Source organism: Lycium ferocissimum, chromosome 4 (assembly GCF_029784015.1).
Source record: "Lycium ferocissimum isolate CSIRO_LF1 chromosome 4, AGI_CSIRO_Lferr_CH_V1, whole genome shotgun sequence".
Lineage (NCBI taxonomy): Eukaryota > Viridiplantae > Streptophyta > Magnoliopsida > Solanales > Solanaceae > Lycium > Lycium ferocissimum.
The window spans coordinates 22573916-22646004 of NC_081345.1; the positions used below are offsets into that span (position 1 = coordinate 22573916).

The following is a 72089-nucleotide window of genomic DNA, read 5'->3' on the forward strand; positions in this document are numbered from 1 at the left end:
ATTTCATTGCTAGCGTGTTCAATCAAACATAAGGCACCTAAAATAGAATGGAGTAGATTGTAGAGATTGTAATCACCTCTTATTAAGAAATTTACCAGGTATACGGATCTAATTTCACGAAAAATTTATTTTGTATTTCACATTGTACTTAATTGATAGAAATTGTGAGAGTCTTTTTTACTTACAAATTAATGAACGCAAAGATGTGAGATTTGAGTTCATAAGGTAATAGAATGGAGTAGATTATGGGATAAAAAAATCTCACACAATTATTTTGGATCAATCGTATGTGCCCAAAATAAAGTTTTTCTTAACTCGTTTGTGCTTACTAAGCTCAAAAAAATAATTTCCACTTATCGAAAACACCCTCAACTTATTTTTTTAGCTCAAAAAAAATAAGTTGTTTGCAACATTTTAAAGAAATTTAAAATAACTCCCCAACCTTCCCAAATTTCGCCCCCTTCCCCATTTTTTAATTTTGTTTTAAATTTAATTTGGTGTAAATTACTACTATATATAAGGAAGAATATCAATTTTTTTTAGTCCTCATATGAATTTTTTGTCTCTTTTTACCCCTAATTAAAAAATTTATTATTTTGTGAACTCTGACAAATTTTGAGAACTTTAAGGGCTTTTTTATGCCACTAAAAATGATGTCATGGAAAAGATTAGTGGTCCCCACAAAACATGCTTATACATATTTGAGTCTTTTATGAAGTATATTAAATTTGTTTATAATTATATTTTTCCTTAAGAATTTATTATAGACACTTAAAGAATATATTAATCATCATGTTAATCAAATTCTATAATATAGGCTTAATTATTGAATTAAAATATTATTTGTATAATACTATTTATTATTTGTTGATGTTAATTACCAATTATCATTTGCTATTTAAAATTTTTATTCGTCCTGTTATAGATAGTTTTTTATTTTCTCCTGTAATTTTGTGTCGTACATGCTGGCAAAAATAAGTAATTAACAAAGATTTCACTTAAGGTAAGATTAGGTTTTAAATCAAAAGAATAAATACAAATAGACTATTATTGTTAAATATACTTAAAAATGAATCGAAATTGTAAATTATAGTCCGAAGTACGTTAATTAATTAATCAAATTTTACTTGTGCACACTTTCAACATAAAACTTATCTAATAAATTACTATATTAAAAGAGGAACTATAAAATATTATAGTTATAAAAACACCATAGTTAAAGAAGCCAAACAGTAGTAATACTAAATAATTGCAAAAAGTGGAGTATATTTTTACCTTTTTAATATTAAAATATTTTGCAAAATACCGTATAATACAAGACAAAATAGTTAAATTCAACATGAAAAAGTTATTACAATGTGAATTTCATAAAATGATTTATTAAATTAAGAAAAAGAAAAATATGTTATTGATTAACATGCATTTTTGAAAGGAAAATGAAAGCTTAAAGTAAGAACAATTTAATTTTATGGACTTTTCAATATTTTTTTCGTGTGTTTAATTTGAGAAAACATCTACAAAAATATCTTGTTATATCAAGGGTTTTCATTATTTATATTTATTTATAAGTTAACTTTATTGATTTCATCATACAATAATATTTTTTCGCAATAAATATTTTTGACATTAATTGAATATTGTAATATTTTTTGGTAAAAATAAGTAAGTTTAATTCAAAAAATAAATGAAATTAATTTAACATATGAAAACCTGAATTTGGATCATCGGAGATTTTAGTCTAAAAATATCTAAGTAAAATAGCAATTAAAAAAGTCAATGTTTGATTTTTTTTTTTTTAAATCTAATATATAAACTAAAAAAATGTTTTCCCTTAACTTTCATATAGAGATCTTTTGAACGTATCAAATTGATGTTAAAAAAATAAAGAAACAATAGCAGAAAAAATTTATAAGTATCTACAAAGTGAATTTTATAAGATCGATTTGGCCCCATATTAATCAAGCCCTAAAAAAAAAAATGTAAAAAAAAATTTGGGCTATATTAATAAAATCAAGCAATATTAAAAAATGAACCCCATATTAAAAAAAATATATTATAAGTATGCAAGTGTTTTTGTCAGCCGCTGTCAATTCGATATGTATGTATATATATTTAGTACGTCAATGTCGATTTCATGTATACAATGCATGATATGATGAGAGATGTCATGCATGCATGTTATCATCAAGGTTAGGGTTTCTTGTAATCCAGCTTTTGTCTATTTCGTCCATTTCCTAGTGTATTCTAGTTCCAGTAAGTTGAAAATATATAATTTGCCACCCCACTATTTATTGTTTTTCACGCAGTTCAATACATTAATAATTCTTATATATATTTATCATAAAAAAATTTATTTAGGCATAAAGGGTTACTAAACAACATCAAGCAATATATAAAAAATAAAAAAATAAAAATTGGAACCCACCATCTCCAAACTCACGATAAAAAATGACCCCATATTAACAAAATCAAGCAATAAAAAAAAAAGTGAACTCCATATTAAAAAAATAATGTCAAAATAAAGTATTTTTATTAGATAATTTTCGGTTCAAATTTTAACATAGTGTATATATATATATATATATATATATATATATATATATATGTTTTAATAATGTCCAAAAAAAAAAAAATGCACCCCATATTAAAAAATCAAACAATAAATGTAGCAAAATCTCTAGTCAATAATATGTCACCTCCTTTAATTTTACGAATTCGTTTCAATAAGCCATAGAACCTCATACTTGTTCCAATGGAAGTTGATGTATGTAATTAAAAATATATACATAAGATAAAATTTAATTACTTTTTTTATTACTTCAATAAATGTGAAAAGAGATTAACATATATCAAATTATTTAAGAGACTCTTGAACATTTCTTAAAAAAAAAAAATCCTCATAATTATCGAATGTTTCTAATAGAAATATTTTATCATGTGTTTAGATGTTAATTGAATAAAATTCAAAATTTGATAAAAAATAATAAGTAATACACTTTTAAATTAATGAAATTTATCTCGTTTTTGACTTAGTTAAATCTCGAAATCTTAAATAAAATGAGAAGCATTAATATTTTTGTGATAGATGGGTAATAAAAACGACATAATATATATATATATATATATATAGCTGTCAAAGAAATAAACTAAGAGGAGGGCTAAGTATAAAAAATGTGTCTAAAAAATAAAAGGCAAAAGATTTCATGTATACATTGCATGATATGATGAGAGATTTCATGCATGCATGTTATCATCAAGGTTAGGGTTTCTTGTAATCCAGCTTTTGTCTATGTCGTCCATTTTTTATTCTAGTTCCAGTAAGTTGAAACGACTAATTTACTCTCTCAATACATCAATAATTCTTTAAATTTGTCAGTAAAATTTATTGGCTTTATAAACTTCAAATTTTAAAAACTTTTATATGATAGGCACGATAAATGAACCCCTGATACGGCTTCAATAAGCCATAGAACCTCATACCCATGGAGATGTATGTAATTAAAGGAAATAACATATTTATTGGTTAACAAAATTATTTAAGAGACTTTTTTTGTCCATGTGGCATTTTTTAAAGGATAAAATATATATTTTTTACATTTTTTTAAGTTCAACAATTATTTGAATCATCTTTTTCAAGGTGGGGAAAAGCTGTCAAAGAAATAAACTAAGAGGAGGGCTAAGAAAAATGTAAAAAAAAAAAAACTTGAAAATATTTTGACTATAATTTTTTTATTTGCCTAAAGATAATGATATTCTAATCAAGTTATTTAAAATATATATAAATATTTTGACTGAAAAATATTTTGACTATTTTTTTATTTGCCTAAAGATAATGATATTCTAATCAAGTTATTTTTATATATTTGGCCAGGAAAAGAAGAAATACACAGTAAGAACAAATAATCATTGAATCTAAAAAAGAAATCAAATAAAATACTAACCGAATATTTTATGAATTTGACCAAAAAAAATATTGCACAAATTGAAATAAATAGTACTTGCATGAAAAGAAAAATACACAATATTTTTGTAAAAAATACACCGCCTAAACTTCATTACTTTTGCTAAACCTTATTTTTATTTGAATAAAATAAATAGAATTTCAAGTTGAAACTTTCAACTAAGTTATTTAGATTTGGATCCGAAAAAGAAAAAAAATACATAGCTAAAATAAATAATCATCATATCGAAAAAGAAAAAAACACAATTTGGATAAAATATGCAATGTATATTAAGAAAAACCAATAAGAAATACAATTGGATCAAATAAAATCATTATATTGATTATGTGGCAATTAATAGTTGAAAAATGCCCCATTTGGAAGCTGATTTTTCGATTTTTCACTCATCCACGCGCCTAAAAGAGAGTGTATTCAAGTTCTTTGCCACATCAGCATCCAGAGGGTCGTGCCTATCATATTTTCAAATTTAAGAAGATAATTAGACCAACATAAAATTTAAATATACATTAAATAAAAATCAACAAGTTTAGGAGGTCCTAGAGCCTTCTGCCAAAATAAAACAAATGAGATTGATTATGTGACAAAAAGGGAAAGCTAAAGAAGATTACATTGTACTTTGTTACTAAAGAAAAGAAGAAGATTACATCATAATGACGTCACTGATCATTTACCCAATTTAGTAAAAAAGGCAAAATAGGTGTGCCATTAAACATAGGGGTAATAATGCAATTTCAAAAGCAGTCTCGAGATCGCTAAATGTAATGTGTGGGCATTATTCATCATTACAAATGATTTTCCCGAAGATACTAACGTCACTTGTGGTAGCATGAAAATATATATGCTTCCTCCTTCATGTTTTGACAGCTGGAAAATTCCAGATATCTGTTCCGTATCAATTTATGTAGCACTGTTCGGATTTTGAAGGTCAGATAGTTTTTTTCCGTAATTTTTTCATGTCTTTCAAATATTTTAAATTGTTAATATTGTGACTTATAATTTTTTTATGTAGCTTTTAAATATGTGAATTTTATGTCAAATAACTCTTAAAAATATTTATTCAAATATAGCATTAAAATTAACAAATTTGACTTTTGAAATTCGAATTGTGCGGGACTGAGAGTACATCCCACATGAATTTGTGGTGACGTTATTATTCCACTTTTTCCAGCCGTTGTTTTAGAGTAGTTAATTGCTTATCACACATTGGATGACACGTGGTCATCAAAATTGGCGCGCATGGTTCTGCCATCCTGGGTGTTTGGCCTTCTGTTTTCATTTTATTGACAACAAAAAATATCCTCCTGCAATTTTGGATTTTAGGCGAGGTGTTTTTAGAGTTTTTATTTTCCCCTCCGGTTTTCGAAACTCGTATTGAGGTGCCGATTAAATTTTAGATTCGCATCCAAAAGTCTTACATTGAAAGTTAAAGCACTCTCTAACAAAAACGATTCTGTATCAAGGGAATTCGAACTCGGGACCTCTGATTAAAGATAAAAGAGTACTTATCACTCCGTCACAACCCTTGTTGGTAGGTGCTTTTAGCGGTATAATAATATATAATTTGTCCTTGCACATAATATGTAAACATACATTCAAATTTGATCTCAGCTGACAAATAAGCACTCTAACTTTGGGAGTGCATATATAAACAGCTCAACTTTAATAAAGTTGCCCTCACAAACAAACATTTCCGAGAGATTTGATGTGTGAGTTACACATGCTCCCACGTGGATAAGTGAACCAATCAGCGGCAGACAACTATTTCACACATATTAATATAAGAATTAAAAAACACCTGCAACTATATAATCTGGCTATAAGTTTTGCTCCTTTTAACAGTCTATCAGGAGAAACAATTGTAGAAATAACCCCCAAGTTTTTTGGGCAAAAGAGTGCGGCGATTATAGAGCTAGTTGCTTCAAACTTTGTTTAATTCTATCTTTAAGGTGAATTTCACATTTGAAATCAAAATTTTAAATTGCAATTGAAGTTTTGGCAAATCATAAACAAATAATTTCAAATCAAAATTTCAAATTTGAAGTCCAAATTGCGCGGACAAATGACACCTAATTATCAATTACAAACCTTTCTCGTGCATAGAAAAAATAGATATTCAATCTAAAATATTGAATTACTTAAACTCTCAACTTGAAAAGAAAATCATGAATAAAACTTTTAGAACATTCCAGTTTCATTAGTCAATTGCTTTTATAAACTTATTTTCAATTTTATACATATATATTTAATTTTTATTAGAAGGGATCTTAAATTAACACAGAGATCTTTGCAATTTCTTCTTAATTCAACTTTAAAGATTATAGTCACCAATTTGTCATTTTCGTTACCGGGCGTCTAAATAATTATAAATAATTACTCGGGGTTATCTGTAAATATAGTCGACATCAAGTGTCAATTATAACAGAACAAGCGGTGGTGATGTATGTGTAATGCAACATTCCCATAAAATATGACATAATACATTAACAACCGCTTGAACTTGTCAATAAATTTTATTGGCACAATACATAAACAAGCCCTTTAATTTAACGTGTGAATTAATTATAACCTTAAACTTTCTGCTAGTACATAAGTAGACTTAAAATTCTTAAAAGTCGAACATATAAACACATATCTTGACGTGATATTGTGATATGGCGGTGACATAGCACGAACAAAATTATGTGCCACGTCGTCCACGTCACTATTTGCGTTTACATGTTCGACTTTTGGCAAGTTTAAGTGCCTACTGGTACACTAACAAAATTTAAGGTCATAGTTGCTAGCTCGCGCTAAGTTAAAGGGCTTATTTGTGTGTTTTGCCTATTGGCAAATTTTATTTAGATACTCAAATTAATATTTGTTCCAATTTGTCACCTCAACACATAGTATTTCTATTAGACGTTTTCGGTTAATTTTTTTTTGCATGTATTTGGAAGCCTCTATCAAATAGTGGAGTTAACCACATAAAGTATGTTATCTTATGTGGCCTCAACTGAAATAGACCTAAAATTTTACAACTTATTAAAATAGGCCTGAAATTTTACAACTTATTAAGGCAAATGCATATTATTAAAAGAGATGACATACTTTAAGTGCTCGGTTGAGAACACGCGCAATTTTTTTTCAAAATTCGGACCAAAAATATTTAATATGAACACTTTATTATGTATTCAAATACTTAATTGGAACAAACATTAATTTGAGTGTGTAGATGAAATTTGCTGGTAAATTCAGGGAGCTATCAATGTATTAAGAATCTGTTTGGATAGGCTTACAACTCATGGGTCATAAGCTAGAAGTTCTAATTTATGACTTTTGACTTATATTTATTATTTTAATTTAAAAATAAATGCTTAAAAATACTTTTTATATTACCCAAATATTATAAAACTAAGACACCTAAAATAAGTCAATCCAAACAAGCTTTAAGCCTTGAAATGTCCATCATAATGTCACATGCATATGTTATATGTGTATATAACCCCCCACTCCCCCGCCCCTCCACCCCACCAAAGCTAGAAAAGAAAAAAGAGAAGAGGATTTGACTTGGTTTTGATTTAGAGAAAACAGAAGAATTGGTAAAGAATGAAGAAGAAAATTCAATCCGATTGAATCCAATTTTGACGTCCGTAAACAAACACTCCTCTTTCTCTCTCTAAAAAAAATAAAAAAAAATACAGCTAAAGAAGCTGAATCTATCTACTGAAAAAAAAGGAACAGTGAACTTGAGAAAAAAACCTATATACTTACGTGAGTATTTATTCTTATTCACATTAAATTATGTGTGTTTTTGCTCCTTGTAGTTCAGTTTAAGGAATAGTCAATCTGCCAAGCTGCGGTGAGTCGGTGTTTAAATTGTGTCCTGGTAAGTCTTTTTTTATAGCTAATTTAAGCTGTGGATCGACTTCTTTTTATTATTTATTGTGTGATTTAGGGCTCGATCAAGTTGTATTCAGTTTTGTTTCTATTTTTTTGTTTGAGTGTTTAATTAATTACGGCAGCTTCTTTTATTTATTTTTTTGTTTTAGAAATTTGGGATTTTTTTTTTTTTTTTTGGGGTATATTCTGTACTGTTGCTTTTCTGACTAAAGTGATAAAGGATGAAGTTGGATTTCTGTCTTTAAACTGTTGAGATTTTGTGTGCATAACATTCTGATTTGATGATTTTAAGTTAAGGTTGGGTTAATGGTTAGTAAAATTGAATAACTGTTGCAGTGGATTATGCGAAAAAGCGGACACAAGACTGTTAGTTGAGTGGAAACAAGACAAGTTTGGATCTTTGGGGTCAAGTGGAGACTTTTTAATGTCTACTTCAGATCCAGATAGTATATTGCTCGGTTAATTGATTGATATTATTGGTTTTGCTTGGTTCGTCTTTGTTTGGGGCAAAATTGAAGTTTCTTGAGCTTAGTGTGGGTTTTGATGCCATTTTAGGAAGTTTCTATATTTATTCAAGTGTTTGTAGAGTGTGTGTTTCTTGGTGAAAAATGGTTCCAACAGGGCCGCCTCCGAATCCACTTGGAGGTTCCCAATCTGTACCGTCTTCATTACTGCGATCAAATTCGGGTGTAATGAGTGGGGGTCAAGGGGGTGCGATGCCTTCACCAGGGGGTTTTCCTTCTATGGTTTCACCTCGGACGATGTTTGGTAACATGAATATGCTAGGGAATGGAGGTCCCAATGTTTCACATCAGTCCTTTGCAAATGGAGGTCCTAATGCTGGTTCTCAGCGTGGTCCGGTTGATAATGGGGCTGAGACGGACCCGCTTTCTGGTGTAGGAAATGGGGGGATGGGTTTTAGTGCTCCTTCAACGTCGTTTATGTCATCAGCTATGGCAACAAATCCAAATACCAGTCAAGTTCAAGGACAGCAGTTCCCTAACCCCTCTGCTGGTAACCACATGTTGACTGACCAACAACGACCCCAACAGCTTGATTCCCAGAATTTTCAACGTAATCAACAGTTGCAGCAGTTTTCTTCCCCTAACAATTCCCAAACACAGCAACAGCAGCATCAATTTCAATCCATGCGTGGTGGATTAGGAGGCGTGGCACCCGTCAAAATGGAGCCACAGGGGACAAATGATCAAACACCACAGCAGTTGCAAGCTCTGCGAAACTTGGCAAATGTAAAAATGGAACCGCAACAGATTCAAAGTATGAGAGGTCTTGCGCCTGTCAAAGTAGAGCAACAACAATCAGACCCATCTTTGTTTCTACAACAGCAACAACAACAGCAGCAACAGCAGCAGCAGTTCCTTCAGATGTCCAGGCAGTCCCCTCAAGCTGCTGCTGCTGCACAGCTTCTGCATCAGCAGAGGCTAATGCAGTTCCAGCATCAGCAGCAACTCTTGAAGACTATCCCTCAACAAAGAAACGCACTACAACAACAATTTCAATCACAGAATCTTGCTATAAGGCCTCCTGGAAAACCATCATACGAGCCCGGGATGTGTGCGCGTCGGCTGACTCATTATATGTATCAGCAGCAACATAGACCTGAAGTAAGAAGAATGGGTCAACTATATCATTGTGTGGCATCTATGCACTACACCCTACCCCACAGCTTCCCCAGATAATAAAAAAGAAAGTATGATATCAACTCTAATTTTTTAACAAATTGCTCTACCTCCTTTATAGGACAATAACATTGAGTTTTGGAGAAAATTTGTTGCTGAGTATTTCGCTCCCAGTGCCAAGAAAAAGTGGTGTGTCTCTATGTATGGAAGTGGTCGTCAGACTACTGGAGTTTTTCCTCAGGTTCATTGCTTATATAGAAGCTATTTACATTTTTGGTTTTTGTAATGTCTGTTTGTTCTCCCATCAAATGAAAATATGAATTATAATAAGTTTCATGCTACAAGTATGGTATGCTTTTACGACATAGAATTAATGTTTTCATCTCAGATGCTCCTTTTAGAGCTTGTTCTGTAAATGCTGCAGATTAATTGTAGAGCAACTGTTAGCAAATCAGTTTGTATCGTTGATCAATATTGTGTAATTTGCAGGATGTGTGGCACTGCGAAATATGCAACCGCAAGCCAGGCCGTGGGTTCGGTATGTTCTTTGCAGCATCAAGCGCTTGAGTTATTTTCTTGTCCGAGAGACAGTTAACAAACTTTGTGTCTTTACCCTTGCTTCAATTAATTCATCTTATTTATTTGGTTTTCCTATTAGCTGATGATTCTATTTCAGCATCTGATACTTCTCAACTCATTGTTTCAGAAGCGACTGCCGAGGTCTTGCCCAGGCTTTTCAAGATAAAGTATGAAAGTGGCACTTTGGAAGAACTTCTGTACGTTGATATGCCCCGTGAATATCAGAATTCATCTGGGCAAATAGTCTTAGATTATGCAAAAGCGATTCAGGAGAGTGTCTTTGAGCAACTTCGTGTTGTCCGTGATGGTCAGCTTCGCCTAGTGTTCTCACAACCTGATTTGAAGGTTAAATGAAGAGCTGATTAGTTTTATATTCAGTAAAGTGCTTATTCATGGACAATTGAGACATAGCATGGAGCATATTAATGCTATCATTTGTTTGATCCGGATTCCTTTTGTATCAACTGGCAGATAGTTTCTTGGGAATTTTGTGCTCGACGTCACGAGGAGCTTATCCCTAGAAGATTGTTGATACCTCAGGTTAATCAATTTTACCCCTAAACTGCATTCCACTGATGTATTATGAAATCATGCTATAGTGATTTGAATCATACACTTCTTTTCACTGATAGCAGAATATTAGGTGGCCTTTGTTTAAAAATAGGTAATTTTTTTTTTTCAATCAGATACAAAAACTGAGGCATCTTTCTCTCTAGGTGCTTGGTTGAATTTTTTCCCCGAAAAAAATGGAGATGCTTTTCGGAAAAAATTTCAACTCTATTTGATAAGTAAAAGAACTGCCATCTAAGTTATTGCCATTTCTGCAATAGCAAAGGCTTTTTCGTTTCAATGACCTTGGAACTATGTGCTAATTCGAAGTTATTGGTCTTTATTATCGACATTACTTGATATGGAATTTTATGAGAGTATGGTCGTGTGAGTATTTCTGATCACTATTTCCCTTTTTTGGGGTCTGTTGGTACAAATTAAATATACATGGAAGTACAAGATTTCAGTTGCATTTTTCTTCTTCTCTAGTTTCAAAATTTACCCTGTTTCTTCTTCTTAGCAATATAGAATGGGTTAAACTTATTCTCTTTCCTCATCTTGTGATATTGAAGCGGTAAGGGCTGCTGGATGGACAGCTCTAAACTGCTTATGGTTGCCATTTTTGTCCATTAATGGAAAAGAACTGCCGTTTGTATGGCATTTCTACTTATTTTTTTTTTCCTTTCCAGTTTTGGGAAGAGTTTGTTTCTCAAAAATATTTTTGGAGACAATTGCATGGTTGGATTAGGTGTTGGATTGTGTTTGGATTTATCTTTTTTGTAAATCATTTGGTGGATTGTATTTTCGTTGTATCTATTTGTTTTAGCATATATTTTGTCTTAGCTGGATGAACTTTTAGCTTTGAGTGTTGATGGTGCATGCAAAGTAGTGGCTATTGAATCATTTCTGATTTGCCTTTTATTATTTTGATATGCTGACAGGTTAGTCAACTTGGTGCTGCAGCTCAAAAGTACCAGGCTGCCACCCAAAATGCATCATCCAGTGCATCTGTTTCTGAGTTGCAGAATAATTGCAATATGTGAGTCCAGAAACTTACATTATGCCGTTTACTTTAACTATTGGGGCTGGCAATGTTCCATAACTTTGTTTGACCGTAGTTGTTGCCTAACAATTTCTGTTTAGCATATCTACCTCCTTGTTAAGAGTTCTAGCTAAATTTGTTTTATGGTAGTTGTTGCCTAGCAATTTCTATTTAGAATATTTAACCCTCTTTATTAAGAGGTTAGCAGTGCCTAATTGTGAGATCGCTGTCATTAGCGGGCAGTGATGACGAGATAGGCTTTATTTGTATTTCTAACTTTTTACAGCTCTGTTTTTGGCATTGAGCTTTTATGGTCTTTACTGGTGCTGTGGCCCACTCTTTCTTAACTTAGGTTTGCCTTTGATGCTAAGTTGGGATATTCTGCCAATGAGTTGCCCTACTAAGCTTTTGGCACGCCAGTCATTTTCTTAAAGCTGAAACTTACTGTGATTTGATTCACAGTGATCTTGCTGTGTACATATTTTCATGTCTACCGTTGTCGGCAGACGTAGCTTAGAATTTAGTATAATGGAGTATGGTCAATTTGTTATACTGTTGAGCCTTAGAAGCTCAAACTCTTGAAACATGATTATGAATGTCTAGTTGATAAATATGTTTACCACAATGATATGGTTAGGTGCATGACTGTCTACCTTCTTTTGATACACAAAATTTTGTGTTAAACCAAAAGTTGAACTTTAGAGTGTGGGTTTGATTTCTCATGTTTTGAGGGGTGTGTGTCTGTTGAGGATGCTGCCTGTGACCTGTTGGAGTGTTGCTTTAATTCTAGTCCTCTCATGCTCATCAAACTTCTCCAATGAGCTAGGGGTGTCATCTGGTGTCTGGACTTACCAAAAGGGAGAGTGAGGTTTGAGGAATAAATCTTCTTCCCATGGAATTACATTTATCTCAGGAGCTGCGTATAGTGGTAGGCGGTGGGGGGAGGGAAGGTAAAGATATGCATGCCGTCTGAAAGTCACAAGTGCTACATGTAAGCATAGAATCGTAAATTTATGCTTATAGATTCTTTGATTCTTGGAAATTCCATTAAGATCGTGTATCTGCTACTGTGGGGGGAGAGAAGGTAAAGATATGCATGCCCTTTGAAAGTCACAAGTGATACATGTAATCATAGTCTCGTAAATTCATGCTTAGAGATTCTTTGATTCTTGGAAATTCCATTAAGATTGTGTATCTGCTGTCATCCTGTGTTCCTTTATGTAGCTTTAGATGTGTGAGTTATTTAGTAATTTTGACTTCTAATTGTGCTTCAGGTTTGTTGCTTCAGCTCGTCAGTTAGCAAAAGCTTTGGAAGTTCCGTTGGTAAATGATTTAGGATATACAAAGAGATATGTGAGATGCCTTCAGGTATGCACCTTGTCCTGACATAGAGAACTCCTCTTTTTTCCCTTCTTCATCTGTCCCTTGTGCAGGTTTCCATTTCAGGAGTGGAAATAGTCCTCGTGCATCCGTTGTAGCTACTCATGCGTTTCTCTTTTTATGTCTGTTTAAAAGTCAATTAATTCTGTTGACCTGTCTTCAGTTCCCTGCTTTCCATATCTCGCCCCGTTGTATTCAGAGCATACTTGAAAACTGAGACGAAGTCAGTTCTTTTAACAGCCAGTAGGTTGAGATGGATCAGTATATGGATTTCTTGGATTCAGTTGGGAATTATGTAACTTGAACTTATTGTAGGGATGCTTGTTTCTGTACTTTTATGTACCTTCTTGGTACTTTTATTAATAAAACTCTTACCTTGTCAAAAAGAAAAAAAAGAAAAAGAAAAAAAGAGATGGCTGTTAATGTTGTGGATTTTGGAAATTCTTTTTAGTAACCTGTATAATTAACTCATGTATAGTGCTTCAGCTTTTTCTCCTGCTACCTATGTGGTGTAATGTTTTTCCTACTGTTGGGAATCATTGTTTGACTTTCAGAACTTGACCTCATTTAAAAAATGTTCGTTCTAGCGGGAACTCAAGGTTTATTGGCTTAGGGCTCTTCTGAGTTCTGATTTAGTTTATTTTTCCCAAATGTTTTATGATCGTTAATTTTGAAACCAAAACAAAGCTGCTTTTGTGTGATAACATCTGGTCAGATGATAAATTATTGTATTTATAATTTCCATTCGATTAAAAGAGGCTTGTGATTAACTACGGATGTGTTGTGTTCTTGGTGGATTGCAGATATCGGAAGTGGTTAATAGCATGAAAGATTTGATCGACTATAGCAGGGAGACAAGGACCGGACCCATGGGTAAGTTCAACCTACTTAACCTTTCTATTAATTCCTGACATCACATTTCAATTTTCCTGATGATGTGACAAACCAACAACACATGAAAATAGGAGGATAGGTGGGGTTGTTTTACTGTGATTTAGTGTTTGTATAGATAAGAATGACTGATTTTTCACAATGAGGCATCTGATTGTCCTGTAAAGGTGTCCCTGGGCTTTGGTTCAATGGAAGGTGGTACAACGCGAGATGTGTGGTAGGCTTCTGTTGCTCCAAATTCTGGAATTTAAGTGGAGAAGGGTAGAGAATTAAGCCCTATCTTCTTTTTATAAGTAAAGAATGGCATTTACGTGAAGAGGATTAGGACCATTATCCTGAGTTACTAAGCTGAAACAAGGGATTTCTCAGTTAATCAAAAACAAATGAGAGCAAAATAAGGGGAGAAAAAGATAGAAGATTGCCATTTGAAGTAAATTTTGCTCATACTGTGAAATTGCTTCCTAGGGATGAAAAATAGAAACTATCATATCTGAGTAGAGAACCCATTGCAATTGTGTGACAAAGCAGATTCCGTTGCATATCTAGTCAACTTTGTTGGTAATATAGCTGTCATGTGATAACTTGAGCCTCGCAATATGCATGAATGTGGGGGACTGAAGAGTAGGACAGTCCAACTTTTGCAAACTAAGTCTCAATTTTCATATTGGACATAATGTATAGTTAATTTTCTCGCTGGTGCTCATTGATCCAGTACCACAGTTTTTCCCCTGAATTAATTATAAATTCCCTCTTTTGCCCCGAAATATCTCATTATTCCTAGTTCCATTCTGGATTTGGTGTTTTATCTATTTTGATAATGAGGATTTGGTGTTCTATATCTTAGTGCTACCTTTTTGTGCTTTGGAGTTTGCTGTAACATTTAATCCCAGAAGACAGGATAAGTGGTTAGTGTTTCCCTAACATTCATGAAGTTCAAGTGGTAATCTAACAAACTAAATGTAATTTGGGGTTCATCAAGTCTTATCAATAATCAATTTTTATGTATTGCCCAGTGTTATCCTCTGAACCTGTGATGCGTATCTCAGTGGACCATATTTGCGTGTGCTATTGATAATTTGGAGTAGATACTCAACTTGCCGTGATGAACTTTTTCTATTTTCATCTAGTGTTGATTAAATGCCTACCTTCTTTTCCATGTTTTACATGTTACTTTTACAGTTCACATTGTGCCCGACTTTTAATTTTGCAGAGAGCTTGGCTAAGTTTCCTCGTAGGAATGGCTCTTCAGCTGGGGTACAAGGTCCAGTTCAATCATCTGACGATCACTCTCAGCAGTCACAGCAACAGCAGCAGCAGCAACAACAGCAGCAGCAACAGCAACAGCAGCAACAGACGCAGCAAACAGTCAGTAACTCGAACCATGAAACCACAGCCCAGCCTGGTTTGATGCAACTAGCTTCGAGCAATGGTATGTCAAATGTAAACAACTCTTTGAACCAAGTGCCTGCTACTTCGTCTAGTGGTGCTATTGTTGGACTGCTGCACCAAAATTCCATGAACTCCAGGCAACAAAATCCAGTGAATGGTGGAAGTAGTGCATACTCAGGCAATGCTATCCAAATGCCTTCACCAAATTCTTCAAGTACAATGCCTCATTGTCAACCCAACCCCTCTCCATTCCAATATCCAACACCGTCATCATCCAACAATCCACCACAAGCTTCACACAGTGGCTTATCATCAGCACAACACATGAACTCTGCAAATTCCCCAAAAATCTCAATGCAGCAACCAGCCCATTCAAGTGACGTGGATGCTAATGACACTCAGAGTTCTGTACAAAAGATTATACATGAAATGATGATGTCTTCACAGCTAGGTGGTGGCGGCATGGTAGGTAGTGGTGCTATTGGGAATGATATAAAAAATGTACATGGAATGTTGGCAACAAGTAATAATTCCATTCTCAATGGAAGCAACTGCCTTGTTAGGAATGGGACAGCCAGCGCTAATGGTACAGGTGTTGGTGCTGGATTTGGGAGTATGAACAATGGACTGGGCCAAGCTGCAATGGCTAATGGAATTCGGGCTGCATTGGGTAATAATCCTTCCGCCATGAATGGGTTAGTGGGCATGACAATGGCGAGAGAGCGAAGTATGAGTCAACAGCAACAAGATATTGGAAACCAACTGCTTAGTGGTCTAGAAGCAGTCAACGGTTTTAACAACCTTCAGTTTGACTGGAAAACATCTCCTTAAAAAGGTTCAAGTTGGCAATTATTAGTCTTCGTTCTGCTGCTTGTGCTGGAAAGATAACTTAGAGTTTGCCTCGCATGATGAGAGTAGCCATGGTTGCTGAAGCAGAAGCGGTATCATCTGTACTGACCTGAGAGAGAAGGAAAATGTAAAGCGTGGTATCTGAACGACTGAAATGTCATTTCATCCATAGATCGGATACACTCTTCTAACTTGATTTTGCCTGGTTTATCACAGCTGCTTAACAGCCTTGAATGGGACATTCAGGGAGTGACTTGGCTAATGGACCGCTGCATGCTATCTATTTATTCCATGTGGAGGCATTTGTAAACTACATGTCTGCTATCTATTGCCCCTATCGTGCCTGTATCTGCGCCACCACTCCAGAGTATGCGGGTGTATATATTTGGATTCTGTTGTAGAACTTCCAGGAGCTGCTAGAATTGGTGCCGGTAAAATCATCATTTCTTCTCTCTTTCCACTTTTCTTTCTGTTGGGCTTTTTTGGAGTGGCTTGACGGGGAAAAAATTAGGAATGCCTATCTGAAGGAATCGCTTTGGCACTGAATTTTCATAGGGGCATAATTTGAAGAATTTCTATTAGCCTGTTGATTTGGAAATGAATAGCTTTTTCTTACTCATACAGATCTTTGTTCTAATTAGTTGACAAAGTAGAAAGAGCCAGTTACTATACTCTTGTTGTCACCTTCTGTAACTTGGCCTTCTGGAATTAATTTTTCTTAATTGAATTTGGATTGCGAGGAGAGTGGCTCTATCGTTAGTGCAAGGATGCTAGTCATAAGGACAATCTTTAACAAAACAGACCTTTGCAGAAGTCGATGGCCAAAATCATACATAGAAGCGTATCGTATGGTGTGGATAGGAGTTTGGTCCAATTTCTTCCCGAAGATTGAAGAATCTATGTTGCAGCAAGAAGTACCAAAGAGGTAATATAATTGTAATGACATATGAACTACCTGGGACTTAAATATGTTTCATCACTTAGGTTAAATGTCGGCAGATGTAAACTCTTTGTCATATCAAAATGTTAATTTTACGAGTAGGTGATTCAAAAGCATATTTGTGTCCAAATGCACAAGTTTACCAACACAGCAATTTAAAGTGTTCTTTCCAGCATTTGTCATGCGCTTTTTAGAGATATGACGTCAGATGTATGTATTTTCTTCCCTCAAATCATAACTCAAAAAGGAACTGGTGCTACTACCCTAATGATGCGGTGACAATGGTGAAGTTCTCTCAACTGCGTATGCTACTGTCCAAAGAAATCAGCACTGATAAACGTGCTCGAGACCTTAGGCTAGCCCTTTCCAAGCCCAATAAAATATACTCATGGATTAAGTGAGACGCATACATGGGAGCTAAAAGAATGAGTAACAGTGTTGACTAAAGGAACATTTGCGCATGTAGAAAAAGGCGGAGTCAAGCTATAGGCACGATAAAATTATGTAGTTACTCATTGGCTTGCGGTCGTGGAGTTTCTTGTCATACTGTATAAGAAAATTAACGAGAGAATAGCTAGGTGGAAGTCGGGTATATACTGGGTGGTTACTGCTTTCGAAATGTCTTCTTTTTTGATAACTCTTTAATTTCAACTTTCCACATGAATGTTTAAAATTACAAGATTAAAGGGCATTTTGTGTACATTCTATATATCTTTCAGTTGAAGACCATAAGATTTAAAAGTATTCTTTATTTTCTTAAATTCCGTCCGAGTCAAAACCAGACAAATAAATTTAAACAAAGGGAGTAATTAACTAACAAGGCGACAAACTTTATCTAAAACTAACATGAATAAACAGATTAAGAGATGAAACAGAGGCCAATAACGTTTAAAATTTGGCGAAGAAGTATTCAATATTATCCTGCTCAGTTGGAATTTCTCTGTTTATTGGAACTAAGCTTTCCTCATAACTAATAGGCCAAACGCTGCCAGAGCCTATATTGGAGAAATTTAAACCAAAATCTGTAACTTGTTTAGTTGTGTGGTCATAATACACCAAATTGTAAGTTTGCGTCATTTCATAAATATACTTATCATACTCCCATATGCCAAGAGGCCAATGCGACGTTATCGGCGGATTCACAGTAACAACTTTAATCCAATTATTCTCTCCGATCGTTGCCCATATATCGTAACAGGACGTCATAGGTTGAGCCATTTCGCTACAAGACATGGCAGCAAGAGATCCCCCGCGCAACATTAGCGCACCCCAATGATCATATGGAATTGGCGGCCCTTCCATCTCCCCAAACATTTCAGTTGTGAAGTCAAATGTTGAGATAATATACACATTGTCTTTAGTGACGCACAACCAATAATAGACCCCATTTAGATGAGTGCAACCAAGGGACTCACACAAGCTGCTGTTGTAAGGGAAATTAGGTTCAATGTGCTTCCAGGAGTCATTTTTCAACGAATAAATAGCTGCAAACACTTTAGGATGAACCTTCCTTTTCTCGTCGTTCATGTATGTTCGAAGCGATAAAACTTTGTAGTCTTGGCTCACCGCGTCGTACCCTATCCCAACAACATTGTCGCGCTCATCGAAGAATCTCTGGAGTTCAAATGAAACCATAGGAATAATCCTACATTCTTTGGTAGCAGGATTCCACCAAGCAAACCGAACATTACATAGAAAAAATCCCTTCTGTAATAGGAACAATCCATTAACTGGACCATAAATAGCTCTGAAATCGCTAACATGTTCCCAACGGAAAATACTCTGACGGGAAGGGACAATGCCTGCGATTATTTTCTCAGGGAACAAGAATAAGTTAATAGCTCTTAAAGGGGGCTGTGGTGTATAGTTAACCCCGAATTTACAAATACAGAGACGAGGACGACTACTCTTGCTACTGAAATGCTTCTTGATAAAATCTGGGCTTTTAATAAGATCGTGCCAACTTTTGCATACACATTTGAATCGCAACAGTGATCTCACAGGTAACCTGATCAATAAAATATCAGTTACAATTTCTTTTCGCGAATAGCTTTGGATACTAGTTGTCATTCTGCTCCTTGAATTTTTTCCTACAATATATGCAAATATCTTGGTTATTTTTAAAGCTTGCATAAACATTAAAATAGAAAATTGGTATCGAATATATATATTGATGAACTAAAAGTCTAAAATCAAAAAATTAATCGACAATTGGAACACTAACCTTATATGAAGATGAAGAAGGCGCCTTTTCATATGAAGACGTGTGACAAACAAATTATACAAATGCTGAACGTACAATAAGAGTGAATTTTTCTCGCGAATTATTCAGAGGAGTAAAGAATATGCAGATCACAAAAGGCACAAAAAAGGTGAATTCGGATGAAATTAGTCTTTATGTAGGCTGAACGTACAATAAGAAAACAAGAGATTGAGCTTATAATTAGGTAATAATCAATGAATTTCTTCCTATAATAACGATTAAAATAATATCCGTTCAGTTCCTAAAAAACTGGGTAAAACAATGGAGCAACATAAGGGGCAGTTAATTTATAGTATGATTTACGTTTTCTTCTTCGAACAGTGTGTTGAATCTCATAATTGTCAAAAAAAGATCATATGGAATCTTACGAACCAGTTTGTATAGTATTTCCATACGTGTTAAGCTTTAAAATACCAGCGAGTGCACCTATAATTAAGTAAAGAATTAAAGTGAAATAATCATAAGGAAAATTAAATGTAAGGTAAATTGTGTTTTCAACCAGTCTATTGCCATGAACATTACGTAGGAATTTCAAGCACCCCACCTCAAAAACAAATATTGGGGACTATTGGAAACAATGTCAGAGATCTTTGAGATGTATAGTTGGTGATCTATCTGTTGAGCGTGCTAATAAATTCCCACGTTGGTAGCCGAAAATAAAATAAAGTTATATATAATATGCATCGGATAGTCCTAATGGTGTAAGGTCTTTTGAGTGAAACCTTGTGGACTTGGTCCAAAACGGACAATGTTACACTAACTGGGAATTGCACAAATTGTCCTTTTTAGGCCCCCTATTTAAGAAATACGCTCCCTAGGAATCAACTTTAGACCGTCTGAAATTGAAATCCCGAGTCTAAAGTTTGAATGCAGTTCATAGAACTTCAATAGAAGAAGAAATTTTTTCACTCATGCTTGTCATCCGCTTATGAGTACGGTTCAATTATTCTTAAATATGGTTAGTAACCAGATTCTCATGGGATCATTCACACAAATCCCAATTTCGGGATGGTCTTTAATTTTTGCCCCTCAAATTTGTGGTCTTTAATTTTTGCTCTTCAGCACTTGTCGTGCGGCATAAGTTTAGATTTCGTTTGGCATAATTTATATTTTCGTATCATAACGCCCCACAAGTTATGCCGGACACGACAAAACTTTCAAAACTCAACATAAAAATAGCCAAAAATGGGCACGAAAAAGGATAAAGAACATAAACAAAAGGGCAGCCTGGTGCATAAGCTCCCGCTATACGCGGAGTCCGCGGAAGGGCTGGACCACAAGGGTCTATTATACGCAACTTATCCTGTAATTGTGCAAGAGAATATTTCCACGGCTCGAACCCGTGGACTCCTGGTCACATGGTAACAACTTTATCATTAAAGCCAAGGCTCCCCTTCACGAAAAAGGATAAAGAACATATGCCCCAAAATCATAACTCCAGTTTATGAACTTTACAACAAATTCTGAAAAAAACTACACAACTTATGCCACATAAGAATTTATGTCGAGCGAAGCAAAAGTCCAATTTCCCAAGATAAATGTTATAGAACTTATACCAAGTGAAGTGGTCTGGATATTTTCATTAAATGAGCACCAGAGGCAAAAATTAAAGATCACAGATGCGTGGGGCAAAAATGAAAGATCATTGCGTTTGAAGCAAAATCCGTGCAAAAACTTCATTCCCATGTTTATATCAATAATTTCATTCCGAGAATGTTAATCACAATGACCTCCTAAAATTGGAGGTCTTTTTCTAAAATTGGATTTTCAGCTGTACTTTTTAGTTTGGGTGCCAATAATAGCATAGTTGCTTAATCGTTCTTCCTTTTACCTATTTCAATACAGGTGCTTTTCATGCTACCTTTTAGGGAAAACTGATTTGAAGGTCTCTCTGTTGTCTCTGAAGCATGTTTGAGCTAGAACGCGAGGGCTTTTTCGTACTCTTCCAATTTTTGGATATTAAATTTTTTATTTTAAAAAAAGATCGTAATTACATGGTGAAAACAGGTCTTTTTCTTTTTTCCAGGCCATATCAAACAAGTGCTGTGATTAAAATTCTTCTTTTTCCCCATTTAAGTTTGAGAGACTTCTGCAATTAGTGCCTAAAAGAATCTGATGCTATCGTCAGTCTTACCAATTACTACTATTACGAACTTTGATGTTAATTTTTTATCATGGTTTGGTATGGCAGCTCGTTTGACAATTCCTTCGTGGTAATACGGAATTCTCAAATTCTGAAAGTTTCTGTATTTCATTGAAGTTCTTTTCCCTACAATATGTGCACGGTGCACTCAGTAACAGATTTATTTCAATCACACTCCATTTATACTGACGAAGCAGTCCAAGTATAAGCACATACAAAGTTTCTAGCGTTGTATGTGACTGGTAAACTAGAAGCAGTCCAAGTATGCTACTACTTAAATACACATTTGATCACATTTTGCACTTTTTTCTTTCAGTCATATCTTTGTTTTTAATTAGTTACATCGGAATCAGCTCCTAAGATTCTGGTCGTGCTCTTTAAATGTAAAGACTCAGTATTGAAATACATTGACAATAAGTGAATTCAATTCACTTTCATTCTTTCCCTTTTTTTTTTTTTTTTCATTGCACTTGCTTTCACATTTCTGCCATTTCATTTATGACTTCCTTTTTTTTTTATTTTTCCAGCTTTAAACCTACTTAATTCTTCTGCATTTTCCTGTTCAGATTATCTATTCGTTGCATACTCGAAACCAAGTTGATCGATATAATTTCACACATAAATTGGCGGAAACATATAAACCAACAAAATCTTTATCCGAAGTGTTATACAATCAGTAGTATCCAGCAAAAAATATAATATTTAACCGCGCTATATTTACAATGTTATGTTCTCTGATATATATTTTCCTCTTTTTTTCTCTACCTCTTTAATTAGGCTCGTCTGGAAGTTGTACACTCGCTGATGTTCACATTCATATACACTTTGTCCTCAAACTGATTCTTCTTCCCATATCTCGTGCTTGTTTATCGATACTTGGTGAAAAAGTATTCAGCATTATCGTACTGAGTGGGATCTTCTCTCTTTACCGGGACTAGGCTCTCCTTATAATACAAAGACCAACAGAAGCCAGAGCTTAGAACCTGAAATTGATCAAATCCAAGATTTGTAACTTCTCCTGAAATTGATCAAATCCAAGATTTGTAACTTCTTTCTTGGTATTGTCATAGAACACCATCCTGTTAGTTTCTGTTAACTCAAAAATAAACTTATCGTACTCCCACACGCCGAGAATATGATGCCATGATATCGGAGGATTTACAGTGAAAACTTTGATCCAATTATTTTCTCCGATCCTCACCCATATATCATAAAAAGACGTCATAGGCTGCGACGTATTACTACAAGATATAGCTGCAAGAGAGCCACAGCGTAACATTAATTCCCCCCAATGCTCTCCTGGAATAGGTGGCGGCTCCATCACCCCGAACAACTCCGTTGCAAAATCAAACGTTCGAATACCGTACACATTGTTAGCATCATTGTCCTTGGTAATGGTCATCCAATAATAAAGTCCATTCAAATAAGTGCAATTAAGGGACGTGTATAAGTGACAGTTGTAAGGTAAATCGGGCTCATCTAGAAGCTTCCACGAGTCATCGTTCGATGAATATATAGCAACGTACGCCTTAGGATAAACCTCGTATTTCTCATCATCACAAAATACACGAGCCCATATAACTTTATAGTCGTTATTCACCAGCTCTAATCCTAACCCAACTGTCCGGGTATGAACATCGAAAGATAGCGGAAGATCAATATTATACTTGGGAATAAGCCTACACTCTTTAGTTGCAGGATTCCACCAACAAAACCGAACATTTTCTAAATAATGTCGATTCTCTAATACGAATAAGCCATCAACCGGACCATAAATACCTCTGAAATCAGTAACTTCTTCGCAATGATAAAGCCTCTGATGGGTAGGGACAATCCCGCCAAATATTTTCTCAGGGAGCACGAAAAAATTAAAAGCCCTTAAAGGCTCTGGGTCGTGGTTGTAGTCGACACCAAATTTGCAAACGACTGGACAGGTACGATTACCCGGGCTATCGCAGTGCTTTCTGATAAAACTCGAGCTTTTGACGAGATCACATCAACTTTTGCACACACGTTTAAATCGGAACAGTGATTTCACAGGTAACCTCGATAAAATATCAGTTAAAACTTCTTCTCGCGAATAACTTTCTGTATTACTCGTCATTCTGCTCAAATTGTTTCCTGCAATACACGCAAACATTCTGGTTATTAACAATATCATACATATACTTCATTGCATTTTTTGTAAGCTGGGCATGAAAGAAAGAAAGAAAAACTTTTTAATGTTGAACAATTGTAACAAAATTAAAAGCTTAAAATCAACAGATGAATTAGCAAATTGGTCATCTAACCTTATATACAGATGAGAAGAGTTAGTGGTTGTATGTATCAACAAGTATTGTACACAAAAAAAATCAAAGAAGAAAACATAGAAGTAAAGAATATGTAGGATCACGAAAGACAGGGGAATGAATGATTTCCGAACATCTCTTATTTATTTTTTTAAAAAAATACGTAACAACATTTATATATGTTAGGAATAAAATCCCATGAAAAATAATATTGGAATATATTAGTGATAAACGCTTAATACTAACTAAAACAATCGGTTAAATCGACAAGAATAAAATGCGAAGAATAATTTTGAATTTTCGTAAGGAAATTTTGATAATAAGGAAAAATTTATAGCCATGGAAGTACTATTTGGAAGGTTTGCAACCCTTAGTAAGGAATTTTAAAAGTGTAGTAAAGTATAAATACTCCAAAGACCACTACACACTCAAAAAGAAAAAACACTCTTTTGATTTTTCCCACCTCACTACAATATAATTAAAAATTAAAGAAAATTTTTCCAAAAAGATTATTTTCTGCCGAGCCTATGGAATACTTTGGTCTCTATAATTTTTTTCTCTCTTTTACAAGAAGGTATTTCAAATGATAGAAACTTTCTTCCATATTTATAAGGATGAAATGGACTTATTGATGTCATCAGCGACTCATTCTTGAATGTAGCAAGTCAGGTGTTATTCAATCTATCATTTAAGCCCAACATGTTCAATAAGCCGATTACAAAAATTTCAAAAATAGAAAACATAGAAGTAAAGAGTATGTGATTTCGTATATTTTATCGAAGGAAGAAAATCTTCCTTCCTTAAAATATGGGATAGGGGACTGGACCCCACAATATAGGGATTGGACAACAAGAAAACAAACAAATGAGCGTAAAATTAGCTATCAACCAGTGACTTCTTCCTATAACAATGACACAATAATTTCCGCTCAATTCCTAAAAGAATGGGTAAAAGTATTGACAAACACAACACTCGTGCAGTTAGAAAAAGGAGAAGGTCAAGCTATAGGCACTAGAAAATTAGGTACAATTACTCATTGGCTTGTGGAATTTCTTGTCAAACCTTATAGGAAAGCAAGCTAAGAGAATAGCTAAGTAAAAGCCAGATACTCAATATACGTCGGGGGGAGACAGGAGTAACGTTATAATAAGGTTAAGTGTGTCTATGTGCATATATTGTTAAGATTTAACTTATACACATCAATCGTGTAAAGAATTTTTAATTTGTTATATCATGTAACTTGTTTTAGTTTCGTGGTTACAAGTCTCACTTTTAACAGATCGATATCTTTAGTTATCTTTCGCGAGCTGATAATATATATTTTTTATATTGATATTGATTGTAGTATATAGAAGGTAAACTGATATTGTTATGAAGTTTTTTGTCAAATCGATGTCTATCTCATGTAAAGTTTTTCCTTACATAAAAACAAGCAATACTGTTTCATAGAGAACACGGTTTCTCGCTTAATTTTCCTATACAACTTACAATAACTAGTACTTCTTCTGCTCCACAATTAAGTGATTTTCTGACTTTATAAATTTGGTCCCGGATAGATGATTTTTATTAGGAATTAGTACTTTCTTGATTTCCTAAAAGGCAAGGCTAGGCTACAACTATTCAAGCATCTCAAAGTCTATCTATAACGATTGTTATTTCATATTGAAGCTTCTGCTAAAGGAAACAGTGATTCCTAGCTTAAGACTCAAACTTCGAAAGCCGACCTGCCAACTGTTAGTAAAACAGAGAACAATATAGATCAGTTACAAGGAAAATAAGAAAACAAATTATGAAACCACAGTTGTGTCGTGGCAAGCGACTGCCTTGAAAGCGATTTCCGGACCGACCACGATGCAAATCGTTTAGCCCGGTACGTTCTCCAAGGTTCCACAACAACTCTTGAACACCTGCACTAGAGAGCTTGCACAAAATTGTTGTCCAGAAACTAGAAGGAAAAAGACGTCTGAAGAAGAGAAGAGATTGTGTTTCTTTTTCTGTGTATCTCACCAAGGCAAACCTCAAAAAATATATAGGTATAGAAAATGACCATCAAGATAAAAGGAAATAAATCAGCCAACGGTTATGACCATAATGGCTCACATAATTGTATAGGTTACAAATCTGAATAATCAATTCCCTAGGATGAATCTGGACATATTAAGGTAAGGATGTATTTGGTTAGTTTCTGGTAAGGATGTATTTGGACAATTTCGGCAATATTAAAAAAATAATATTTTGCAAAACCATGGCAAATTCATCACTTTTGCCTACTAAGGTCAATTCTCATGTGCGCGAGGCCTATCTCTTGTTCTAGCCCATTTACTAACCCAACAACCCACAATTCAATATAAGGAGGAATACTTTCCTCCACCTATGTGGGACATTTGCACTTTATAGAGGAGAAAAGATGAGTAAGGAAAAGAGGAACCACAATGAAACTTTGGCTTTGCATTACCAACAAAGAATTGACTAGAATACCAATACATAACTTTCACACCAACATACATTGTAGGAGAATACTCTTCACCGTCTTTAGACAATGTTGCTTAGCGGTAACCTTGAAATAACATAAAGGTTTACTGCATCAAGCTCAGAAGCCGGGTATTCTGTACCAGCTCAAAGCCTTATAGCTAGATCAAAGACTGCCTTATGCTGCATCTTGAGTCTTAAGAATTGAGTCCCTTAGCCCCCGGATTACTGCGCAAGCAAAAGAACAAAAAAAGGGGTCATCCCATTATGCAGTATATATATGAACCTGTTCATCATGACTTATTTATACTCAATCAGATTGAATTTCTATACTTTTTCGTTGAACATATAACAGTCGATGAGTATTATTCTCTGTCTATTTCGAATCGTAGTAATTAAGATTATACCTTTTTACGGTTACAGGTCAAAAGATAAAACTATTTCGCGGATCACTTTTCCCTGTTTATTCTCGTTGTTCTTTGTTTTGCATTCGTTAGAATATTTGACCATCAGAAGTGGAAATATATATTGTAGAGAAATATAGCAGAAGAAAAGATAAGTCAGAGATACCTTCTGCTAGCCCAAGATCGTTAACTAAGATCGGAAGATTCAACTAAAGAAGAGAAAGCTATGGAAAGGAAAAGTTTACTTGAATTGGCTTGCATTGGTAGTATTAGCTTACAATTGGTGTTAACTTGGCTTGATTACAAATGACTAAGGCCACCCCTATTTATACTTGTCTAGGGATGGTTCTTGATAGAATTATCTAGATATATCTACAAAATATCTAGTTAGCCTTATCTTCTAACACTACTCTAGAATATCTAGATTTTTCTTTAAGATAATTATCCAAGATCCTACACTAGACTATTCTAGATCCCTTACTAAATATCTAGGATTTTTTGTACCTCCAAAAAATCAACTTTACTTACTTCCAAAACTTATCACAATTATGTGCGCATACGCTTATAATCATCAAAAGTGAGAATATTTTCAAATGTTTGTTACGGCCAGATGCTTTTATGCTTACTATAATATTTTCGACAATAAGTGATCAGCAATGTTTAAAATCGACTCTCAATTGAAATTGTGTGGAAAAAAGATCATTCATATCGTATATGTTTGTGACAGTATTCTCTACTTTTACTGCCTGAAATTTGCTTAAGGTGCAATACATTGAAAAAGGCTTTACTTACATATTAATTTAATTGACAATTAGTTAAATACCTTCATTTATAGCCATTTGACCACGACAAAACTGATTTTATCTTGGTCCAGGCCTTAACACTAACTAGTACCCCTCAGTTCAGTTTTACTTGTCAACAATGAGACTTTACGCTCTCTTTGATAAATAATAAATAAAGTGCATATTTTATCATAATATTCATGACTATTAGCATTTCAAAAAGTCTTGCGAAAATGATTTGGAAAATGACTAGTTCATGTTAAGGTAAAACAGTTTTTTTTTTTTTTTTAATTTCTCTTGATATGCTAAAGTGGATAAGTAAAAGTCAAAATTTAATATTAGTATAGCGGATAAGTAAAAATGAACGAAGGAAGTAACGATTATCTGTTGGATCGACGCTCTGTATATGATTTCTAAGACGACGCGCACTTGGAAGGCTGTATTAAATCAACATCATTTTTGACAACTTGTGAGGAGTAATAAGAATTCTCATGTATCTAAAATTTCAGTATTTCCTGATGCACAACGCACTCATTTACTTAGATTGGAAGAAAAAATGAAACTTTTTTTTGAGTGTGTGAATAAGAAACAGAACACTACAAAATGGAAAAAGAAAAAAAATTAATCGCTACATTTACAATGTCAATCTAATAGAGTAATTAATTTTCCCTTTCTCCTTTCACCACTTTAGGCTCATTTGAGATTCATCTCGTGCCTGTTTAAAACCCAAGTTGTTCGAACTCTCCAAAAATGTTGTCACATCCGTGTCGGATTCTCCCAAAATTCACTACTTTTGGAGTAGCCAACACGCACCCATCGATATTTTTGTAGAGTCCAAGTAACATAGTTTAAAACTTTCCGAAGAAATATTCAATATTATCCTGCTCAGTGGGATTTTCACTCCTTAATGGAATTGGAAATAAGCTCTCTTTATAATTTAAAGGCCAAGCCCATCCAGATTGTAAACGTTGAAAAAAATCGAATCCAAGATTCGTTGCTTGTTTAGCGCTCTGATCATAAAACACCAACCTGTAAGTTTCCGTTAGTTCGAAAATGTACTTATCATACTCCCACATCCCATTAGGCCAATGCCAGGGTATCGGGGGATTCAACGTATACACTTTGATCCAATTATTCTCTCGAATCCTTTGCCATATATCATATGTCGCTATCATAGGCTTCGCGACTTCATTACTGGCCATAGTTGCAAGTGATCCACCGCGTAACATTAGCGTCGTCCAGCTATTGCCTGGAATAGGTGGGCCCGGCATTTCCCCGAATAATTCAGTTGCAAAATCAAATGTTAGAACTCTGAACACATTGTCCTGGTCACATATCACCTGGCTACTGGCCATCCAATGATAAAGTCCATCTTTGTAAGTGAAATTTTGTGTCACTGATATTTGACATTCGTGTGAGTAATTCGGTTCCAAGTACTTCCACGAGTCATGTTTCGTCGAATACAGAGCAGCGAAAATCTTGGGATGAAGATTGGTCGTCCATTCATCCCAAAATGTCCGAAACGATATAATTTTGTAGTCCTGAGTTGTTTTGTCGTAACCCATTCCAAGCATACGACAACAATCATTGAACGTTTCTTTGAGCTCAAATTCGAACTTAGGAATAAGCCTAATCTGTTTCGTTGCAGGATTCCACCAAGCAAACCGAATATTATCCATGAAGTGTCCCTTCTCTAATAGGAAAATTCCATTCATTGGACCATGAATATCTCTGAAATCACTAACACCATCGATATAAAAAGTCCTCTGATGAGTAGGGACAGTTCCAGCAAATATTTTATCAGGGAGTAAGTAAATATGAAATTGCCTTGTAGGCAAAGGTTCGGTGTCGTAGTCAACACCAAACTTGGCTACTATTTTACGAGTACCAGTACTCTCGTTATCGAGGTGTTTTTTGATGAAACTCGAGCTTGTGATGAGATCGCGCCAACTTTTACACACACGTTTGTATCGCAACAATGATTTAACAGGTAATCTCGTTAAAATATGATCATTAACAAGTTCTTCTCGGGAGTAACTCTCTGTATTACTTGACATTCTGATCAATTATGAAGGAGGCTTACCTAAAGTAATTATTATAATAAAAAGATTGAATAACTTTACGTACCTGATTGAGAGGGAAAAAAAAAATTAAATTAGTGCAACGAACTATATAACAATATCACTAATATGGTAATTTTTGGTGCTATTTTGACATAGATCATCTGAACTAATTACTTCTTAGCCCTTGTGGGAGGAAAATTTATATATATGGATCATAAAAGATAGAGAAGTGAATAATTTTCGTGCATCTCTTATGTATATAGATTAAAAAAATAGATTGACAAGAAAACAACCAAATGAGCGTAAAATTAGCTAACAACTGGTAATTTTTCCTATAACAATGACGTAAAAAAATAATCTCCGTCCAATTCCTAAAGGACTGGGTAAAAAGGGATTGAGTACTAGAAGGGACAGTAAATTCATATGATTTCAATTCTGATCTGAGGAGAAGAATCCTTGTAAACCATTGTTCCAACTTCCAATAGAGTTTTTTCTCCCTCTCTCTCACTTCCACCCCCCCCCCCCCCACTCCCCCTTCACATTGGGCAAAATATTATTTAGGAAAAGTTATACTCCTAGAGTGTACAAAGAAAATCGACAAACCGCACCAAACCGATAAACCGAGCCAAATCGAGAAGAAAACCCGATTAGTCGTTTGGTTTGGAAAAAAAAAAAAAAAAACAACCATAATTGGTTTTGTTTCAGCTAAAAAAAAGTCAAACCAAACCAAACCAATCCGACATTACATGTATTCAATTCTAAAAATATTTTATACATAAAAATATTTATTTGTAATGTAATATATAAATATTCTTAAATTTTTTTGTAGTTTTTTATCTTTATCATTTTATTTCAAGTTTGAACTTAGAATTTTGAATGTCAATAAGTTTTATATCTCATGGATGTTAGTAACTCAAATAAAGTCTGATGGATGTTAGTAACTCAAATAAAGTCCAAACCAAAACAAATTCAAGACTAATGCTAACAAAAGAAATTCAATTACACCACTAGGAATGACACTAATATTGAATATCTATTCTTTAGTTTTCATAATTGGTTTAGAGAGTGAAAATACATAACCTTTTTTTTCCTTTGTCATGTAATTAATACTTATTAGCCATACTTATTTTAGCACGACTAGTATTTTTAGATTATGGTCATTTTCTTTATGACTTATTAATTAGCAATATTTATTTTAACCGACTTTATTATTTTTTTTGTTGAATACTTTAATACAATTCATCCATTTCACATTTTGTGTTATTTTCTTAAGAAACGCCTTAATTATATAGTTGTATCTTACTAGGACTAAAGAAATATTTGAAGTAAAAGTTGTATGTTTTGTATGAAGACTTTTTTGGAAAAAAAAAAAAACTCGAAAAAACCGATAAAACCGAATAACCCAAAAAACCCGAGGTTGAAAAACCCAAATTTAATTGGTTTGATTTGGTTTATAAATTTAAAAACCCGACTCAATTGGTTAGGCTTGGTATTTAAAAAATCCTAACCAACCCGATCTATGTACACCCCTATATAAGACCTCCATCCAGATTTTCCTCTATAATATTTTGCTTCCTTATGGTTTAAGATAGTACACATTTCTTCCTTAATCGTTTAATTTTATTTTTTTGAGTTATGGGTAAAAAACACACCTCTACTTTTTTTTTTAGAGAAAAGACATCATAGCAACTAAACTTTGTATTTTTACCCCCTTAACTTCATCCCAATTATTTACCACCCTTAATGGTTTAAGATAGTACATTGCCACATCATGTTCTTCCTTAATGTCAAAAATGTTTATTATTTCTTTTTTTTTGAGTTATGGGTAAACCAACCCTTCACACCATAAGAATAACACCCACAAGAACAACACCCACCATCACCCCACCAAATTTCACATTTTTTTTTTTTTTATTGATTATTTTGGTTGTTATTGTTGGCTATTATTATTATTATTATTATCATTTTTTGATTTCTTGATTTTGATTTTTGTTTTCCATTTCTTCCATAATCATTATTCCATAACCACCACCATCTTCTTCTTCTTCACAAGTAAAACGCCCCCTCCTCCACGCGCCCCCCCCCCTCCCCCACCATCATTTGTTCTATATTCTCATCATTCTTTTCTTACCATTTTTTGGTTTCTTGATTTTGATTTTTTGTTTTCTTTCAAAAATAAAATTATGAAATAATGATTATGGATGATTTTGAGAAGGAATGGGATGAAATTTGGTGGGGTGATGGTGGTGGTGGTGGGTGAGTGTGGAGGGTTAAAGATGTGGGTGTTGTTGTTATGGTGGTTATGGTAGGATGAGAGAAAGAAGAAGAAAGAGAAAAAATAAAAAAGGAAGGGTGAAGAAGATGGTGGGGGGGGGTTGTGGGGTGAAGAAGTGGGGGTGGGCAGTGGAGAGAAAAATAATTAATTATTTTTTAATTATATATTATTTTTATTTTATTTTTAATTATATAATAATATATATCTATATATATCGGCGCCGGCCCACCTTTTCACTCTTTTAATTTTTTTTTTTTACTTTTTTTTTTGCCACGTCGGCTCTCGGGGTGGTAAATAATTGGGATGAAAGTTGTTAAGGGGTAAATAAATACAAGTTAAGTTTAGTTGCTACCGAGTTTTTGTGCTAAGTTCAAGGGTTAAATGATGTCTTTTCTTTTTTTTTTTTATCTTCCTATCCGAAATATAAGGTGTGAGAACTTAAACTATCAAAAAAACAAACTATCATTTGTTCATCACCGATAGCTGAGGTAGGGAAATTGAACAAATAATAGTTGAGATGTGTTTTCTAACTAGTTTACATATTTTATTGAAAAGCATTACATCCGATACTTAAGTAAAACTAAAAAAAAAAAAAAAGAAGCATACTTGAGGTATGTTTTTGACCCTTATCTTTTTTTTTTTTTTTTTTTTTTTTAAGCAAAACTAGTTTTAAATGATAAATGTAGTACTAGATATATTACAGTCTTGTGATCGACTTTACCATTCATTCACAGCTTCGGGATAATAACAGTTTTGGTCATTGTGAATTCTGCTTAAGGTCCTTGTTATTTATAACTCAGTATATTTATTTAATTAAATAAAATGTATGTTTTTTATCCCTTCATACAAAAAGTATTTTATATTTGACTATTTATAGAACTATATTACAGTAAAAATGAAATAACAATACAAATTTAACATAACACATGAGTAATTAAGTGGTGGAGAGATTAATACTTACGATAAATTTATGAATATTCACAAGCAAAGGGTTCAAATGCGCATAATTCAGTTAATTGAAGGTTTAATGTGCTTAGTCAGATATCATAATGACTAAAATCGGAGTTACCGATAATTTAAGGATAAGAAGTGCTATTAACTTTTTTTTTCCTTCTTATTTAATAAAATATTTTGTTATGTAGTAACTTCTATTAGTTCCAAGGACCAAGTGCACACATTTATATTAATTAAAAGTTAAATGTGTTTAGTCGAATAATATAAGGGATAACTTTTGAATAACCCAATAATTCTGGAACCAAAAGCATTATTTCCTCTTTCTTCGCTCTTTGTTATTAAACAGATTGTATTTGGTCAATCTTTTCTAAAAATATTTTTAATAGTCCATCCAGTCAAACTTCTTTGAAGCTGAATTTTTTTTTTTTTTTTTGGGGGGGTAAAAAAGCACTTATTTTTGAAGATTGGAGGTGCTTGTCCAACAAATGTGTTTTTGAGCAACAACAAAATTATTTTTCTGATATAGGAAAGAAGCAAACAAACTTTTGCTTATAAGAAGTAGAAAATCAATGTTTTCAAGACAAAAATATTCTTAACAAAAACTTTTAAGTACCAAAACATTAATCTTTTTTCATTTTCCTTTTCTCCTCCCCTTACTCCTCTTCAAGACGGATTTTCAATTTATATTGAATGATGTTTATGGTATATATCTAAATCATCATGTAAAGCTAAGTACTACCTCCATCCCAATTTATGTGAAGGTATTTTGGATGCATAAAAAGAAAGATTTTTAATTTATGGTCTAAACACTTCAAAAGATTGAAGTTTTCATGACGACTTTCCGCGCGATGCTTTAATCGCAGCTAAAAGTAAAGTTTCTGTGACGACTTTAAAAGGTAGCCACAAAATATTAAATTAGAGTTATTTGCCACGAAAAAAGGCGAGTTTTAATGGTGAAAAAAAATAAGGTTTTTGCAGCGATTTTTAGATGGTATAATTTGGGGCGACTTCTAAGTAATCTGTTGTGGATTGTGGCGATTTTTTGTCGTTGCCACAAAAGAGTTTCAACCACAGCACTTTTCTCAGGGATCCTCAAGTAGCCACGAAAATTCTTTTGTGGCGACATTCCCACTCTCTGTGGTGAGTTGGGTCGACACCGAAGGTTAATTCTGTAGTAGTGAAATTAAAACAAGTCATTTTTGTGGTTATAAATAATCTCATTTAGGGTATAATGTGAAGTTTAAAGTTAAATTGTTACTAAACATAGAAAGATGTCATTATTTCAAGATAAACTGAAAAGAAAGAGTGTTACATAAATTGATAAAGAGATAGTAATAAATTAATTAATTAAGAATGATTATAATTCAACCGCACTTTTTGGAAAGATTGATCAAAGATGTTATGTTTATCAAATGTTGAGAAAAGCACTTCTTAAATTAATTGGCCAAACAAACTGTTCCTATCCAAAAGTACTCTCTTCTGAAAGATTATCTTGACAGAAGTGCTTCTCAAAATAAATAATTTTTTGAAATTTGGGAAAACAAGCTCATAGTTATTAGTTAAACTAATTTGCAATTGAGATAGATATACATCTTATTGCCTCATGCAACCATAATTAGGGTTGAATTAATGTACTTTCATTAGCAGTATCCTGTAGACACATAGATGGTCGGTTAAGGAATCAGATAGACTTATAAGCAACTCGAAAAATACTTTCAAAGTGTGTCAGCCCCAGGCTGATAATTTAATACATTGAAATTAGATGTGAAAGAAGCAATTGCTTAGGTAAAGTATTATTAGGGAAATGAAAATCATAGGCTTTACCCCCTTGAATTTCGTAATCACTAGTTAGATAATTATTGAATTTGACAATTAGTTGAATACCTTCATTTACAGCCATTTGAACAATATATGATTGTTATAATATTGACCCTTAACACTAATTAGTATCAATTCCCAGTTGGATCGAGATCATTCATCATTCACTCACACGCTAATATCATCTCTAAGCCGAGGTCAGCTGCAAGTCCGTTTGTAATCAACATCGTATGGCAATTTCCAAGAGGTAATTAATAACTACTAAGAATCCTCAAGTTCTGAATATTTCAATATTTCCTGATGGACAATGCACTCAATTGTTTGGATTGGAAAAACTGAAACCTTTCTTTGAGAAAGAAACAGAACACTGCAAATTGAAGAAGAAAACATATGCACATATCCGATTTAAAACGGACATGTGCATATGTTTAAGTTAACTCCACAAGCGGGACCAAGCATATTGCTACCAAGATTTCTTCCAGATGATTATTCCACATCAACTAAAAAGAATTCAGCTCAGCTGTAGGATGTCCATTGACAGATTTTCATGACTGAATTATATAGATGATGGAATAATCAGATATTGAGCTTTTCGAACTTTATCTGTAACTCACTGCTCGTGCTTGTTTAATACTTTACGAAAAAGTGTTCAGCATTATCCTTCTCCGTCGGTTTTTCTTTCTTTATTGGAACTAAGCTCTCCTTATAACCCATAGCCCAATTAGAGCCAGAGCTTAGTTCCAAAAATTGAAGTCCAAAATTAGTAACTTGTTTAGCTGTCTGATCATAAAAAACCAACTTGTTACTTTGTATTAGTTCATAAATAAACTTATCATACTCCCGAATCCCAACAGGCCTATGATCTGGTATTGCAGGATTCACAGTATAAACTTTGATCCAATTATTCTCTCGAATCCTTACCCATACATCATAACAAGCTGTCATTGCTTGTGTAACATCATCACTAGACATAGTTGCAAGTGAACCCCCTCGTAACATTAAAGATGCCCAATGGTCACCTGGAATAGGTGGTCCTTCTAATTCCCCGAACAATTCAGTCGAAAAATCAAATGTCCGAATAAAGTACACATTGGTCTCTTTATTGCAGAACCTCGCGCTCATAAAAATTCAATAGTACATTCCATTCTTGTAGGTGCAATTTTGGGATATACATAGTTGACATATGTGAGAGAAATTAGGTTCTATGTGCTTCCACGTGTCATTTTTTGTCGAATAGACAGCAGCGTAGACCTTAGGGTAAATATCGCTTTGCATGTCATCCCAAAATGATCGAACCCATATGATTTTGTAGTCATGAGTGACGGGGTCTATTCCTATTCCAAGTCTACGATTCATGTCTTCCCAATATTGTTGTACCTCAAAAAAAACTCGAGGAATAAGCCTACACTCTTTGGTTGCAGGGTTCCACCAAGCAAATCGACCATTGTCCATGTAATGTCCTTTCTCTAATAAGAATAAGCCATCAATTGGACCATAAATACATCTGAAATCTCCAACATCGTCGCAACGATAGATTCTCTGATGTGTAGGGACACATCCGGCAAATATTTTTTCATTGAGCAAGAATACATCGAAACACCTTATGCCCGGATCTTTGTCGTGGTTAACACCGAACTTACAAATCATTAGACGGAGGCGATTACTCTCACTATTGAAGTGCTTTTCAATAAAACTCGAGTTTTTGATGAGATCATTCCAGTTTTTGCACACACATTTGAATCGCTCCAGTGATTTCACAGGGAACCTCGATAAAATATGATTAGTAACAATTTCTAGTCTTGAATAGCTCTCATTGTTAGTTGTCATTCTGCTCAAATTATTTCCTGTAATAATATGTGCAATCATCCTGGCTATGAACAAGCTTAATTACCCAAACCTAGAAAATTGACAAACTCATAAATAAATGAAAAAAACCATTAGACATGTGATAGATTGCAATATACGGAGAACCATTTCCCCCGTTAATGTACCTCTTTCTTTTCAACATTTCTTCATTCCTAACTAAAAGAAATTACATTTCCCCTCATAAAGTAAATTGATTCTTCCCAATCAAGTTCATTCAATTTTGTGATCTTTCGACAATTCACTTTTCTTTCACTTCTGCATCTTGTAATAAAGTGTATAAAAGCATCAATTTTCCGGATTAAACATGCGATTTAAGGACGCTTTCACAATAAAAAAAAGATAAAGAAGGCAAGATAAGGAGAAAGTAAAGGTAAATCGTTAGCAATCTATAAGTCACTATTGGGAACAAACAGAATACTACCAAAGAAGTAAAAACTAACTAAAATCAACGGATGAATAATCTAACCTTATATGCAGGAGCGAATTAGGAGTTGGTGGCTATTTCTATCAAGAATGGTGGCACACAAAAATCAAACAAGCAAGAGAAAAGAGAGGTCAATGATGATGTCATAAATAAAGAAGAACGCAGAGTAAAAATGTTTAGATCATAAAATACACACATGTAAATGGTTCTAACAGGAACAACAACAACAAACTGAACGTAAAATTAGCTAACCACCCGTGATTTTCTGTTACAACAAGGACAAAAACAAATTCCGTTCAGTTCCTAAAAGAATGGGTAAAAGGATTGACCAATGACTAACGTGTAAGAATGAATAGAATTATTGATGTTAATAATTACATGTACAATGGAGCATTTGTTTTGTTGTTTTAACTACATTGGAACAAGGTTTGGCTTTCTTACATTTGAAATGTTTGGCTTTCTTACCGTTAATATAATCTCAAAAGACATATTCTACATGGCATTATATTCCAAGTTCGAGGGGAAAGAGACGTCACGAAGAAAATAATGATTTTCTTAATTTGTATAGAGAATTAGAAGGAAACTTTTACTTCCACAGTTTTCGACTAAATTCTAGGCTTTTTAGTGCAACAACTACACTTTAATCTCAAATAAGTTGGAATTTCGGCATATATATCACCATTTTCGTTCTTTCTCGAATTTTCATTAGTTATATTTCTCCATTTATACTCATATAAGACCAATATTATACAGAACTTTCCAATACTGTTTATTGTGATAAAGGCAATTCTAAAAGACCCATAGGAGAAAAATCTATGTATTATGGATACTTTGTTTAATGTAAACTTATTAATATGTATTGATAAACAGTTGTTTTGGTAGTTGGAGGAGGTAAAGAATAGCTAATTGTGATCACCTATAGAGATCATTATAAGTACTTAGTGAATTATTTTATAGCCATTTGCTCTTGGTACTAGTCATTTTCTTATTGTAATCTCAATAGAAATATGTTCACATGATGATATTCTGACATTATATTCCAGCGTTAGATTAAAAGAACATATTTTACATGGTATTTTCCGAAGATAATGATTCTAAGGAAAATCAGTAAGATTAAAAAAATATAAAGTGACAATGGTAATGCTAATGATGATGTTGATTTCATTTATGTATTTTATGTGTGTGTATGTATGTATTAGATCCTCATCCTTAGGGCTTGCTTATATGGCACAGCTGGAAACAACGGGCAAGATGTTATATATATCCCTATATATATTACCGCGCCTATATGCCGGGCAAGATGACATTCCACCCTCAGTGTATGTGGGATAAATGTATGTTGTGTAATGTGTATGAAATGTTTTGCACGCTTGAACGAGTAGTTTATACGAGGTATAATTACTTGCTTCATCTTGTGTTATCTTCGTTACGATATCATATTACTATTCATGACTTACATACTCGGTACATTGCTTTTTTTTTCCCGGTTTTGATTGGTGAGCTCCTTCTTCCGGAGCATTCCGAGTTGCATATGTTTTTTTTTTTTTTTTTTTTTTTGTGACAAGAGGGTATGTCGGGAATTTTATCCGGGAAAGCTTATATACTCCGGTCATGTTCATAGAGAGCTTTGCGGCAGGTTCACGTATGCAGCTTAGTCATAGTGTGATAATAGTAATGTCGGCATCATGGGTCTATTGTACATTTACTTATGCATGATATTATGTTCATATTTAGCCTCTTGATCTTATTGTTTCTATTCGAGACATGAAGGATGTAAGTTATAAGTTTGTTCGCTCGGTTCCTGTAAGGTTCCAGGTGCCAATCACGCCTTACCAAGGGTGGGGTGTGACATAATATAATCTCAAAAGGCATATTCTACATGGCATTATATTCCAAGTTCGAAAAGAGATGTCACACGATTTTCTTAATTTGTAAGAGAATTAGAAGGGAACTTTTACTTCCACACGACTAAATTCTAGGCTTTTTAGTGCAACAACTACACTTTAATCTCAAATAAATTGGAATCGGCTATATGAATTTTCATTAGTTATATTTCTCCATTTATACTCACATAAGACCAATATTATACAGAACTTTCCAATACTGTTTATTGTGACAAGGTTAAAAGACCCCTATGCTTACTTTGTTTAATGTAAACTTATTAATATGGCCAAACATATTCGCAGCTAATTATGATCACCTATAGAGATCATTATAAGTACTTAGTGAATTATTTTATACCCATTTGCTCTTGGTACTAGTCATTTTCTTATTGTAATCTCAATAGAGCACATTTATTCTGACATTGTATTCCACGTTAGAAAAAGAACATATTACAATTTTCCTTGTAGGAAAATCAGTAAGAAAAATATTGCTCCTACATTACTTAGATCCTCATCCTTATGGCTCGTTTGGTTGGAAACAACTTATCTAGGGATTAGTTATTCGAGGTGGAATAAAAACCCAAGAGAGAAGACTAATTGGCAAACCCATGATATCTGCGGTATGCTCGGGGTGAGGGTATTACATATTGTTCCCCAAGAGAGAAGAATTGGCTTCTGAAAGCTTATAACTGGGAAAATACTCAACCAGCTACAATACAACTGAAGGACCAAAAGGTTAATCAAACAACGTTAGCAGCTCATTGTCGAACCTAGCTAGTATACAACAAAGACGTCAATAGCATTACATTGGCTTTCTTTGTTCAATCTTCAAATAGCATTTCTTGATCAAAGCTCCAATCCATAGTCACAGTGTCTCGAATAGATTGTCGTCTTTCAATTTATTGTGCAAGAACAATACACAGTCATCTGATAATCTTCCAGACTTCAGCATAGAATAAGAGACTGAGAGGGACTGCTTCGTTTTTCCCTTTGTTTATCCTGACTAGGATAACTATCCAATGTATCTACATGTATTTTACAGGGAAACCTAGCCACATTTACAAACTTGACTTAAAAGTGTTTTATTCTTCTATACAAGTAGATACATCTCTGTTTAAGATGAACTATTAAGTTAGGAACTTTTCCAGTAAGCCTCCAAAGAAAAAGCTTGTCTTAGCCAGACCACCAGTTTCAGGTACCTTTGCAGATGTCGGGACTTTCTTCACGTTAAGCATCATTGTCTGACCAATTTCTTCACGCAGTCTTTCAATCGTCTTCATCTCTACAGGGTTTCCAGATGCATCCCTTACGTAGAAGAAATTCTTTGCTTTCTCTCCAATAGTTGTGACGCCAGCTCTAGTAACTGATAGCCCATTTTCTCGTAGGACTCTTGTAACTTCAGAAAGTAGACCAACTCGGTCCTTGGCACATAACTCTAGGCTGAAACCCTGTATATCAAAGGAATTAAGTAAATTCTACCTGGGGGCATTAGAAATTTGAAGTTTCTCGGAAGGTCCGTGCATGCCATAATGGTATAGATTGAAGCAACATATGAATGATTGAAAGGCAATGGAAATATTTGATGAAAAAATGCGAGTCAGAAATAGAATATTACCCTGCCTAATTTTTGAAAATATAATATTAGTGGGCCACATCCTACCTCCTACTACAATCAAACTTTCACATTCATCCCAATCTCAAATTTAAAAATTGCACATGTTCATGGACCTAAGCTAGGAAAAAAATCAGCTTTACATAATTCACTAGATTCATCAGTACCGGGCGAACACAGACTCATAAAGAATGGAAAAAAAAGTGACCATGTAATACAGTTAGGAGCATTGTTTCCATAAAGACTATTTTTTATCCAAAGGATGAGAAATCAGCAATTTCATCAAGAGACAAAAAACATCAATCGTTTGATTTCTAGCATCCCAACTAATGAAAAGATAGGAAGAGATGTAACAGTGAATTGGCATGTCAAGTGAAAAACACCGTAAACAAAGAGTTCACCACAATTAGGCCTGAGCACCGAGCTGAGACAAGCTAGAGTCAGCTTAAACCGAGCTACTATGGTGATTGGTGCTGAAACTAGCCAAGCCCATGTTTAATCGAGCCGAGCTTTGCTACAGTATAACTGAGCTCGAGCTGAGTCCAAGTAGACTCTTTTAACATTTGCACGCAAACTCTTCGCATATAGGAGAATTACTTTCATAATAAGTTGTTTGATTATGAAAATATAAGCATAAATAGTTTACTTAAATATTGAATTCATATGCCATCAAATTTTAGACAATACTAGACTATTTGAACTTAAAATTGGAGGTGGTTTATTAAACATAAAAGATAATTAAATTTTCAAAACACGAAAAAGTAACAAAATTTGAAAAAGAAATGCTAAGTAATTTCATTATTTCGAGATTATACTTAATTTTTAGTTACGTTTCACCTGAACCATAAAGTAGGCTTAGATTACAATAGGATTAAAAATTCATGGGCATCAAGCAAAGTATGAAATTACAAACTTATTACTATCTTTGTTCCATTTTATATGCATTATTTTCTGATTAGTCTGTTCCGAAAAGAATGACACCTCCCTATAATTGAAAAAAAAAAAAAATTAAACTTTCCATTTTACCCTTAATGGAATGCTTTTATAGCCACAGAAATCTAATGGCATGCTTAAACAACATGTTCTAATAGACCTTTGTTATATCATAAACTTTGTGCTCAGTCAAATACCGAAACATAAATTGACACAAATTTAGTGATTACTTAGTATTAGTTTCCTAAACGCAATCTTGAGAAACATCCAGGACAAATAATTTAGAGAAATAGATAATCTCCCTTACCTCACTTATCCTTCGCCGAATCGCAGCTTCAAGACACTTCACAACCTTGTCCTTCTCCTCTTCAGATTCCAGAGTGCAACCATCCATGTGGCGAATAAAATATTCCTATAAATTCAGTCATCTTCACATTACATATTGGAATCAAAGCCAAATGACACTCCATCACTGATTCCAACTTAGAGCCACTTTGATACTGGAAGGAACTTAGATACTATAGCATAAGCTAACTAGATATCTTTTGGGGGGATTTTCATGTATTTTATTTTCTCCATCTCCTTTGGAGTTCAATTAAGAATTACATAAATCAGTAACCCAAAATTAAAAGGTGATGCATGAAAATACTTCTAAAGTAGATACAGGGTTAGAGAATTTTAATGTGGTAAAGGTTGTTGAGAATATAATTAAGTAAATAAAGTGTGCTCTCTCTAACAGCTTAAGCTTTTAGATGAGATGGCCACACACTTTAATCAAGGTAGTTCAGAAACTCAAGCAAGGAAACTATATCATTCATGCTATCAGTTCTGATCCTTCTGCTCCCACTGAAAGAATTGAAATCAATTGGAGCTACCTATATAATACTTTAGCATTTATCTAATAAGATGATAGTTCTAAAGACCATACAGATAACATTCCTTTTCAAAGTGTGGGTAGAGGCTGGGGCAATGTTGACATTGTTAACCGGAAATAAATTTTAAAAGAAGTATTGTAAAATAAAATGATCTATCCTCCATATGTAAGTTTATCTTAGCAGTCATCAGAATTATAAAATGAGATTACCTGTGATGCAGAGGGACCATCTGATGAGATAGTGGCATGGAAAACAGCATACTGCATGTCTGTGAGGGTGCATACAATGTCAAACATAAGCTTTGGTCTATCCTTGCAACTTACACTGACCACTGAATACCCTTTCTCGACACAGCTTTCAATTCTGACTTCTGGTTTGGAGTTAGGAGGGTATTGATCTATCTCCATTTCGAGGCAACCACCTTCGTAGTCCCTATCAGCAAAGAACATCTGATGAAGCCGCCGATCAACATGAGTACTACCAACTGAGAAAGTAGCATATGCCCCACTCTCATCATCCTCACGTCCACGAAGAATGTTATTGAGTTGCTCTTCCATGACACACAATCTCGGTTCCTCATCCTCATCAAGGGATGAACAGTTGTCATTAATATAAAGGACACATGCTATGCGCCTATTATGAGTCCAAACTTCGGCAGCAGCAACATTAAAATGAAGATTGGCTAGAACAGCAGAAATTTCTGATAGCAGACCCGGACGATCCCTCCCTATAAGCTCAATGGTGGTGTAATCACCCACAGAGTTCACTCCTACCTTTCTACCTGGCCGAGTCTTCAATATCCCTGATGTGTAACCTTCAGGTCCTAGAGCCTAATGTAAGAAATTCAATGAAATCGTTAATAACTTGGGTAAAACTAGTTCTTTTTCTCAGGGTAGCTATGTTTTCACTTTTCATTAGTCACTTACATAACACACCAACATTTTCTCAGGATAAAATATGATTTTTGTGGGTAGCCACTAGGCCAATTATATGATCTTGAATACAAAGTTCAGGAAAACCTAACTGCAACTCGTGTGAGGAAAAAAAAAAAAAAAAAAAGAGAGAGAGAACAAAAAAATTCTGCAGTAAAGTGAGGACTAAAATAGCAATAAGCTCATGACTGAATCACACAGTAAAATAGGCAAATCCAAACACATTATCAGGAACTATTCAGTTTGTGGAATTGGGATCTCTTATGTATACTAGGTGCAATAAAATGCTTGAGTACAAATGGCATTGATAATGCCTGCATGTAAACCTAAAGAAACATAATATCAACTACAATGGCTAGCTTCGAGTGCATGATATTATAGAAACTTCTGGAAGATGCTACATTTTAACTTATCTCTCTTTCCCTTCTTTTGTATACTATCATACGAGGAACTGTCAAAGTAATTGTTGTCTTGTCCCTGCATTAATTGTGTATAGACCATAAACTACGAAATCAAAAGGTGAGAAAAACAAGGGATACTTTACCTTTTCTATGTGACCAATGGTATTGCTGTCTGTAACCTTGTTGCCATGTTGATCAATAACATGAAATACTGTTAAAGTTTAAAGGAAATGAAATTAGTATGAATTTTCCCAACTGAGTGCCCTAAGCCTTTAGAATATTATATGCAGATGGGACAGAACTACAAAAGAGTGTTAATGAAGGAACAGAACAGAAGGTTGATAAGTTTTTCAAATGGCCCAAAAACTGGTGAAAGTGAAAAAGGTATACATGGCCACCAATTAAAACCTACTACCCTACTATTTTTTTCTCCACAAGGAATTGACACATACTAGTAAATCTGTAAGCACCAATGTCGAGGAAACCTGCATTTAGGTACTTATTTGGATAGCAGTCCAAGTTTATAATGAAAAAGTGCAGACCATCATCCATATCCAGCAGTAGCGGAAGAAGAAATTTATACAAGGTAATTTAAAAAATACTAGAATGTCATGTTTGGGATTTGAACCTATGACCTAAAACAACTTTTCCATCCCCTTTATGACTACACTGGAATCTCCCCTTATGTCAAGGGAATTCAACCGTTTATATAACCAAAAGAATTCGTTTTAGATCTTGCGTTGTATCATTTTTCAAGGAAGGGGATCCAATTGAACCCACTTACTTATACCTGGTTCCACCCTTGATATCCAGTCTCCAAGATTAGCTCTGAAAAATGCAACTACTCCCTCAGTTTCAATTTGTTTGTTTGGTTTTGACTTGACACGGAGTTTAAGAAAGAAAAGAAGACTTTTGAATCTTGTGATCTTACACAAAAGATATGTAGAATGTACCAAAATGCCCTTTAATCTTGTGGTCTTAAACATGCCATGTGGAAAGGTTGGAATTAAAAGAATTCCAAAAAACGAAAGAGGCATTCTTTTTTAAACGGACTAAAAAGGAAAATAAAACAAACAAATTGAAACAGAGGGAGTAAAAGAAATTTTAAAAGAACTCAAATGAGAACCTCGAGCAAAAATACTTGGACGTGCCTTGTTTTAGAGCTTCAATAATCAAAAATACTAACAAGAAACAGTAGACTCACCATCCATGAACCACCCGCCATCGGAGGATATGTAGGCTTTGGTAATTACAAGATCAAGGTCTGTCAGGATTTGCACCACTTCCAGCAGTATTCCAGGTTTGTTGATACTGTCTACCTGAGGAAAAACACGAAAATCTCAGGGTGTGTTTGGTAAGGAGGAAAACAATTTCTCGAAAATGTTATCCGATTTTCTCAGTTTGGTTGGTTAAAATTTTTGGAGAACATTTTTCTTTAGGAAAATAAGTTCTTTAACAATGAGGAAAATGACTTCCCTAGTGAAAATAGGGAGAACAAGTTTCATGAGTAGCATTCCACTTAATGTAAACTGAAAATTATGGAGCATCTTCGTCAAAACTCCATCTTCCTCCACAGGGGGTTTAAGGAGGACAGCTTGATAAATTTTACGAACTCTATACAGGCATAGCCTTCTTGTTTATTTTTTTGAACACCTCGGCATCTAAGAAGGTGCTAAAGGATGTTCATCAATAAAATACTTTACCTAACAAAACAATGTATCAAAGCAACTGAAGGACATAGAGTTAATGTGAGACCCCTTGTCTGACACAGACTAGTGATTTAATTCATGCGTATCAGATCACCAGGCTTTAGCTTACATAGATTAGTAGTTCTGCTTATGAAAGCAGATTATGAGTTCAAAAAGTTTGACAACTTAAATTAATGAAATATGCTCCCTATGTTTGGAAAAGTTTACTCCTTTCTTTCAGTAAATTTTTTGACAGTGCACCATAGCAGGCTGAGATGATCACTCTCACTGATCTATCAAGATTTATCGTAGTAATCTTAAGAGCCTATTGAACTGTGGCAAGTCAGCTTCATCTCATTAAAGGTTCTGCAGCATCTTGAAATTTTAAAAAAAAAATAAGAAAGGAATATCACTCAAGATTCTTAAGGTAGAAAAATTACCTTTACTAGAGTGCAATCCTTGCAACTCGCATTGTCCACAGATACCCTAAAAGTTTTAAGTTATCATTAATAAAACTAAAGAAAAAAGATGAGGCTGTTACTATGAAGCAAGACAATTAGACATCCATAATATTCTTTCGTTGGTTCAAAGAAGACTGACAGGTTTCCATATCTTGGTAGAAGTAACATTCTAAAGGGGCATCATAACTGTGATGCTTCCACAGTTAATAATATTTAGGCTGGCCAATGAAAGCAAATAAAAACATAGTGAAGACAAGCAGTGGATGTGGTAAAATGATAAAAGCTAACAGTAGAGAATCTCAACCTTGGAGGATTTATTCTGATACTTAAAGTCTCATATTCAGGATCAAAATAAGGCCCATAACTCCTTGCCATATGAACAACACTTCTGTAGCCAACAAGGATACTTCCCTTTTCTCCTTTACATCGAAAGTAGCCAAATTTGTTCTACAGCAGCTGACTGGCCTAGTCACCCGTGATACAGTGATAGCAAACTAATCCAGCACTTTACCTGCCAAAGATAATAATAAAAGCGCAAGCAAATATATTTCCTGTAAGTAGAAGGGTGTTGAAATAGAAATGCAATAAACTTATAAACCAAAGTACTTTTCTAGCTAGGTAGCCAATCCCGTTCACTCAATTTTTCTTGACATGCTCCACATGATGGTAGGCATTGGTATTTGGTAGCATATTGTCAAGTCTAGATACTATGAAGGAAAACTCAAAATGCATTCGTAAGATCAAAGAGAAAGTAACATGAATCCGTAATTAAAAGCCATTCCTTGTTAGCTTCTACCTAAAAAAATGCATGCAGTTCAAAGTTTATAGTTCTGTCACTGCTCTGATTACCAACTTGTTGAAGTCAATCTATAATGCAAAGCAGAGTTTCAAGAATAATGATGAAACGGGCAAGCGCCTGGACTTTAACTCCCAGGTCCTCGTAAAATACTCATAGTAGAATACAATGTTCTTAAACTAGCATGTGAGGTCTCTTATTGGAAGGTCCTCTATTGCTTAAGATCTCAAGAAACTTGGCGTTTGGTTGAAATTTTTCAAAAATTATCTTACGCAATGCAACTTAATTCTTGTGTTTCCCCAAAAAGTGTTCGCTTGAATTTTTTTTTTAAAACTTTTTCAAAGATTTTCAAACTCAGTTCCTAGAAAACTTCAAAAACTCAAACAAACAAAGTTTGCAACTAGCTGATCATTAAACATTTCTTTCCCATCTTATAAATAGCACCAGAGGATCAAGACAGTGATTGACAAAGAGAAATAGCAAAACTGAGTATTTAAATGTATGTAATACTTTGGAATTTAACAAGTTTGTGCTAAACAACAGCACAAGGAATAACACACTAAAACAACTAATCATTCATGCATTAAACAACTAGTCACATTTGGTTGCGGTTTGACTAATCCCCCTTTCTAAGAAGGGAGTATAGCTCCCAAAAGTCTAATTTTCTCAAATTATTAAAGAAAGAAATAAAAGGAACTAAAATTAAATAAGTGTCTTCCAAATTTAATTACCTAAACTATCCATAATTAAATAGGTGCTGGGATTTGGCCACTTAACACTTAATAAGGACAATTCTGAAGGAAAATATTTTATTAATAAACTTTATGAATCTCTAAACGCTCTCTACAATCTCCACAATCTCTCTTATTCTCTCTTGTTATGAAAATAGCTAGTAGCACCCCTATTTATCATAGTAAGAAACCTACTTGAACTTAAAACATGAAAACATATTCCTATAAATCCTAACCGGACACGTATTAAAATATCAAATTCTAATCAAGTTTGGTTTCCTACAATTTTAAATTATTATTTCCAACAAAATCTGAAAAAATAAGATTAATTCTTTCTTAATTTGATGAGTAAACACTCTTTTTAAACTAAAAAGTAAGGTTAACTGGGCACTCTTTTTAACTGGAGGGATTACTCAATAAGAAAAGTGTAGTTTGTATTTATTACAACATGATTGGGTGTCTTGACAATTATTAGAAACTAAGGATATAATAAGATAATTCCTCCAAAGTGGGGGTAGAAGAGGAATTTTAGGGAGTTATGACCACAAAAAAAAAGGGTATCTTGGGGAAAGGATTTGATTCCAAGACTTTTAAACACTAGCAAAGATTCCCAGAGTATCAATCTCAATCACGACTTTAAACCACAGAAGTTTAACGGTCCAGATTTTAACAACAAAATTCACCACCAATTTGACCATCAAATCTAATCCGCATAGACATGCGTATCAAACTCTTGAACTCTTCCACCAACATATCTCTGTCAACACATCGCCGAGAAAATAACAGAGCGTATTGTCACAAACTTTCTCGGGAAAACAACAGCAATGAAGTTACTAGGACCTTCTTTTTTAAATCAACTTACTCCCGCCGTCCCAATTTAAGTGTTTTAATTTGACTGGTCACAGAGGTCAAGAAACCAAGGAGATTTTTAAATATTATGGTCTTAAATTAAATATATTAAACTTGACAAGTAGAATGTTGGAATTGTAACTTATTAAATATAGAATGATTTTGGAAAGGAAGACACTTAAATTAGCAAGGGGGGAGCACCTCTCAATTGGCATGAACATAAGCATAATCAGTAAACATCAAAATAAAGAAGTTATAACTTACAGATAGTGAGAAACTTGTGGAAAGAATTTTAGAGATAATCCAAGTAGAGAGGCGCCTGAGAAAATTAAGTAGCAAACAAGTCCATGCATTCACTGTTGAAGAGAAAACAGAGAATGTTACCAGTTAAGGTCACCTTAAATAGAAGGCAAAAAAAAAAAAAAGGGAAAGTGGGAAAAGCTTTAGACGTAGGAGAAGCACTTGTTGTTGGAAAGAAGTGCCCCTCCTTAGCTTCCACTCTCTCTTTTATGAATGGCTCTAAGTGCAGTGCTATAGTAGCCTATAGCTAAAGGTGGGGTGTATGTGTGTAAAGTAAACAATTTGCCCGCTTGCTTTTTTGAGACATTATTACATGAGAGAATATATTATTTGAGTGTTTTTATATTAAGGTAATGAGGCGGCGCCCAAACGTTTAACTGACACAGATGCAGCTCTCAGACGCTAAAATGACCCCTGGGGCTCTACTCTCTCTGTCGCGCGTCAATTGCCGTCTCTTTCTTTGCAATTACTTAGGACTTCGGAGCACTGTTTTAAACGGCTGGGCGTTTTACATATCTCGGAGAGGCGTAAGCCCGATGAATATTTAATTTTTAATATTTTATAAAATAATATAATTAAAATAAATATTTTTAAATAGATAAAATTATATAAATAAATAAAAAGTAATTCATTATACGCCACTTCTAACTTGTAATTATATATAACATAATTTTATGAGTATAAACATACAATGAAATTAAAGTTATTTTGAAATGCAAATCAACTCTAACATCTTAACTTTCAAATAATAAAAAAATCACAATTTCTCAAAACAATATTAGTATCATACTATTCATTTTATCTCCCTCTAAGCAAATAATCAATAAACTTTATCTGTATTATAATTAAAATGTAATTCCTTCATGAATAAAAATAAAATTACTTTCAAATAGCGAATTAATAAAATATGATAATTTTGATACATACGACAAAAGACCAATGTCAAGTGAAAATGTACAATTCGGTTATGTATTTTAAGATAAATATAAAATGATATTCACCCTCACGATGTTTTCAAATAGTAAATATGCAATACTACAACTTGTTAATTGAGTTAAACCCGATCTTCTTATTTCTATAGATGAAAAACTATTAAGTAACATTCATTTGTTAAAGAATTATAAGGGTCAATGATTTTAACTAAGGAATTTAACATATAATTTGTGTAAGAACTGTTAGGCGAGTCCCGAGTATTGGGCATGTTTAGGGCGAACAGTTGGACGCTCAGGGTGTTTAGGGCGTAAGCCTCACAGGAACTAAGTTCCGCACGTTAGTCTCGGAGCTTTTTTAAAACACTGCTTAGGAGGGGGCGACGAGCTGAATTCCAACTTAGGAGGGGGCGACGAGCTGAATTCCAATTTAGATTTGACGGTGAATCAATATAATATTTCTTTGTTGGTGAAAACATATAATTATAGTTGAAAATAAAATAAATAACTAGGCTAGGCTAAGGCGAGAGTGTCTCGCTTTTCTTAAGGAGATTCAAATCTACTGCACCAAAATTTTCATTGGTTCAGAAATAATCATTATGACTTGTATTCTCCAAAATACAACGGTCCAATAATGTCGTATAACTAAAATAAATTGTAAACAAGTGGTTGAATTAAAAGCTTCATAAAAAGAACACTTATTCTTTAACAAATAAAACTCTCTTTTTTACAATACGAACCTCATTTTTTCATGCACTCTACAATATTTTTCACACCCATCACAAGGTAAAATTAAAATGACTATTATATATAGCTGTTGGGATTCTTCTTTAAAATAAATTGGAAGATAGTGTGATAATAAGTTATGCGAATATGCGAGAACATGAGTTGGTGATTACAAGGAATAGTAACCACTTTCGAGATCATAGTAAAGAGTTAAAGTCATTTTCTCCACTTAATATTCATGATATGATTTAATATAGTTATTCTAACACTAAAACGTATTCTAACATTTCTCATTAATTGACAGGTCCCGAATTCGAACTTTAATAATGAAGAATTTTTAGTAGAAGCAATTTATCTTTTTACCATGAATTTGAATTTATTCAGTTTCAAAGTCCATATAGAATATTGAGCGCGAGAAAAGAAAAACAAGTTCAACTGAAGACATTGATGTATTGAGTCAAGGCTCGTTGAACCTAATTGATCCTTGTTGTAGTGTACCTCTGCTCGAGCAAAGCTGGATTTGATCTTTTAAAAAAAATTAAATTTAGAGATAAGGGTCAAAAACACACCTCAACTATCACTTTTTTTTGAGTTTCATACCTAAACTATCAGAAGGTTGAGAAAACTACCTAAACTATCACTATCTAGTTTGCAAAACACACCTCAAATTATTCTTGAATGGCATGTGATCTACACTCTCCATTTTATATAAAAATGTTGCCAAGTGTTGTCCACGTGGATAAATAATGTCACAATGCACCTACATGGAAATTAAAAAAAAAGCTATTTGTTTTAAAAAAACAAACCGAAAAATAATAATTTTTGTAAAAAAATATCAAAAATTATAGAAAATAAAAAAATAGTTTAAAAAATGGAAAAGTTATTTTAAAAAAAAAAAATAAGAAAACTGATTATTTAGTTTTCACATTTAAAAAAAAAAAATCAACTTTTCCATTTTTAAATTTTTTTTTCTGATTTTCTAAATTTTTTTACAAAAATTATTAGTTTTTTTCATTTTTTTTAAATCCAGATTTTTTTTAAAAAAAATGCTGATTTTTTAAAAACATAATGCAATTTTTTTTTAAAAAAATATACAATTTTTTCTTATAAAAAAATAATATTTTTTAATTTCCATGTAGGTGCCACCATAGCATTACTTATGCCATGTGGACAATTTTTTTGAGAAAATTTTAGCTTCACTTGCCTTTTGGAGAGTGAGTTCACACATTTAGTTCAGGTGTGTTTTGCAAACTAGATAGTGATAGTTTAGGTAGTTTTCTCAACCTTATTATAGTTTAGGTATAAAACTAAAAAAAAAAAGTGATAGTTAGGGTGTGTTTTTGACCCTTATCTCTTAAATTTATAACAAATTAATGGATAAAAGTCATTACATCCTCAATTTTATTTTAAGAATCTAATTATCTCTCAACTTTGAACAATAGACCCCCCCCCCCCCCCCATATTTGACAATTTAAATTCTCCATCTATGTATTTTCTCACTTTTCTTCTTTCTTCTCATAAATAATATTTATATTGTAAAGGTAAATTTCTCACATAGACTAAGAAAATTTTAATTTTAAAAGAAGTAAAATAAAAAAGACAAAGGTTGATAGTGAAAGTGTGGGAGTTTGATTTTTAAAGTAAAACCGGGTGTGTAAATAATTTTCACCCATAAATTATTTGTTAAGAAAATAGATGAGAATTACCAATTTAAGTTAATACTCACCAAATTAAATTAAATTCACAAATTCATGTGTGAATTCAGATATAAATAGTGCAATATCTGGACTCTGGTGAACTACCGTTATAAACTAGAAAATCGAGTGCAAAATCAGTCCCCTACATTTATTTTTCTAATTTAAGATCTATTGTATAGTATGTTTTTTTTTTATATATATATAATTGGTATACACATGAGATTAGATATTCATTTAAAGCAAATGAACCTATTACATCATTACATCAAAATGTTAAAATATATAGTCGGTCAGGTTAGGATAAACAAAGCTACTTTTAGCTAGGTAGGACCCATTAACTTTTGCAGTGGACTTAATTTATAATCCTTAGGTTTATGAATTAGATAATCAATATGTCTACTTTTAAGTACGAATTAGGAATCCAATCATACGCTAATGACAAGCATTTCTTAGTATGATAATATTTGTTTAGCTCCAGTTAATGGCTCTCGGGGATCCACGCTAATTAGTCGAAAGTCAGAATCATTTAAGCCATATAAGAAAAAGAAAAAAATATGTATTTTTAAGTAAATTGAAGAGGAAAAAATGAAAGAAAAAGCCCAATCAATTCAAACTTTGCATATATACTTGATGAACCAAAAGAAGTAGAATCACATTCTTAACGTTCCTAAAATATATGCATAGAGTTAGCAGCAAAGAAAGTTTCATACTTGGCTATGCTCTAATGCATCAACATCATATACCATTTGATTCCTTTTTTCCATTTTATTTTTACCTCTTCCAAGTATCTTCATTTTGTAACTACAAATGTCGAAACCTTTCCTTAATATAACTCGTGATTATTCTGTTTGCCTACCCCTTTTGAGGGAGTTATATATATGATGTGACCAATTCATACTTTTCAAATATCATGTGGAATAAAATTACATCACTATTTAAGATAATACATTTTTAATGAACCAGCTGTTTACCCCGAAATCGGATAATCAATTGAATTTATATGTGGGTATAGGATATGTGCTTAGTTCATGAGATTGATAAGACAAAAAGAAAGTAGAGGTTTGAAGGTTCATCAATAAGATAGCTAAAGATATAAACGTCATAAACAATATATCATATCATAAACAACAATATTAAGAGGAAATGTACCTTGGCCGAATGGACGAATGAGAGGAGAAAATGATATATGAGCTTCTTCTATTCAAGGTATTCTTTTTGAAGATAAAAGGTGCCAACCCCACGAAGGAGGGGGGTGTCCCCTATTTATAGTGCTGCCTCCATGGGCTTCCTCCAATGTGAACTAAATAATAATAATAATAAGGATGCTACGAACGGATTTGGTGGGATTTGACTGACGGCGCCGTCTGACACACGCATGGTCGGTAGCTGACCGTGACAAGACGCTACTGACGCGCGGCTCGCGCGTAACGGCTGTACCGGACCAACAACCACCGGACCAACGGTCATACCGATCCAACGATCATACGGGCCTATAACATGGAACCGAATGGCACACATCGGCCCGGTATGATGGCTCCTCCGGTTCCGCCTCCGGTATGACAGCGCTACTCGGTTCGGTCGAATGTAATCAGGCACGTTCCCATCTTCCTCGCCCCGGACCTCACTTCATCGGTTTACGTTACGTCCGGTTTTCCCCGTATACAGATAGCCCCTCACTTCTCGTCATGCCGGTCCACCGGGGTAACGGGAAGTGAATAACCTTAGAAACCGGTGACTCGGCCGACTCGTTCTTATCTTTAAATTTTGGCGGGAATGGCCACGTAACGCCTCTGCCAACCGCCTTTTGCACGTTCTGCCACGTCGCCTCTCATTAATGATGGGGACACGCGGCGGTTGTGCGATTGGTCACCCTCGGTAACCGTTCCTCTTTCTCTTTATATAAGGCCCATCACCCACTCACTTGTCATTTTTCATTCCTCTCTTCTCTTGCCTTCCCTTCTCTCTATATTCCTTTACATTCCCATAAATTGCTAACGGTTGCATTCGACTTGTTGTTTGAATCACCGACTCGAAATTAGTGCAAAAGGCTTTTGCCATTTGCTTTGGTTTGGCTGTTTCGTTGTTTCCGAGACACAAGTTTCTCCACTTCCTTTTTTACTTTCCAACCCTTCCCCTTTCGTATTTCCGATATGTCTGAGTCTACTTCCCACGAAGTTCCACCGATGTCATCACCGGGATCCGATCCGGGATCCCCGGCAAAAATCGAGCTCGCAGTTTCGGATATTATTCCGGCCAAATTCAATTTTAACAAAGATCTCGAGGTCGACAAGCCGTCCACGGTCTCGGACGGGGATCGATGTGAGGCGGTATCCCTCATCGATTACCGAGGAAAACTCGATGTAGTCGGGCCATGCGGATGGGATACCGCCGTGGGGTTTTTGCACGGGACCGGATGAATCGTCACCGATCACCGAGAAGGGTTCTTGTTCGTATACACTTACCCTTTTACACTCAAAATCGATCCTCCGATTGATGGGTCATCCTTGATATGTGCCGAACCTACGGCGTGACTTTAGCGCGCATCGGTCCGATCGTTTGGAGGGTCGTTGCGTGTCTCCGGTTTTTAGCTAACAACGGCGAGAAGGATTTACTGTTGGGCCATTTGATACGCTTGTGCTATTCAGGGTCTTCGGGCGGCGTAATAAAACTTGTCAAGCGCGGCGGAACCCGTTCTTCTCGAAGATGGACGGAGGAGCCGGGACGGGGGCTGGTAGAGGTATGTCCGAGTGAAAACCGAGGACATCATCCCCGCCGTTGCTACGCCCTTCCCGGAGAAATGGAACAATAAGCGTAAGTTCGATCCTTTGAGCAATCGTTTTATGCACTTAGTCATTTTTTATCCATTTTTTGATCTTCGTTGACTCATTGCCTTCTACTTTGCTTTTGTTCGGCCAACGGATACGTCCCTCCCGTCATCCGTGATCCGAGCGAATGGGTCGCCGCTCTCCTCCGCCGGTATCCTACGAGAATCGGACATGGGCCCTTTGTCTCGCGGTCGGTGGGCGGCGAACCACGGTCACGTTTATCCTTGTTTAGTGTTTTATCGCATTTTTACTACCCGTGGCCTCTTGAATTCACCATATCCTCTTATTCTCGCCTTTTCGGGTTTGCCCGAGGGCTCGGTGGCCCCGAGGCCGAACCGGGGGAACCGCCTACCCTACGTCGTCATCCGGGTTTGACACGGCGGGTTCTTCCGCATCTCGACGCTGCCGCCAAAAGAAAGAGGTCCTCGATAAGGTGACGACTCCGAAAAGGAAGAAGCACGCACGTTGCCGGTCTTCGAGGGAGGAGCGAGCCGATATCGTTATTCGGAGGGTCAGTTCGATCCCCTCTGTGGCCCCGATACCGGAGGAGACGGTCTCTGTCCAGCCCCTTCCTTCCATCAGCGAAGGACCGTTGGTCCTGCTCCCCAATCAGGTGCGGAAGAAATACTTTCACCGGTCCCTCTTCGGTCGATTGACTTTGTCGACATTTCAGTGAAACTTCCTCGGAGGATGCTCTCGCAAAGGAAAAGATCGGGAGAAGCGGTCACCGTCGAGGCCGGTGAAAGAATTTGGCCCGGAGAACCGGATATCGAGGCCCCCGTAGGTGCTCGTCCATCTTCCGAGCTGCCGCGACTACGGAGCCCCCGGCCTTCGCCGAAAACATCGAGGCCGCTCCCAAGTTCGTCCACCCGGCTCAACGTGTTGATGATTTCGAAGGAGATGTTCTTGGGGACTCCACCGGCTTCTTGTGAAGCGGCGGGCTTTGGTCACCTTCCTATTCCCCCGGGTCACTAGGCCGGCCAACCGAGCATCGGAATGCGGGTGCCGAGGGACAGTTTGGTGAACGTTTCCCTGCCCCGAGCGTGGAACCTCGGAGGACCCGATCAGCGGTGGTCACTGTCCCCGAAGACTTTAGCTTCTTATCACGCCCCGTGGGCGTTGCGAGCTATCTGCGTCCACTTGTCTCGGATTCGGACAGACGCAAGATGACCGGGGTCACTTGGCAGTGCCTTATGAACGAGGGTATGCACGCGGGCAACCGGGTAAGATTCCTAACCGTCCTTGTTCACTCTATTCTCAGAATGCCATCCCTTCTTTGCTTAAGTCCTTTGGTTTGTCTTATGCGCGAGTGTGGTTTGGTCAACGAGGCCTTCATCCGTGCCCAACACGAGATAGAGATGACCTCCGGGGCCAACTCGATGCCTGTGGAGACGGAGAAATATCAACACGCTTCTCCCAGCAGAAGGAGGGAGAGTTGAGCCGGGTGGCCGTTCTAGCCAATCTTCGCCCCGAGCTTGATGCGGTTAAGGAGGAGAACCGTCGTTTGGCAAGCGACCTGGCCGCCATGACCGATTATAACCGGAGTCTCGAGGCCGACAAGATCGCCCTTAGCCGGGATAAAGCCCAATTCTCACGCGGTTGGACGAACTCGGGGCCACGGTTTCCCCGCCGGGGAGAGCCGGACTCGGTGAAGGCCGATGCTACGAGCTTGTCGAAAGGAGCCGGCAGCTCGAGTGCGAGGCACCGCCTTGTTCAACGAGCGCAGCAGAATTTTGGAGGAAAGAGCCGAGGAGCGGGCCCGGATATGTGAGGGTATTAGAACCGAACTCGAGGGGGCGAATAGAGCCAGTGACAGCCTTAGGGCCAAGTTGGATGCGGCCAACCATGCGAAAGGTGACCTCGAAAAGAAACCGGGCTCACTTAGAAGCCAAACTAGCCAAGGCCGAAGCCGATTTGGAGGAAGCATGGAGAAGTGTGGAGGCGGCCGAGGCTCATACCGCTATTGTCGCCGAGTATGAGAAGTGGAAATCTCGGCGCCTCCCCTCGAGCAAGTTGAGCACGGCCTCGAGAACCTTCCCGCCCTGATACTAGAAGCCAAAGGAATGGAGGAGAAGGCCAACCGCGCTCTCGGGTCCGAGTCAGATGACTCCGAGCGGACCGAGTCCGAACATTCATCCTCACTACAGCCGTAGGATAGTGTAGAGCCATTATTTTGGCATCTATCTTTTTATTTTTCATTTTCGTAGAACTTTCATTCTTCTTTTTCTCAATGTAAAGAACATCAGTTGTATATAAATGAAAAGTGTATCTTTCCAGCTTCTTCGTTTGAATGTTTGTCATTATCTTTATTGCGATTGTTGGTCCGTTTTCACGGTAAGGTGACTCGTGGTCACCGATTCATCATGTTTGTTCGGTTTTTTACCCGACTATTTCGAGAGTTCGGTCGTCTCCGAATTCCGAGGGCCGCTTTACTAGAGTCGACATTTTACTTCGGCTCTGTTTTAGGGCCGGTATCTTTTTAGCCTTGGCTAATAAAGTGTCAGCCCCCGTTTGGGGGTCTTATCGAGCGTTTGGCCGGTAGCCTTTGCTATTTTGTAGAGTACCATTTAACAGGAAGTTGCTAACTTTGACAGCTTTTGACAACTTTATTTTTGTAAATCGTTTGTACATACGAGAGTTTTGACTCTTTCTTCTTTTGTCGTAGCAAGTAAAAATGGGACACGATTCATTATGATCGTTTGGTCCTTACATTGGAGGCTATGGCCGGTGGCCGGGCCTTATTTTGCCGTAGCAAATTTTGGATGGGACACTTCGTTATGATCGTTTGGTCTCCCTTAGCAAATTTTTAGGCTATCGGCGGGAGGTCTTATTTTGCCGTAGCAAATTTTGGATGGGACACGGTTATGTGGGTCTTACGTTGGAGGCTACTCAAATTTTGGATCCCACTTTAATTTTGGATGCCGTCGTTGGTGTGGGCATTAGGCTATGGCGGTGACGATCCGAGCCTTAAGGCGGGTGAGTCTTGTTATTTCCTTTGGGCGAATGTGCTCGTTTTGCCCTTCATACTTGTTCAGTAACACGTTGTACTTGTTGCCTCGTTAAAAACCTCGTCGGAAAACCCTCTTTGGGACAAAACCGTACTAAGGAAAAGAGTGCAACACGTGTTTTCAGGTCTAAGTTCTATTTTCCATCCGTTCTCGACTTCCTGCAAAAATAAGAAAGGTTAATGAGAGAATACGGCCCATACCTTAGCAGTAGTATTTCTTCAAATGAGTCACGTTCCAGTTGTTGCGTAACATTTGCCCCGTCCATTGATTCCTAGCGGTACGATCCTTTGCCGTTATCTGGGACACCTTGTACGGGCCTTCCCCGGTCGGACCCGGCTTCCCTCGTTGGGGTTTTTGGTGTGCAAGGTGACCTTTCGAAGCACTAAGTCCCCCGCTTGGAAATGCGGAAGGTGGATCTCGGTTGTAGTATCTTTCCATTCTTTGTTTTTGGGCCGCTATGCGAATGGCGCGCATTCGCGTAGTTCGTCCGCGAGGTCGAGTTTTACGGCCGTGGCTTCATCGTTTGACTCTCGGGTGGAGTGTACGAAACGGAGAGTCGGTTCGCCGACTTTACACGGGGATAAGAGCTTCGGCCCCGTATACCCCGACGCGAACGGAGTTTCTCGGTGCTCGATTTGGACGTGGTCCTGTAAGCCTGGCACCTCCCGTGTACGTCTTTCCAACGGTGCTTCGACGCTTCAAGCCTCTTCCTTAGACTTTGGATTATTGTTTTATTCGTGGATTCCGCTGTCCGTTCGCGCATGGGTGATACGGGGTTGATACAATTTTCTTGATCTTCAATCCTTCGAGAAGCTGACCCCGACCTTGCTGACCCCACGGGCGGGGGCCGTTATCACGAGTTATCTCGGCGGGGATGCCGAAACGGCGGATGATGTGATCCGTATGAAGTCGATCCTTCCTTCTCTCTTATCTTCTCGAAGGCACAACGCTTGACCCGTTTAGAAAAATGTCGGTCATAAACGAATGAAACGGGCCTTTTGGCGCTTGGGGTAGCGGACCCACGATGTCGTTCCCGGCTTCATGAAAGGCCATGGTGAGATGACCCAGGAGTGCGGCGACTCCCGGGCCGGTGGATCGTCGGGCGTGCCCGGCGACCCTCGCGTTTTCGGACAAAGTTTTTTGCGTCCTCGTCCATTCGATTCCGGTAATAGCCGGCACGACTGATTTTCGAACCAAAGCCTTCTGACCGGAGTGGTTGCCGCGGGTTCCTTCGTGTGTCTCTCTTATCACGTACTCCGTTTCGCCGGTCCCGAACGTTTGGCCGGGGGTCCGAGGAAGGAGCGTCGATACGGCGGTCATCCGGCTAAGCAAAAGCGCGCGGCCTTGAGTCGTAATGATCGCGATTCTTTTGGATCACTCGGGAGCTTGCCATCACGCAAGTAGTCGACGTGCTTGTTACGCCGATCCCGTCAAGTTCATCGTACATATTTCGGCTCGCCGGTCTCTGTGGCCGTGCTTGTCAAGTGCCTTTGTCGACCAGGGTTGATCTCTTCCTCGTTAACCGATGATCTAGATTTGCCAAGGCGTCGGCCTCGGTTACGTTGTTCCTCGGTATGTCTTTGTACGGTCCGTTCTCTAAATCGGTGGAGTACCACGTGGGCTTTCTCGAGGTACCTTTGCGTCGTTCGTCCTTAACCTCGAAAACACCATTCATTTGGTTTTGCGACCAAGAGCGAGTCGCGTCGAGCCTCGATGAGTTCGGCCCCCGTGCCTCGAGCCGACTCCAACACTGCAATCATAGCCTCGTACTCGGCTTCATTGTTGGTTAATTTAGCGGTTCTAATCGACGTCGAATGATATCCTTTGGACTTTTGAGGACGATTCCCGGCCGGGTGCTTTAAGGTTCGAGGCCCGTCCGTATGCAAGTCCGAATGCCCGTGGTTTCCCGAGTCGACGGGAGTTCTTTCTCGACCTCGGGGACCGTGGCGGGGCAAAGTCGGCTACGAAGTCGGCCAAGACTTGGGATTTGATGGCCGTTCGGGGTTTATACTCGATGTCGTAGCCGCTAATTTCTACGGCCCATTTTGTTAACCTCCGGACAGCTCCGGTTTATGCATGATATTTTTCAAGGGTAAGTGGTCACAACACGTATAGGGTGGCATTGAAAATAAGGTTTGAGTTTTACGGAGGCGCTTACCAATGCTAACGCCAATTTTTCCAAATGAGGATATCGGGTTTTTGCGTCCCCCAGTTCTACTCACATAATAGACGAGGGCTGCGTGCCGATTCCTCTCGGACCAAAACGCCACTTACCGCTACTCGGAGACGGCTAGGTAGAGGAAAAGCGGCTCGTCGGCCTTCGGTGTGTGCGGGACGGGGGCTGGTCATATACTTTTCGGCTCTCGTAGGGCCTCTGCGACACTCGGTGTCCACACGAAGTCGTTCTTTCGAGCAAAGAGAAGAAACGGTGGCACTTGTCGGAGGACCTTGATATGAAGCGACTCGGTGCATTATTCTCCCGGTAAGCCTTTGTACCCCTTTTATGTTGTTCACGACCTCGATGTCCTCGATGGCTTTGATTTTGTCGGGTTGATTTCGATTCCCCGGTTTGATACCATGAAGCCCAAAAACTTGCCGGACCTCGCTCCGAAGGCGCACTTCTCGGGTTAAGCTTCGTTTATGCGCGGAGCACATCGAAGGTTTCTGCCAAATGCTTTAAATGGTCCTCTGTTTCCCGGGGACTTAACAACCGTATATCGTCAATATAAACTTCCATCGTTTTCCCTATATCTTTGTTCGAACATTTCGTTAACTAGGCGTTGGTAAGTTGCGCGGCATTTTTAGTCGAAAGGCATGACGTTATAACAATAAGTCCGTATCGGGTTACGAAGGATGTTTTCTCTTGATCCTCCGGGTGCGTCGGATTGGTTATACCGGAGTAAGCGTCGAGAAAACTTAACATTTCATGTCCGGCCGTAGCATCGATCATTCTATCGATGTGCGGTAACGGGAATGAATCTTTCGGGCACGCCTTGTTTAAATCTTTATAATCGACACACATCCGAAATTTATTACCTTTTTTGGGTACCACCACCACATTAGCCAGCCAATCCGGGTATTTCGCCTCCCGGATGGAACCGATATTTAAAAGCTTTGTTACCTCGTCTTTGATGAAGGCATGCTTTGACTCAGACATGGGCCTTTTTGCTTCACCGGGGAGAACTTACCGTCCAGGCGAGCTTGTGTGAAGAACTACGGTGATATACTGTCATATCACATGCGAAAAGCAATCGGCGTTAGCTCGAAGAAATTGATTAATTTGTGCACGAGCTCGGGGTAAGCCCGTGCCCAGTATACCTTTCTGTCTGGTAGGAACTCGAACAGAATTATTTCTTCTACGGTCGATTTGGTCGCGTCGAGGTCATCAGCGCGATAAAAGATCGGGGCATCCGAAGTCATCCCCTCTCCGTACTCGGGATCCTCCCCGATATTCTTTGATTGCTATTGGGGGCGTCGGTTGCACCATCTTTCCCGGGCCGGTTCCTCGGGCGGGAGTCTTATTCTTCTACGGCGAACAATGCGGACGGTTTCCTCCCTAAGGGTGGGGAATTTCGGCATTTGATGCGATGTTGAAGGCACCGCCCTCGTGCTATGTATCCAAGGTACGCGATAATGCATTGTACTTCGTGTCCCCTTGATCACGTAGAACGGGGTTTGTTGAATGGTGGCCTCGATGCTTCGCGGGTAATGAGATCTCTCTTTTTGTGGTTTCGCTCGCCATGTTGAACCCGTGATACCGGGTTCGGTACGATTCGATCGACGATCTAGCGTTCGACCACTCTCCCGTCGAATTATGTTGGTGAGCTACGGATCAATTAAGATACGTTTAACCATAGTTTTAAAGATAAGTACGAGAAATTACCAATGCGTCGTTGTGTGGTTGAATGACGCCCTCTTCGTCGCGTCGTCGAAGGAGATGGAAGCTCGGATAAATGGTCCGGGTACGTTTTTCCCGAACGATGGAAATCTTAGTCCGTTTCATTACCGGACATCTAGGGACGTCAATCCCGACTATCATGTTGATCGCGTCTTCGGTGTTCGGCCAGGGTTCGATCCTTTGATGAACTTCTCTTTCCTTGTAATGGCTTTTGGCTCGTTCGCTCGATAAATCTCGGAGGTGACCATTTTTTTAACAACCGGGCCACCTCTTCCCTCAGCGCGGCAATCCTCGGTTTTGTGACCGTGGGTTCCGTGATATTCGCAACCGTGCTCGGGTCCCGTTGCCGGGATGCGTCGCCGACGGCGGCGGCCACCGAACATCGAAACACGACCGATGGCCGAGACAAGATCCGGTACTAACGTTGAAGTTGTACTCCGAAATCCTCGGAGGACCTTTGTTGCCGGTGAACTCCCGGTTTCGCTCTCGAACGAGGGCCCCGGTTATTCGGCGGGCGCGTGTCTATTTTGCTATCTCGACCGGAGGGGTGGCTCGAACCTTCCTTGGTTTTTCCGTTTTGAAATTTGATCGCTCGGTGCGAGTATGGCCGAAACCTTTCTTTAGTTGATTCGAACTTGCTTCGTAACCCTTTCTCGATTTCTCGGTGCTTATATCTTTGATTACTGGGAGAGAGCTAAAGTGGTCATCCTCTGCCGAATCTTCGACTCGTATCGATTGTGGACATCGGCCCGTGTTGCGGCCTCGTATTCTAGCAAGCTTTCCTTGACTTGGCCGAGGCTACCGAGCTTAGCATATTGAGCCCATGCCCGTTCCGGGCAAGCCGGGGGTAATTCGTCCGTTCCCTGCGGAGCCGGGTGACGAACTCCCTCGGCAACTCGTCGTCCCTTTGCGTGTCCGGAAGATGTCGGCCTTACGAACTGTGCCTTGATGGCACCGGCATGCGCCTTACGAAGGCGTCGGCCCGGCATTTCGAATGAAGTGATCGAATGTTCGGGTAGATGGTCGTACCGTGTCAATGCCCGCGCTTTTGAAGAGTTTCCCCAAACTTTTTCAGCAGTACCGATTCAATTTCGTTTTCTTCCATATCATTGCCTTTTATGGCGCAGGCATATGAGGTCACGTGCTCGTGTGGGTCGGTTGTGCCGTCGTATTTCTGGATGTCGGGCATTCTGAACCTTTTTGGGATCAGTTTCGGGGCCCGCGCGGTGGAAAAGGCCTTTGGATGTCTCTTTTCGGGTCGGCCCCGACAAGGGCGGGGCCCCGGTATCGATCCACCCGAGAGTTATGCGTCTCGGCCTTCTTCTCGGTCGAATCCACCGTTTTGCCAAAGTCTCGAAAGCATTTTGGGACCTCGGTGGAAGAAGCCGGCCCCGAGTCATTGCTCGACCACCGCTGTTCGTTCTTCCGCTTTCGCACTTTGTATCCTTGGCTTTTTAAGCTTCCCCGTGATGCCCAGGGGCAATCGCCATTCCTTGCTCGGCAATTGCTGTTCTTTGTTCCTGCAACATCTCGAAAATCAGACGCAAATTAATGCCGTCATTCGGTGACTCCGGTTCCTTCCGGCCTTGGGTCCGAGACAGTGTAACGGAGTTATGAGTTCTTAGGGGATCCGTGGCCGGAAGGGCAGCATTCTCCTGATCCCGGTGTTTTGCCGATCGAGCCCCTCCTCGAGTCGACGGGGTTCGGGTCGGCGAGGTTCGGCCCCCGTTGTTCGCTGCCCTCATTTTCGCTACAATTTCGGTGTTGTTAATGTGACCGGATTGCCCGACGTCGCCATAGATTTGTTTTTTGATGAGACGAAAGAAGGGTTACGGTTTAAATGAGTTTGATAAGAGTCAAGACTAAGAACTATTATCCTAGCCCCACGGTGGGCGCCAAACTGTTTACCCCGAAATCGGATAATCAATTGAATTTATATGCGGGTATAGGATATGTGCTTAGTGCATGAGATTGATAAGACAAAAGAAAGTAGAGGTTTGAAGGCTCATCGATAAAATAGCTAAAGATATAGACGTTATGAACAATGTATCATATCATTAACAACAATATTGAAAAGAAACAGCCTTGGCCGAATGGATGAATGAGAGGAGAAAATGATATATGAGGTTCTTCTATTATAGGTATTCTTTTTAAGATAAAGGGAGCCAACCCTCTCAAAGAAGGGGGATGCCCCCTATTTATAGTGTTGCCTCCATGGGCTTTGTACAATGTGAAATAAATAAAATAATCATAATAAGGACGGCTACGAACGGATTTGGTGGGATTTGGCCCGGACGGCGCCGTCGACACGCGCGTGGTTGTGGGCGGCCGTGACAAGACGCTGCGACGCGCGGCTCGCGCGTAACGGGCATCCGGACCAACAACCACCGGACCAACGGTCATACCGATCCAACGGGATACGGCCTACGGCCACATGGTAACCGAATGGCACCCTTGCTCGGCTACGGTATAAGCGCTCCTCGGTTCGGCTCGGTACGGGCGCTACTCGGTTCGGCTCGAATGTAATCAGGCATGTTCCCATCTTCCTCGCCCCGGACCTCACTTCATCGGTTTACGTTACGTCCGGTTTTCCCCGTATACACCAGCAACTATCATCCAATTTTTTGTTATTTTTTGCATGATGAAATAGAAGAGTACATAACCTCGTAAGATCACACTATACAATTTTTCTTTACCCATTATGGAGATTATAATTATAATGAATATGTAAATATTACTCCTATCTTGTGTGAAACAATCATATTTGAATTATATAAAAGTTACACACATTTTGCTCTATTCATTTTTCGGTTTGTGAGACATAGTCCCTCTTAGTTTCTGTGATAAAGTCATAAGCGGTCCAATTTACAGGCTAAAAGTGAGATTATTGGTTTTCATCCAAACTTCAAACTGTTATAGTACTCCCTACCTCTGTTTAAATTTGTCTGTCTTACTTTTTTTTTTTTTAGTTTGTTTAAAAAAGAATGTTTCTTTCCCTTTTTTTGGCAATGTTTCTTTCCTTTTTTTTTTGGCAACTCTTTAATATCAACCTTTCACGTGACATATTTAAGACCACAAGATTAAAGAACATTTTGGTACATTCTACATATCTTTAGTTAACAACCACATGATCCAAAAATTTCTTTACTTTCTTAAACTCTGTGACAAGTCAAAACTAGACAAACAAATTGAAACGGGGGAGTAGTAAATAATTCTTTTACTAAAACGGAATAGGAAAGAGAAGGGGTTGCAGGAGGCTTGGGTGTTAAAGATCTTAAAATAGCTTGTACTTTATGTTTTACACCTTGTACCTTGTTAAGTTGTATAAATGCAATACTTACCCTTGTAAGTGTAAGAATATGCAGCATTAGCAGTAAGTGTAAGAATATGCAGCATTAGCAGTAAGTGTAAGAATATGCAGCTAACAGTTTATCATCTCAAGTTTTGTCATTTCATACAAGCCAATATTGTATTATTTGGTTACTATATATACTACACATGAGTATATTTTGCCTAGAACATTCCTTTCACCATTGTTATCAAATATAGACAGATACAAGATTTAGAGTTTATATGTTTCTGAACGACATCAAGTAAATATTATAATACTGTGTTCCTAGTTAAACATTTATAGAAATTTAGTAAATTTGTTAATTATAATAGGATCTATGCAAAAGCTAATAAAAGTTTTGTCATTTTACTCTGATCATATTGTATTGTTATGCTATTAGGGCATGTGATTACATAACTAGAGAGTTCCTTTACCAAACGATCACTCTCTTTTTAAAGTGGCCACTAAACAACCACAAACTTTTCAACTTGGTGAACCATTTGCTAAGTAGTGGAGAACTGTGGAAGATTCAAAGAGAACATGTTGGTTGAATCTAATCGTAAATTTATCCCTCTGATCCACTGCTCCTTTGACATTCTCAAGGGGTGCCTATTGGAAATATAAAAGGTGCTGACACCACTTTGCACTATCTTATGATTTGTCTCTTTCAATTTCTCTATAATAATAAAAGCTCCAAATTATTCATATCAAAATGATAAAATAGATTACCAAAGTTATTTTTTAAAATGCTTTGTTACAAAAATATACTTATTAAAATAAAGGAGGATGTAATATCTCGATTCACACATGAGGTTAATGTCACAAAATCAAATCTAGAAGGTGGTCGCTAAAATTGTCGTTCTCTTTTATACTAACCATTTACGCTACATATTTTATTGTATTCCGATGTGGTTCATTTGTTTTGCCAAAATTTGGGACGGAAAGCTCCTAATTCTAATGATACCGACAGGCGCATTCGCTTTAAAACGCGTCATTACGGCTAGAGCAGAAGGCATGCTTACTTATATACCTGACCTCTCACGTGTTATGCCGATGGGATAAGCCGGGGTGTCATACCTTCATTAGATACGTCCTTTTAATTTTAATGAGGTTTGTACCGGGATTTGCCTAAACTCGGTTGAACTCTAGCCCTACATAATGAGTTAATTTTGTGACCACCAGTGATATCTCTTAAAACGCGTATATAATTAATATTACCCAACATTAAGACTTTCCTCCTAAGCTGGGGTGTCACAGTCAGATTTCTCCACTAATGGTGACGACATATTCGTCGCATTTTTGTTAGGATTTTCCTTGTTAAAAATTTGTTGACGGATGGAGTCCTTTTTTCCATCACATTTTTGGGACAGAATCACAAGTCTGTTATAATTTGTGATGGAATTATTACGGATCCTTATTGTCGTCATATATTTTTGATAAAATTGTGACAAAACATCACTTTCGTCACAAATTTGTAACTGAATTATGACGGATCATCATATGTCACAGACATATTGATGAATTCTGCCATAAAATCATCACAAATTCATCACGAAATTGTGATAAACTTGTTTGTCACAAATATTCTGTCACAGTTTGTATTTTTCTTGTAGTGATACTTTAACCACTTGTTTTATCAAGTAGGAAATTAGCACCAAGAACCTAATGATTTTGTTCCCTTTTCTTTTTTCTCTTTCTTCTGTAGGTAGGGCGTGATATATAACTTTGTACACGATTATAGTTGATGCATGAAATGACAATTTAGTTGACAAATATCAAAACTGACTTTGCATCAGCATGTGGTGGTGAAATTATTTCAAACTCATTTGGACTACCAATAAGTTTGGGCTAGAGTGGTTTTGAAGATGGCTGAATTGGGCTAGCCCAAGTTGACCTATCACAAGTCATCAACCCAAATTAACCAATCAACTGCCCTCCGTTCAAAAGTATAAAAGCTACAAAACATGATTAACTTTTTTTTAATCATTATTTAGTTTTTTAAATAATTTTTTTATTTTTTATTTGATTTTAATTTATTTTTTTATTTCTCTATTTCCAAAAAAAAAAAAAAAACGCCATTTATTTGGAAAAGCATGGGTGAGAGAATATTTGAAATCAAAGAGTATCAATATTTTTAGTTTCTCAAATTGTTTTAAAAGTAGGTTAAGTTGGGTGGTTGAGTTATGACCCATTATTTAGCCCATCTTGACCCGGCCCATCTTAGCCTAAGCAAACTTTGGGTAGGGTTGGGCATTGACCCATCGATTGATTCATCCCATCTTGACCGTCCAACTTTAGCCCAAATGGCTCGGCCTTGCCCCCCCCCCCCCCCCGACCGATCAGCATGGCATAGTACATGCAATTTGTGAATGTATACACGTTCTTTTTTGTGAATATACATGACTTCATGGATCACAAACCAGAAGCAGCTTAAGTGTACTCTATGGGGATTCTCGGGAACCCTCATACATTTGAGTCGATTCGTAGGCATATATATAAGATAATATACTCTAATCTATAACAAAGCGTGTTATTGATTCAATGGTAGAAAAGGAACATTTTAAGCTTTGTTCCTCCTAAGTTAAGGGTTCAAATCCTCTTCGTCACCATTATCCCTTTTTTATTTGAGATGGGTGGAACAAAATTTATTACTACATTAATTTGGAGTCTTCGGGAATTTTAAAGAAAAAAGTTATCTGCTTGATATTACTTGTATCCCAAATAAAATAGAGTACTGAAGGTCACGTTATAAGATTGAAGCACTTACAAAATGGCTAAACAAGATTTTCATAAAGTACATATAAAAAACTTAATTTTAGAGAACTTGATTTATCGAGAATTAGTATATCTAGGATAAATGTTTTTATAGAATGACAAGGTTGTGACTTGCCTCGATACTCGATCAATAAGTGAGGACCATTACTCTCACAAAAAATTGAAGGAAAATATTTTATTTATAAACTTTATGAATCTCTAAACGCTCTTTACAATCTCCACATCATAAAATAAATAGCAGCATCCCTATTTATAATAGTTTAAAACTTACTTTAACTCAAAATAGGAAAATCTATTCCTATACTATTGGACATGGATTAAAATACCAAATCCTAACCAATTTTGGTTTCCTACAATTTTGAATTCTTACTTCCAACAAAAATGACTTTTTTATGTCCACTTGCAATTTAGAAAAAATAATCCTTCAAATATCTTTTGCTACTTTCATAAATTATGTAATGTTTTACTGATTTTATGTGAAAAAAATCATACAACTAAAATAATATTAATCCGAACTTTAATTGACACAGAAGAGAAAGACTTGTGAGTTCTTTTATTATTATAAGACCAATTACTCCAAAGTATGGTAAGAAATAAACAAAGAGAAGTAATGTAACTTCAATATCTGAAACGAATTCAACTTTGAATAGATGTAAAAATCACATTGCAAAATTCGCATCAAATTTCTTGATTTGTCCTTCGTATTGCTAAATTTGAGAGAGGACCGCCTAATAGAGCAAATCAAATCCATTGCAGAGACGAGTTAGTGGCATGGATGGTTACTAAATTTATGGTAATTGGATATCATAGTCACTTAATTTTATTTTGTTTTTCAAAAACAACTCGACTTTGCCTAATTAGCTTCTATAGTCATTTTAGCTAGAAATTCAATTTACAGTATTTATTTAATGACGTGAAAGCTGTAAATTTTTAGAAAAAAATATTTAAAAATTAAAATCAATATTAATTTATTTAGAACTCGTCCCATCCTAAACCCAACCTAATTCTTAACCCGACCTGCTTAATGGGTTGATTATATAAGAGATACTTTTAATTTTAAAAGTATCGATACTTTTAATTTTAAAGTTATCTCTTATATAATTAATTTATTAAGCGGGTTGGGTCAAGAATTGAGTCGGGTTTAAGATGGGATGGGTCCTAAATAAATTTAAATATTGATTTTGGTTTGTTATATTGTTTTTTGTTCTAAAAATTTATAGCCATCACGGGGGGACATGTAGCTAACTAAACAAAGTTGAGTAACTTTTGGAGGACAAAATAAAGTTGAAAGAAAGTGGTGGTCAATTACCATACATAAGTTGATGGATCATCCAGGTCACTGACTCTCGCAAACTCAAAGATATGACTCAACACTATTTTGATTAGAAATCACCAGTAGTCATCTTTCTCAACTTGATCCACTTTAAACAGTGGGGAAAAAAACGTGAGTGTTCAATATTGCTTAACTTGTTCATCCATTACGAGTGGTGCAAATAATAAGCAAGTACCAACAATAATCGAGCAAATATCCTCATTGAACCAATGAAAGGAACGAACTCTTATCCAATTATTTAATTTAACTTCTTGTTAAGTTCCCATCTTTTGGATATAGCTTTAGATCCATCAAAATTATTTTCATCTCAGTTTATAAGTTCTAATTATTTGGACAAAGAATGGTAAAAATCCATATAAAAATGAATCATCTTAAGAAAAATGAGGTGATATTTAGCTAGCCTAGATACAGAGAGATATTAGAATGTTTGTGTCACGCCCCCTAATTTAGATGGACGTGATTGGCACCCGACTAAAACTACCACTCGAGTGAATTCTGAACTTATTTGTTATGAATAATATTAAGGGAGAATTTCAGTAATGTACAAAATTACATTTGCGTAACCATATTTTTAAATTACAAACCTATGACCCAACAAAAAACAGTATATACAAGATTATACAATAAACGTACAACTTTGGTATAAACCTTGTATCGTATAATAACGTATAAGAGTTGTTTATACACACTTCTACGGTGTTAATGCCATAAAAAGTTCGTAACATAACGTGCGTGTTTTTATACACACTTTACCTTTAAAAAACACCAACATTAGAAAGAAATTTGGAAGGAAAAAAAGATCTTGGAGTTTGATATGGGGGAAGGAGGGTGCTGTAATTATTTTTAAAAAAAAATGGGAAGAAGGCAACAAAATGTAAAAAAAAAATATATATATATGGCTATTTCGGGTAAATATTTTACCCAAAATGCCATAGAGTGTTATTTTCCCTAATATTAATGCTGAATTAACTGAAAGGTATTATCGTAGCATAAATTAAAACTAAAGCAACTGAATATATTTTGTTATTGTATTGAAGACAATTGCATTCCCATGCTAGCAAAATTCTTGAAGCATGAAATATCTAAAAACTCCACTAGTTAAGTCATGAGCTTCTAAAGAATAGTGAAAACTATGAGTACATGTTAGTTTCGGGGCGATACCACGAATTTATTAACACTGTTGAAAGCAAGTTAATGAAAAAGAATCTCACACTACTGAAAGCAACTCTGAGTACATGTTATCTTCGTATTTTCTCTTGACGCTACTTCTTCAACTCAGTTTTTTAGTCCTCGTATTTCATAGTCTGAGAGAGTGTTGTGAACACGGATAGCCCAGAGCCTGGCCAATCTGTTGGGCCTGGGGCTGAATCATGAAGAGGCCCAAAAATTAGAGAACCCAACAATAGATTCATTTTTTTTTAGGGATAGCTACATGACATAACGTATATATAGTGGTATTGATATCTAGTAACTATAGTTTAACTTAATTACTTCTCATAGCAAACATTTGTGTATTAATGACATTTAGTAACTATATATATATACACACACACAAATTAGAATACCTATCATACTATTCACTTCCAACCCAACCCTCCCATCTCTCTCCTCCCTCTTCTCCTTACTGCTCCGCCGCCGGCCACCACCGGCCACCGGAGCTACAACGAAATGCCGTGCCCCTTCACCACTCTCTCTCTCTCTCTCTCTCTCTCTCTCTCTCTCTCTCTTACGTCTAGTTCGTCTTTAACTCCTCCACCACCACATCGGAACCCGAACCCGTTTCCACGGCGGAATCCGACATGTTTTCCGACGATATTGGCAATTCATGTTCAACTCCATACGTTAGTGCTCCGTCAAGTCCAGGTCGTAGTCAACCATCGCCTCCTTCACATCTTCCACCGTATCCACCGCCGCCACCTTCACGTCTTCCACCACCGTAGCCTCCACCGCCATAGCCGTAGCCGATGGATCAAAGCATTGTTGGAAGCAAAAAGAAAAAAAACTCAAATCTACGCCGGAAAAGCTCAATCCGGATTTAAAAAAAGCTCAATCCGGATTTTCGCTATTTTTTTGTTGTATTTACCTTGTATACAACGTTTTTTTCGCGTGTATTTGTCGTAGACATGTTTAGAAATTTTCGTATCCCATCGGAAATTTTTTCCGTATTCGTGTGTATACATACAGTGATACACTGGTATACAATATTTTTCGCATTTTTTGAAAATCTTTTGTTGTATAAATCTTTTGTTGTATACAAATTAAGACAGTGAATTTGAAGTGTATATAAATGAATACAGTCAATTTTATTTCTTGTATTCAATATTTCGGTATTCATTAATTTTTGGTGTACCTATGTTGTATACAATGTTAATTTTTTGGTGTATCTATGTTGTATGCCTTGTATTTGTTGTATACAATACCGGAAAATATGGTTTTGTTAATTTTTTTGTGTATATATGTTTTTATGTATTCATTTGTTACTCGCTGTATTTATGAATACAACAAGTCAATTTATGAATACATATAGTCATTTTTCATGAATACAAAGTTGAAAAAAATAAGAAAAAAATTATTGTATACAAATCGAATTTGTATACACGCGCATAGATCCCGATTGTTGCTATAAAATGTAATTAGTGAAACATATGCTATATGGCTTGAGTTAAGCCCAAATCTTTGTCATTTATGTAGTTTGCCCTTTTTTTTACGCGGATTAGCCTTCTTTTGGGGTGGCCTTTAATTTTTGTCCCTCGAATCGGTAGTCTTTAATATTTTCCCTTCGCTTAACATCCGGAGGTCCTGGGTTCGAACCCGGTGCCGCAAAAAAAAATCGCAAGGCATAAGGGATTCGCGCAAGTGCGTGTTGGATTCGCAGGGTAGCCTTAAGGCAAACTTTTACCCAAAATTAGGCCTTAAGGCAAACATTTGCCTTTTGCCCAAAGTTAGGCCTTAAGGCTGAGGTTTGCAAAATTCCAGCAAAATATCTTTTTTCCCCTAAGGCGAAGTTTGAAACCCAACTTATGCCCTGCAAATCCCAACTTATGCCTTGCGATTTTTTAAATTTTTTTTGACTGAGTGAGGATTCGAACCGGAACAAAGGGGCTTTTAGCGAAGGACAAAAATTAAAGACCACCCCCAGCGAAGGGCAATCCAGGTTGAGTAGAGATAAAAGGGTTGTTGTCCGCGGCTTTTGGATTTTATGTGTATTGTTGAGAAATGTATCTAGTCCTCTCATCCCCTTTCTCAAAGTCTAA

General features: G+C 36.4%; 4 protein-coding genes and 1 long non-coding RNA gene across 6 annotated transcripts; 2 read left to right on the plus strand and 3 right to left on the minus strand.

The window, feature by feature from the left end:
• Positions 1-7471: 7471 nt before the first annotated feature.
• Positions 7472-16254, plus strand: LOC132051852 (transcriptional corepressor SEUSS-like). Its single transcript, XM_059443101.1, has 10 exons — positions 7472-7587; positions 7771-9466; positions 9603-9722; positions 9971-10019; positions 10188-10405; positions 10532-10600; positions 11551-11648; positions 12926-13019; positions 13835-13904; positions 15133-16254. The coding sequence occupies exons 2-10, from the start codon at positions 8450-8452 to the stop codon at positions 16140-16142; spliced, it is 2745 nt and encodes a 914-aa protein (XP_059299084.1). The 5' UTR covers positions 7472-7587; positions 7771-8449; the 3' UTR covers positions 16143-16254.
• A 41-nt stretch (positions 16255-16295) lies between these two features.
• Positions 16296-17310, plus strand: LOC132051854 (uncharacterized). The gene is made up of 2 exons (XR_009413900.1): positions 16296-16591; positions 16972-17310. It is a non-coding gene; the product is annotated as an uncharacterized LOC132051854 (long non-coding RNA).
• A 413-nt stretch (positions 17311-17723) lies between these two features.
• On the minus strand, positions 17724-19503 carry LOC132051853 (F-box/kelch-repeat protein At3g23880-like). The gene is made up of 2 exons (XM_059443102.1): positions 19325-19503; positions 17724-19190 (listed from the first exon to the last, which is right to left on the minus strand). The coding sequence occupies exon 2, from the start codon at positions 19168-19170 to the stop codon at positions 17989-17991; it is 1182 nt and encodes a 393-aa protein (XP_059299085.1). The 5' UTR covers positions 19171-19190; positions 19325-19503; the 3' UTR covers positions 17724-17988.
• An 8797-nt stretch (positions 19504-28300) lies between these two features.
• On the minus strand, positions 28301-29509 carry LOC132053824 (F-box/kelch-repeat protein At3g23880-like). The gene has a single exon (XM_059445924.1). The coding sequence runs from the start codon at positions 29507-29509 to the stop codon at positions 28301-28303; it is 1209 nt and encodes a 402-aa protein (XP_059301907.1).
• Positions 29510-39608: 10099 nt separating this feature from the next.
• On the minus strand, positions 39609-48615 carry LOC132051851 (ACT domain-containing protein ACR3). 2 transcript variants are annotated; one of them, XM_059443099.1, is made up of 8 exons: positions 48278-48615; positions 45942-46148; positions 45617-45662; positions 44693-44807; positions 43632-43699; positions 42365-42985; positions 41588-41692; positions 39609-40183 (listed from the first exon to the last, which is right to left on the minus strand). In XM_059443099.1, the coding sequence occupies exons 2-8, from the start codon at positions 46010-46012 to the stop codon at positions 39863-39865; spliced, it is 1347 nt and encodes a 448-aa protein (XP_059299082.1). In that variant the 5' UTR covers positions 46013-46148; positions 48278-48615; the 3' UTR covers positions 39609-39862. The 2 variants fall into 2 exon arrangements, with proteins under 2 accessions (XP_059299082.1, XP_059299083.1); XM_059443100.1 differs by lacking the exon at positions 48278-48615 and adding an exon at positions 46244-46782.
• Positions 48616-72089: the final 23474 nt, after the last annotated feature.

Coding starts and splice junctions, on each gene's coding strand:
- LOC132053824 (XM_059445924.1), bottom strand. CDS start 29,509: ATGTCAAGTAATACAGAGAGTTACTCCCGAGAAGAACTTGTTAATGAT.
- LOC132051853 (XM_059443102.1), bottom strand. CDS start 19,170: ATGACAACTAGTATCCAAAGCTATTCGCGAAAAGAAATTGTAACTGAT.
- LOC132051852 (XM_059443101.1), top strand. CDS start 8,450: ATGGTTCCAACAGGGCCGCCTCCGAATCCACTTGGAGGTTCCCAATCT. Junction 9,467..9,602: donor AGCAGCAACATAGACCTGAA/GTAAGAAGAATG, acceptor CCTCCTTTATAG/GACAATAACATTGAGTTTTG. Junction 13,020..13,834: donor GATATGTGAGATGCCTTCAG/GTATGCACCTTG, acceptor GGTGGATTGCAG/ATATCGGAAGTGGTTAATAG.
- LOC132051851 (XM_059443099.1), bottom strand. CDS start 46,012: ATGGCAAGGAGTTATGGGCCTTATTTTGATCCTGAATATGAGACTTTA. Junction 43,700..44,692: donor TGGCGGGTGGTTCATGGATG/GTGAGTCTACTG, acceptor AAACTTTAACAG/TATTTCATGTTATTGATCAA. Junction 41,693..42,364: donor ATGGTCCCTCTGCATCACAG/GTAATCTCATTT, acceptor CTGAATTTATAG/GAATATTTTATTCGCCACAT.